The following is a 72,089-nucleotide window of genomic DNA, read 5'->3' on the forward strand; positions in this document are numbered from 1 at the left end:
TAAGTAGGACTTAACCAATATTACATACCCAAAGAAAGAATATACTATGTAAAGTCGAATAAATCAAATCAAAAATCAAAATACAAACCTAGACCAATAAATTCAAAATCTAAATATTTCAAAACCCACCAAAACTTAGAATATCATCAAGTCAATTATAAATATAAAAATAGCAGACATAAATCAAGAACTAAAAATCAAAAATAAAGGCCAATAATTCAGGGGGAGGCTCCAGAATAGTTGACACCTCCAAAAATAATCTACCCGACAGGGTAACCAAACTAATCTATCTGACAGGGTAATTAGGACTAAATAAAAAGGGACAACAATTTAACTTGACCTATGGTACTGGTGAAGTTTTGGATGATAATACGTTAGGAAAGCTTAGTATATGCATGTCTAGAAAGATATGGCTTCGACCTGGTGCATTTGACTAAGTGGAACTAACCGAAGCTATCCCTTACGGATACAAACTAGTTAGACCAAAGTTTTGTATTAAGTTCAGTGGATAGGACTATTTGGAAAACCTCGAAGGCATGATTACTCTAATGATGTCCAGGTGACTCATCATAGTCCAGAAGATTATCCAAACAATGTCTATTTGTTGAGCCCAAAGCTAAACCTAAATCTAACAAAAAGTTAAACCAAACCCAAAAATTTAAACTCAATTCATCTCACAAAAATTATAGACTTCCCTAATTGAAAACATAGATCGGGTGAGATAACTAAGTACTTCAAATTGAATTGAACCAAATCAAAATTAAATTAAATTAAATTGAATTAAATTAAATTAAATTGAATTAAATTGAATTGAATTAAAATTAAAAATAAATTAAATTAAATTAAATTAAATTTTATTTTAAAAAAAACTTTTAATTATTTTAAAAACTTAAAAAAATATATTTTTAAAACTTTAAAAAAAATATTTTTAAAATTCTTTAAAAAACTTTAAAAAACATTATTTTAAAAACTCTTTTAAAAACTAGAAAAAAATTATTTTAAAAATTCTTTTTAAAACTAAAAACAATTATTTTAAAAATTTATTTAAAAACTCTTTTAAAAACTTAAAAAAATTATTTTAAAAATTCAAAAAGACTTTAAAAAAAAATTATTTTGAAAATTCTTTTAAAAACTTTTAAAAAATTATTTTAAAAATATTCTAAAAATTCTTTTAAAAACTCTTTTAAAAACTTTAAAATTCTTTTAAAAACTTTTTTAAAAGCTTTAAAAAATTATTTTAAATTTTTTTAAAAAAACTTTAAAAAATTATTTAATAATTTTTTTAAAAAATTCTTTTATTTTTTTTTAAAAAAACTTTAAAAAATTCTTTTATTTTTTTTTAAAAAAACTTTAAAAAATTCTTTTAAAAACTTTAAAAAATTCTTTTAAAACTTTAAAAATTTATTTTAAAAATTATTTTAAATATTCTTTTAAGGACTTTTAAAAAAAATTATTTTAAAAATTCTTTCAAAAACTCTTTTAAAAACTTAAAAAAATTATTTTAAAAACTCTTTTAAAAATTTTAAAAATTCTTTTAAAAAACTCATTTAAAAACTTTAAAAATTATTTTAAAAACTCTTTTAAACGTTAAAAATTATTTTAAAAACTCTTTTAAAAATAAAAAAAATATTTTAAAAATCCTTTTATAAACTCTTTTAAAAATTAAAAACAAATATTTTAAAAATTCTTTTAAAAAACATTAAAAAATTATTTTAAAAATTCTTTTAAAAACTCTTTTAAAAACTTAAAAAAATTATTTTAAACCCTTTTAAAAATAAAAAAAAAATATTTTAAAAATCCTTTTATAAACTCTTTTAAAAATTAAAAAAATATTTTAAAAAAATTCTTTTAAAATAAATTAAAAATTTATTTTAAAAATTCTTTTAAAAAACATTAAAAAATTATTTTAAAAATTCTTTTAAAATCATTATAAAAAATTATTTAAAAATTCTTTTAAAAACTTTTAAAACTTCTTTTAATACTAAAAAAATATTTTAAAAATTCTTTTAAAAACTCTTTTTAAAATCATAAAAAATTATTTTAAAAACTTTAAAAAATTATCTTAAAAATTCTTTTAAAAACTTTAATAAATTATTTTAAAAAGTTAAAAAAAATTATTTTAAAAATTATTTTAAAAACTTAAAAAAAATCATTTTAAACTTAGGTTAACCTGACTAACCTAAAATTATTACAATTAGACTTAAACTGACTAACTAAGTAAAAACTGCTATCCTTTAATAGTAAGTAGCTAATTGGTTAGACAGTTTTTGTAATGTCAGATTCAGGGGGAGGATTAATGATTTTCATACTTACTTTGAAATTAAGTTTTGAAAAATATTTCTTTAATAACATTTTAAACCTTTTTAACACTAACAAAATTTTGGATTTTCCAAACTTAAGTTTAAATGTAGGTTTGAAAAGTGGTTTTATTTAGTTTCGAACTTTAAAACATTTTAAACTTAAGTTTGAAAATCGTATTTATCTACTTAGTTTTGAAAATTAGATTTTTCACACTGAGCTTTGAAAATTAAATCTTACTTAGTTTTGAAATTTTGATTTATCTGCTTAGTTTTTCTTATGTTTGAAAAGTATTCAAACTTAGTTTGAAAATTAAATAAAATTAGTATTTGATTTGAAAATTTTATATTTACAAAACTGTCTTTATAAAACTTATGTTTAAAAAGGTGTTTTAAAAACTTACTTCTGAAAATTTGATAAAAATTTATCTTAAAAAAAAAATCAAACTTAGCTATTTTTGAAAAAGATAAAAAATAAAGCTTAAAACAAAATTTTCAAGAGTTGTCTATGTTATACTCCCCCAAGTCAATCTTACTCGAGCTTAGATTCTCTCTTGCTTCTTTTACTTAGTCATTTACAATCATCATTTCTACTATGTTTATTTTTGATGAATGCCAAAGGGGGAGAGTTAGGTGGTTTAAGTTAGTTAAACAACAAAATTTAAAATAAAGCTAACTTAACAACCTTATAAATGCTTGTTTTTACTTGTATATTTCTTTCACTAACTTAACCAGGTTGTCATTGAATCAAAAAGGAGGAGATTGTTGGTGTGATTAGCACTAATGATTTAACTCAAGTTTTGATGAATGACAAAATAGGTTAAGTTAGTTTCGTTGTTATCTAATACTTTGATCGAGTGTGCAGGCGAAGGCCAGACAGGTTGACGGGCTGACCGGATGTCTGGCATGAAGCCCAACTAGGTCGACGGGCCGACCGGATAGCAGGCACAAAGTCCAAACGGGTTGACGGGCTGATCGGACGTTTGGCACGAAGACTAGCTAGGTCGACAGGCTGACCGGATAGCTAGCACGAAGTCCAGACGGATCGAAGGGTTGATCGGACGTCTGACAAGTAAGTTAAGGTAAGTCACTGGAGGGGAGTGACTGTGAGGACGTGTTCCTGGGAAGGGAACATTAGGCGTCGATCCGACTTAGATCTATTTCGGATATTTAAGTCGAGATCGTGACTAGATTCCGGTCTCGAGGAGACGGAATCTAATTACTATTCTACTTATCTATAAATTGTGCTAACATTCTGTTTTGTAGGATATAACTTATACTTACCTCGGACTAACATTTTCTTGCAGGAAGGAGAATGCTGGAAAACATGGGTCCGGGCTCCCGGAGGCAAATTTTATCCCTATCATCGCCTCGCCACGTGGAGCTTGCTAACTGGCTCGACTACGTCACATTCAGGGTGCCCTGAAGGGATCCGGACGCCCCGAACCTCCTATATAAGGAGGGTGAAGGCTGAATCAAAGACACAACTCATGATCTACGCTTCTGTGCTCCTACAACGTTGCAAAGGCTCTCCGACAAGTTTTGTTTGTGTCTTATTCTCTTATTGTCAGTTTCTTTTCTTTTACTAAATAATTCCTGTACTGTATTTGTAAAAACCTTTTGAATTATTAGTGATTGTCCAACAAAAGCACTCAACGAGTGCGAGTCTTGGAGTAGAAGTCGACAAAGGCTCCGAAGCAAGTAAAACGACCTTGTTAGCATTGTGTTTTCATTTTTTCGCTGCCTACTCTATACGCCGATATTTTTAAATCACTATTCACCTCCCCTCTAGCGAAACTCATCGATCCAATAATTTTGATGTTGACTACAATTGTGCAAAGAGACATATATAAGCAACCAATTAATATAACATATTCAAACATTATATATTACCCAATAAATTAAATTCCTTATAGTGAAAATGGTTGAAAAATATATAGAGTTGTTGTATGACGTACTTGATGAGGAGCCCCCCCCCCCCCCTCCAAATAGAATTGAACAATATTTATCAATTAACTCTCCTCTTGTAAACACATTATCATTTACACCAGTGAATAAGGAAGCCATAGTTTAAAAAAAAAGGCGCTTCATCCCAAACATGTTCTCTAGTAGGCTTGAAAAGAAAATCATTTACTTTTAATTATGTCAACAAATATTATAACCTGTGAATTTTTGTACTTATCAAAGAATTAAAATAATTGTATAATGAGGGGTTAAAACTAATATACTTTAGTTTTTCCAATGCATTTAACAAGTAGGCCACATCTTCATCTTGTTTTTTCTTCTTAGGAGTTTTAAATTGTTTCTTCAAATACTACCAAAAACAAAAAATTATAATTAGTGATTGAAATCAAAGAACTAAAATTAATTGATGTGTACATATAGACTTATTGCAATGACTTGCATTCTCATTTTATTAAATATGCTAATTTTTTCAGCCTTCTTGGCATCTTCTTCAAAATTTACTTCTAGAATTGATATAAACTCTCCCTCTTATTCTCTATCATCCAAATCAATTTTTTATTTTCTCCGGTCAAGACCAACCGTAGATATTGTGATGTTCTCCAAAGGCTTGCTGATTTCTATCTTACTTCTCTTCTTTAGAGGTAATAGCTTTAACCACATAGGACTATCAATAGGAGTATCCCTGTAATCATAGCAACTTCAATTACGACCTCTCCTAGCCCTCGTTCTAGAAGCAATGGATTCAGGATGAGGATCTACTATAGGGTCGCTTGATTCAACCAAGATCCCTAATTTTCTATTATTCTAAGTAATTCTTGCACCCTTTTATTTAGCTAATTGTTCTCTATTGCTAGCTCCTTGATTCAGTTATGATGAATAATACATTTAGGGCATTCACTATTAGTTGGGCAACTACCTTCTATATCATATACCGGAGATGCCTCTAATGGATGTGGAGTAACATCGAGCTAAGGGAGACTCCCTACCAATGTTTTTTTATAAGGGATAGGGACTAGTTCACTAATAACCTATCAAACTAGAAATAATTATTTAATAATTGCAATATGAAATTAGGTGATAATGTTAGATATTTACCTGTTCAGGTGATACTTGCTCCAACAAAGCTCTTACCTTACTAATATGAGAAGAAGTAGATCTCCACTGTGTTTATTCGTGCGCCTTCAGTATTATATGATTTTTAGATTGGGGCATGCTCCAAAAACCATGCCTACAACATTAGACACAATCTTACATACATAATAATGTCCATATAAAAAATTACATTTACCATTAAAAAAAAACTTACAGTTAAAAGACCAACAAATGTCTTGAGGTATGGAACTAAAGTAGTTGTATGAGATGTAAGACTTGATGCAAAAGATCCCTGATGGTAAGTAATTGGGGAGCAATACATTGATGAATCGCTTCAACCCAATTGAATTTACTTAAATTTTCAAAATCATCTACAATATCTATAAGACCTAATGGAACCTTATATGTATTAGACAAAAATAAAACACAAACAAATATATACAAAATACTAAAACATCAGCATTTACTTCAATTCTATGAGAATAGAGTTTAAGCAATTCTTCAATTCTTGATCTAGTATGTTCTTTCTTATGGTAAAAGTGAGCAAGGAAGAGGGCATCCGATGTCTTAATTGAGTTCATAGGAATAGAAGCACCTCTATTTGAAATATCAAGTAATAAAGATACATCTCTTCTAGTGAAAACTACTGGGACACCTAAAATTTTAAATTGATTAGTTTTGTATTATGTACTTCTAACTTTCAAAACTAGAAAATGTACCCAAAAATATAAATGTTTGAGATGCTGAATCCCAACTTTGAAATATATTCATCAGTAGGCCATGAATTTGTTGAATATCTTGTATATCCAAAAAATAGCAAAAGTGGACTATTTAATAATCATTTTATGTCGATCGTGTAAATGAACAGAACCATGATCTTGTTCTTTCATTGGTGGCTGGCAAAAAAACCATTAAAGTAACCTAAAACACTAGTCCATTGGAGTTTATGATCCACACCAACTGATGACTAGAATCCCATGACAAAATATCAATTATTTACATAAATAAATAAATGCATATATGCAAAAATAATGTTTCTATGATTAAGGAAAGTCATCACTTGTTATGCTAGTTTTTACAAACAAGCACAACGTTGTTGGTTTTTACAAACTAGCACAACGTTGTAGCTGGTATTGAAAAACAACACAACGTTGTAGCTAATTTACAAAAACCAGCACCAAGGTTGGTGCTGGTTTACAAAAACCAGCTACAATGTGACCATTTGAATAAAACAACATATATAAACTCGATTTTTTGCAAAACAATAGTACGCTGGTACTAATTTTTGAAAAACACCACCTATGTGCCCATTTTTGAAAACCAAAACCATCATGTTCCTTCGAAATCAACCACTAAACTATATCTCGTAGTGGTTTTTAAACAACTAGTTCTTAGAAACAACAATGGTTTAAAGAAAAACACTCAAGATACCTTTGTAATTCCCGTGGAATGCATCATTAAGAAATACAAGTAGAAAAAGGAGAAGAGGGAGATGAGTAGTATAGGTTGGACAAAAACCCTAACTTACTCCATGCGAGCTGATCGCTGAAGAAGATGGCCTGAGTCTAGGGTCTGATGCGGGAGAAAAGAGGAGCGGAATGAGAGGGGAAGAGGGTTTAAGGATTTGGTTTTGAAAACCAACGACGTGAATGAAGGGAAGGAAAGAGAGAGAGCCAAAATATGCCTGCACGTTTTGAAGAGAAGGAGAAAATGCTGGATTTTGTCCCCGTCAGCTAGCCACGTTAGCTGTCTCCCACTATCGACCATATAAGAGTGTGCAGGGTATCATATATATATATATATATATATATATATATATATATATATATACATATATATATATATATATATATATATATATATATATATATATATATATATATATATATATAGAGTTTTGATCTCCTGCGCGACGCGCATAGTGGCGTTTTTTTTATTTTTTTGATTTTTTTAATATTTTAAATTTAAAAAATCAATTAAAAAATTTAACATTTCCTTATATAAATTTTTAATACCTTAATATATCCCCTTAACATATTACAATACTCAATAAAAGTTTAAATTAATTTTATTTTAATTTTTTTTTAAAACCAAACACTATAACCTAATTGGAAAGCTTAAACCCCAAAGGTAAAATCTAAAAAAAAAATAGCTTTAACACTATACCCAAAGCCTGAACCCTAGAAATAAAATTTTTAAAAATTTTTTTAATTATTTTTTTTAATTCAAAAAATAAAAAAAATAAAAAAAAAAACTAAAATCACTGATATCCTGTGCGCGCGCACAGTCGCGCACTGTGCGGCGCGCAGGATATCAAATTTCTATATATATATATATATATATATATATAACTTATGCTGTGGATGGAGCAAACTTGTCTGTGCCATAATGAATTAAGGCACCTCAGTTCAATTTTTTCTTCATTTTTGAAAAATCAACCTTTCCTTACATTTTAAACCTTAAATATATATTATATCTAGTGAGCACTTAAAATTTTATTTTATTTTTTAACTTAAACACTATAATCCAACCCCTAGACCCTAAAGATAAAGTCTAATTGGCTTAACCCCAGAGCTAAAATTTTTTTTTAAAAAAAAAGACTATCATACACCCTAAATATATACCCCATGAACACTTAATTTTTTTTAGCTTGAACACTATAACCCAATCATTAAACCATAAAAGTAAAATTTAATTGGTTTAACCTTGGAACTAAATAAAAATAAAATCAATGTGCTTACATGGTATTACCAGTTCGATTTCTTTATATTATTAAATTCCTTTTATTCTCTCTCCTCTTGCACCCTCTATTCAAAACCTTGCCCTTGACTTTTAATCTCTCGAATTTCCGAAATCTAAATTTCCCTCTCTCTCGCTCCTTCCTTTGTCGTTGTCTTCCATCGATCTCGCTCATGTTAGCAAGCAAAGCAAAGGCATTGCAAGCTAAACAGCCACGTGCTTGTTCTCGAGCTGGCTGGAAGCTCCCCAAATTACCACCTCAAACATAGCCGATGTTGCTTTACTTAGAACACCTCTCCATTCTTGATCGTAAGCTTTTCCACTCCACTCTTTGTTTTCAGCTATGTACAATATTTTTATTAAGATTTATTCTACAACATACAAGTCCTAGCTGTTACAACGTGCAACAATTACTTGAACAATTTAAACAACCTTTTCTTATTAATTTTTGGCTATACAATTTGTAAGAAACTACCAAACATCATTTCTCACATTTCATAACCAATGGTTGTTTGTCCGTATTAGGCCGGTTAGAGGAGAGGGGGTGAATAGCCCTAAAATAAAAGTTAAAAAAAAAATCTCTTACTTTTGAACTAGTAAGGATAGATAATTAATTAAACAATTAAAATAAACATAAAAGGGTAAGCGACATCAGAGTTTACTTGGTTACAACCTACGTGGTTGTTAATCTAAGATAAGTGAAAGCTCAATAAGAATCTCCTTCATTGAAGGTAGAAAAGTTTCTTACAATCGTTGATAGCTCAGTAAGGAGTATAGAAATTGATTACTAGTTATTGTATTTAACTTCTAGCTCCATGATGCTATTTATAGCATTTTGGATAGATGTTACCATTGGTTTCCATGGGTTGGAGGCACCTCCAGTGGATAAAGCTTTATTCACCCTCGCAACGATAAGTTAACAGTAATCAACAACTCAAGGCACCTCCATTAGAAGCGCGGGGGCACCCTCCATGGAGGCGTGGGGGCACCCACCATGGAGGCGCGGGGGCGCCCTCTATGGAGGCAGCAAGCTTCCAGCTTGCTTGGATGATCTCTGTTGGGATTGCAACGTTGCAAATATAGTCTCACATTGAAAATACATGGGAAAGATCATGGATTTATAAGAGAAAGATATCTCCATTGGTATGAAGCCTTTCGGGTAGAGCTCTAAAATAAAACCATGAGTGTTTAGGTCCAAAGTGGACAATATCATACCATTGTGGAGATATCTAAATTATTTTGGTCCTAACAATTGGAATCAAAGCCCGGATTTCCAGAAGGTCTAACCGCTGACTGTGCATAAGAGCTATGATCTAATCGAGTTATGTGAGTAGAATATTAACCTTGAACAAAGGAAGTGGGGACTCCCATGTTTGGATCAAGAGGATTAGATACCAGGCAGAGGTAATGAAGTCCTAGTAGGTTGGTTGGACAGAGGGACGGGAAGTCTTAGTTGTGGCTATCCAAGAAAGTCCTAATAGGTTGATTGGATTGAGGGGTACGAAGACCTAGTGGGTCAAGAATCAGACGTTAAACGGATAGACTTTCCGCTTGAGGGGTGATTCTATGGTCCTTTGTTTGAGGGGGGATTGTTGGGGTTGTAAGATTGTAAATATAGTCCCACATTGAATGCACATAGGATCATGGATTTATAGGAGAAAAATATCTCTATTGGTATGAGTGCAGGGATCTTATGTATAAAATAATACATAACGCAACGAAAAAAGATCCCTCTAGAGATCCTTACAAATACGATATACACGTTCTTGCTACTCTATCAAATAGAATAGTTACTTTTATTGTGTAATCGGTACTCCAGACAACAACTTTAATTCGAATGCAAATTTCAATGCAATTAGAATGTCCACACCCTCTACAGTATCCACACAAACACGTTTCCCATTCATCGCACGAATTCAGATTCAGAGAAGAACTACCTTTGTGGTGCTAGCCACTTTAGGAGGTTCGACCAAGAAGAAGAGGAAGAAGATGAATCTCTTACAAAATGCAATGGGTTTAACTATTAACCCAATAAACCAATCCATATCCATTAACTCAATAAGTCTAATCATCTTATAATTGACTATTGGGGCTAATACTAACAATGAGACCCTTTGGGTAGAGCCTAAAAACAAAATCATGAGGACTTTGGCCCAAAGTGGACAATATCATAGTGTTGTTGAGATATCTAAATTCTTTTAGTCCTAACAATTTTCTTCCGGAGTTGAACTCACCTAAATCCAACTCCGACCTTCTCCTCAAGTAGACTTCCTCCCTGTTTCTCGTCCCTCAAACGCTCCGCATGCATGCTTCTCGTCCACCTGTGTACTCTTCCATAACTTCTCGTCCCTCGGATGTAGTGTACCCGTTGACTCGCTTCTCGTGCCATCCTTCTCATCTGCTACATCTTCTACTTGAGTTCTTGTGTTCCTAAGCTCCTGCACACTTAGACACAATGCATCAAAACAATATAAGACCTAACTTAACTCGGTTGATAACATTAAAACTAATTTGGATACTTACAATGATAAGTCATTTATTTTAAGTTGTAATTTCCTCTAATCCTAATATATTATTAGGAGTTATGCTACAACGTGTAGCAACTATTTGGACATTTAGCTACTATAATGTATAGCAGCTACTTGGACAATTAGCTACTACACGTTATAGCAGCTACTTATATATTTAGCTGCTACAACGTGTAGCAACTACTTGGACATTTAGCTACTATAATGTATAATAACTACTTGGACTGTTAGCTGGTACACGTTGTAGCAGTTACTTGGATATTTAACTGCTATAACATGTAGCAGCTACTTGGACAGTTAGTTGTTACAATGTGTAGCAGTTTCTTGATAAGTCGCTTCATTTTAAGTTGTAATTACCTCTAATCCTAATATATTATTTATACGTGATTCTTAATGATCTATTTAATTAATATACAGAAAAATATATGTTAACTTTATTGGATGTCAGTCGATTTACACAAGTTAATCATTTTAAGGATGATATACACTAGTCCTTTGAGAGTAAAGATGATGCAATAAGCGCTTTTAAAGTTTACAACATACAATCTTACAATGTTAATATATTTTTTTGATAAAATTTAATTTTTTTGGTTATATAATTTATAGAAAACTTACCAATTTACGTTGCTTTAATTTCCCACAATTGATTCAATGGTAAGTCATTTCAATTTAAGTTGTAATTTCCTTTAATCATAATATATTATTAGGATTTATGCTACAACGTAAAATCCCTAGTTGTTACAATGTGTAGCAGCTACTTTGACAGCTGCTACACGTTGTAGCAGTTACTTCGACAGCTAGCTGCTACATGTTATAACAGCTACTTGGATAGTTCAAACAATATTTTCTTACTATTTTTTATTATATAATTTGTAAGAAATTTGTCAAACATCATTTCCCATAATTCATTTGATTGTAAGTTATTTTAATTTAAATTATAATTCTTTCTAATCCTAATATATATTATTAGGATTTATGCTACAACGTACCAACTCTAGCTACCACAACGTGTAGCAGCTACTTGAATAATTAGCTACTTAGCTACTACAAATTAGTTAATAGACATTTATATTTGTCTTGTCATTTTTTATATCCAGTATTATAGTTCGCATGTTTGATATATTTTAATGTATTATGATTCAAATTGTAACTGTTACATGTAGTAGCTATCAATCGGATAGCTACTACAACTTATAGCAGCTACCCGACAGTAGTTACTACATATTATAGCAGCTACCCTATATTAGCTGCTACATATTGTAGTAGCTACCTAACACCGGCTCGAGAACAAGCATGCAGATGGAACATGCCAGTCATGTTAACAAATGAGGATATAGCTTAGAATATGATTACTTTGAAAGTGTAATGTTTTACTTAATTCCGGAGTTATAACAAAAAGAAATTTCTTAAAAAAATTTCTTCCAATTAGATGAGTATTTCAAAAATTGAACCAAACGTATATTTTATTCCTTGTAATCTTATTTATGTGATTAGCTAGTAATCACATAATTAAAATTATGTATTATAATTTAAACCAAACACACCCTATAAGAGATTATATTCACTAGATCAAAATTGATTAGTAAAATGCAATTAATTGTATTATATATAATTAGAACACTTTGTTTTTTTTATATAGTGTATTATTGATCTTATATTTGTAATAAATTATAACTAATCAAAATTGAATTTGATCACATCATATTATGAATATATTTATCCAGTATCATTATCAATAAAAATTTGGATAGTGATTACATAATTTGTAACTAATATTTCAATTATTATAAGACTATATTTCTTCCTTGTTGATAAATTAATAACGTGGAAGATTTAAAGTCTATCATATCAATAGCTAAACCTAACTTATGCTATCTATCTTATATCTGAATCACTTAAACAATAGACAAATATAATTAAATACAGTGCGACTATGATATGAATAATAATATCCCTAGTTTCGTTAATTATGATGAAGCTAGCTAGAGAGTAGAGACCAACTGAATAAACACCAAGACTCAAAGAAAGAAATGGGAGAGTGATCAAAGAGCATGCTTCTTTTTCCTTGAGAATATTTTATACTTGTTGATGGATGAACCCTAGGGAATATGCCCTACACGTTCTCTTCTCAATCATCTCATCAGCAGTGTCTGAGTTGGGAGGGCTATGGTTTGAGACTTAGTGTGGGATCAGGATGACAAGGAGAGTTGAAGAAGAGCCTGAGGCATGTATAAATGGAAAGGGATAGGGAGCACTAAGCCAGAGTGTGCATCCGTGCTGTCTATCTGTGTGTGGGCGATAGAGGCGAATGGGGTGTGTATGTGAGAGAGATGAATGGTCAAAGTTAGGGTTGAGGGTGGCAGGCTAAGGCAGCATACGGTCAAATCAGTGAAATTATTGTCCTTGTTGTTTGCAGGGGAGAGGACGTGGGTAGCATGAAAGAAGGGGAGGGTGGTAGTACGTTATCTGAGCAATTCCCTGTTCACTTTTTGAGGCAAGATCTGCTTGCTGTTCTTAATTAATACGTTTGTGTCACACTAAACCCTAACTAAAACCTCAACTCGAACACCTTTTTTGCGTATAATATTTTAACTGCTATATGCATATAATTGTTAAATAGTCTTAGGAATTGAGGCTTTAGATAGGGCTTACTGCAATATTTTATATCCAAACTGAAGACACTCTTTATATATATAAAAATATTTAAAATTGATATTGTTAAAATGTATGTAGCATAGATTATATTCAAAGAACGTTGAGTTTTTAACATTTAGATGGATCCTACACACTTGTAATAGCTTGATGTAGATGAATTATAATTTTTTTCCGAAGCGTATGATTATTAAAATATATAATATTATCATATTATATCATATTAAGATCAAAACTTGACGTGTTTGAATATATTTTTCCACATATCTTGACCACTGTATTGATAATTAATAGTCATCTATGATTTAACTTTTTCATATTGATCTATGGATGAATTGACAGGAGCATGGGAATGAACAAATAATCTTTTTTACCATATTAATATAGTTGAATTGGTATCGAAATGATAAACTTGTAAATAACACTCTCACTTAAGAGATTGTTCGATAAGAACACTTCGTGAGTGAGCGTTATCATATTTTACATAATTGATCAATATCACTCTCACTTAGGAGATTGTTCGATAAGAACACTTGTCTGAGTGAGCGTTATCATATTTTACATAATTGATGAGTAAAGATGGTCAGGATCACCTTTCAACTTAGCTCATTTTATCCAATTGGTAAAGAGAATGTAGCTTTTTAAATTTGATGATAAAAAGCACACTTTTAAATGCTCCTATCTCCAAGCTAGCCAGCTCTTCTTCATTCTCGATCTCTTCCGAGCAAAGATTTGGCTAAGAAAAATGCAACCTTTTGATGACCAATCCATAAACGAGGAGGAGCTGCCACTGGAGCTAAACCCTAATCTCGTTCCAAACTTGTCCTACTTCTCCACCCCTACCCCTCCTACCTTTTACGCTTCTTCTAGCTTCGACAATCATGCCCTCTTCGGTTCGATCGCCGTCGAGAATGCAAGTGTTCCTAGTACTGCCGTTGCCACTGCTGCCGCCGCTGCTGCTGCTGCTTGTTCTGGAGACACGAGAAAAGGAACGAGAAAGGGGAGGCATAGCAAGATATGCACGGCGAAGGGGCCGAGGGACCGGAGGATGAGACTTTCCATCGACGTGGCGCGGAACTTCTTCCGGCTCCAGGACATGCTCGGCTTCGACAAGGCCAGCAACACGGTGCAGTGGCTGCTCACCATGTCCAAGGCCGCCATTAAAGAACTCGCCTCCGTTTCCTCCTCCAAGATTTGTACTTTTTTAGGGAACCCCAGCTTCGAGAGCACCGAATCCTCGACCTTGCGTGGTGACGAAGCCGCCTCAGGATCTAAGAAGGCAGCATCGAAGACGAAGGCAAAGAAAGAAGCCGCCAAACCTTCCAAGAAGATCACGGAACTCCACTCGGCGCAGGCGAAGGAACTCCGGGCCAAGGCACGGGAGAGAGCGAGGGAGAGGACCAGGGAGAAGCAAAGGATGCTGTCTAATTCTTCCTTCCCGATCACCTTGGATCCCATGAACCACCACGACAGCTCGTTCCACTTGAAGACTCTACTTGAATTTGCTAATAGGCAAGTCGAAGGGGGGGACATTTGCGCCCTACCGAGCGCGGGTAACATGCCGGCCGATACAATTCCGGTCATGAGCAATAGTCAGGCGGCCATGGCAGAACTGAACATGGCGAGCTACATGTTTGAAGAACAGTGGGAGATGGAAGCCCTTTCCATGTACTCAAGATGATGATACAAGACAATTCTAGTAACTACCTCTCATTATTCTGGTTAATTTTCTCAGCATCTACTTGGCTAGTTAGTTATTATCAGTTGTGGGCTATCTGAACTTATGACCAGATTTCTATGTGTCTGTGATCAAGAACAAATTGTTTCTAGTTTAAGTACTCCTTTTTTCAGCATGAATTCTGAATTGAGTTTATTATTTACTCAGTGATCTAGCATGATATCCTAATTTGAGTGAGCTTCTAAAGGAATTGCAAGAAAGCTTATGTTACATGGCAGATAAGTTTTAACTCAATCTAGCATGCAGTACTTGATTGCTTCTCAACACTGAGGACATAAAATATCGATCCAGCGTGCTCTCTGTCATTTACTATGACCCATATGTTCTACAGAGTATCCATCCAGAGATTTTGCATTGTCCATCTGCAAATTTGAATTGGCCACAAGGTTTAGGGTTTCTAGTTAAATTTACAATTTGCATACACCATTTTTATAAGAAAAAGAAAAACTTAGGTTATCATGCTTAGCATAAACCAAGACTTGCATAGTCAATGAGTGATGAACTAGTGTTGCAGGTTTGACACAAACTACATGATATAATTGAAGATGTTCATTTTATGCAGGAACTAGTATATAATATAGATCATTTGCAGATAGAGCTCCATTTTTCTTCTGATAAATCCTATTGAGAGGGAAATTATAGACTCAAAAAAGTTGAGTCTGTAATTTGTTGTCAGGTAATGTCTTCTTTATGGAAGATAAGGGAGGAAATCATTATAAAAGGTTTACTTTCAAGAGACAATAATGCATGAATAATTCCTCATCATTCAAAGTGTTAATTATCATGGTTAGTTGTGCATGAGACTCTTTGTCAAGCTTTATTTCCAGAATGGAAAAGAGGAACAAAGCATGGAATTTCTCAGTGGTGCCAGAAACTGAGTTCCAGACTTGTCATGAAGATTTGGCATCACATCTTAAATGCTGACAGTGGGTTACACAATCTCAAGGAATTCAATCATTTGTGGAGATTAATGTATGGTTTTCTTCATATTAATGGCACCAATTTGATCAATCTTCCAAACTCTGGCTACATAAAACAAAGTGAAATCATCTTAGAAGTTTGATCATTCTTCTGTCGACAAGGAAGCTTAGCTTAGGTTAACAAAATGCTAGTATTTGCCTAGAGACTGATATACCGAAAAAATTTAGACATGATCCTCTACTTACAGATAATAATTAGTAGAAATGTTCTACTTGAACAACATGTTCTTATGTTTACAGAATGAGAATTTTTGTGAGAATTAGACTATTTTTTTTCTAAAGAAGCAATATAAATCAGACCATTGCATCACAAGAAGCATGTAACACTTTCTCTGCGATTAAGCGGCTTAATCTAGAGACGCGAGTTATATGCAGAATAATCATCTGCTGAAAAATAAAAGGCTTTAGAGCCACCCCTTCACCTAAAAGGAAAGCATCACAAAAATAGGATGTTAAAGTCTCATAGAGAAAGAATAGGAAGTTATGGCAGTGTTCATCCTGATGAAATCAAAACTCAATTTAAGTTCCTCGACTGTTTCGAGGACCCTTCATTTAAGAACCTGATAGTATATATGAGAAATAATGGATCTAAATTCTTGATGTAACAATGAAAAGGTGAGAAAATGAAGACTCTAGCTAGATATCAAGAGAACATTGGAGTTGGCAAGATAGAGGTGGAAGAGATAGTAGATGATGAGGTAGTAGTCAGAGCTATACAAGAAAGTCTAACCACATCAAGAAGAAGCTTAATTTCTTCTTATAAGGAATTTATCAAAAATAGATAGATGGAAGAATTCATCCAAGTAAGACAAAAAATTCACCTTGCAGAAAGAACATCAACAAAACTTTCAAAATAAAATATAAGATAATTCATTCATTTATTAATACTATCATCAATCAAAAGATCTAGAATGAGATTAATCTTAATTAATAGACTTGGAGCATAAGGAAAAATAATATATTATCTAATAAAAACTATATGTCTTGGAACTCAAGCAAAGGCGTAGTCAGGGCTGGGCTTTGCTGGGCTCTAGCCCAGTGAAGCCTAGCAATGCCTAGCAATTTTAGGCCTCATCCAGCAAGCAATGCCCAGTAATTTTAGGCTTCAACCTTGCTATGCTGGGCTAAGTTTTACTGGGCTCAGCAGTTTTAGCCCAGGCCAGTTGTTCAGCCTAGCAATGTCCAGTAATTTTAGGCTTCAACCTTGTTATGCTGGGCTAAATTTTACTGGGCTCAACATTTTTAGCCCAGTGCAGTTGTTCAAGCTGGCTACGCCATTGAACTCAAGTACTCATGTCTTTTGATCAAACATTATATTAGATAATCAAAAAATTGTGAATATGCATTAGACTTAGGTAGGGCCAACAATACAAGACACAACTTGATAGTAAGTCATAATCCAACTCAACCAAAAATACAATTAATAAACACAAAGATTGAATCATAAGCCTCTAAAGGTGAACTTTGACCCGTTTGACTTGAAAATCTATCGTAAATATATTTAGCATAAAGTGAAGGCAAATCTTATTAGCAAAGATTTTTGTCAACCAAATTCCTTGATAGATTTTTCAAACTTCAAATGATAATTTTTGCTTGTCCATCAATTTGAGGATGATATTTAAAAAAAAAACTAATTATGAAGTGTGCTAGTTTTCTCTATATAATGTGCACCAAAGATGCACAACAAACTTGAATTTTGGTCGGATGTAGTAGTCACTAAAATTTCATGGATTTTGAGTATCTCTTTCAAATAAGGATTGGAACCATTTATATTTTTGGCGCAAGGAGCGAAATAAGCCATCTCATAAAATTAATCAACAAGCATTGTAATAGTCATGAATGAGAAGTATACCCAAGACAATATCAATGCCAATATTGATATAACAATATTTTTGGAAATTGCTATAACAATACGAAAAGCACAACATTCTTGATATAAAGTTTTACATCTTAGACAAAAAAAAAACAGAAGGCCAACAATGCCAAGGTTTTATCTTAACCAAAATTTTCACTAAATTCAATTGATAAAATAAACAATTCAAAATGCACAAGAGATTACCGTTACGAGAACATCTTAGTTGGCAAACTTTGGAGAATGATCATCTTAGCATACTTTCAAAATCTCACAAGATAATTAGCATGGTCATCTTCATAAAGTTCTTTAATCACTTAAAATGCACCATGCTTGCTTGCATATTGATAAGCAAAGTATATATTAATCACTTCAAATCTCACCATCTTCCTGATGGAAAAAAAATACATTCAGAAAATTCCACCAATTCAGTAGCATGTCTAGAATTAATATATTTTGAAGTCTCATGCATTTTGGGAATAAGAAAATGCCTCCTATGCAATAAAGCACAAGTGATAGCATGCAAGTCCTTATCATAAGTAAAATAATTTTTATAAGAAGTAGATGTTTTCCACTAGACAATATATTCTCAGCTATAAGAACAACTTTGGTGCCAACATTTTAGAAATTGCATTCGAGTTCAAATACTTCCTTGATGTCGAAAATGAATGAATATGAGTCTCATCCCTCCAATGAGCACTTGAAAGATCCTTTTCAAGTATTTCACGATTGGAGAAATAATATATACAGAGAGAGAAGGCTGCCACAGTAAGAGTTTGACTGTCGTCAAAAGAGAAGATTATTAACCTAAACCTTTTGCTTTTTCAAGACTAAAGAGAAAAATGTCCTCCCTTCCCTGATTTTTTTTTCCCAAAAAAAAAAAAAATTGGTATGATTCACGGATTAAATTGTCTTTTATAATTATGTTTTCTTACCAGTTTTAATATCTCTTCTCCCTTGAATTATATCTCCTCTTTTATTTATTTTTTTCATAATTTGTTTGCACAAGAGAACCAATCACTTCTCCTCCTCCTTCGTGTGTGTGTGTGTGTGGCCTGATGTCCAGCAGTCTTTGGTTGAGAATGATGTGAGCAAGTTTATCAAAACCTACTTTCATCTGTATATTTTACAGGTTCTCAAGCCTCAAATACTCATCTTTAGTTTGTCAGTAAACCTTAAGACACAAGCTACGTAGTATCTCACTTTGCATATGAAATCTGAGCCAAATATCCATGGAGAAGAACAAGCTAATTGAATTTCATAAAAAGCTAAACATTGAAGAACTACTTCTAGACGAACACACACGTACTTAGGTACATACCATCAACAAGAGGATGAAGTACGACTCAGGAGGATCACCACAAGTACCCTGCCAGAGAAGAATCACGGTGGGTGAGTCCGAGAACGAATAGCTTTAGAAGAACCAAAAACAAGGAAAAGCAGTACAGCGACGAAAAAGTCCAGGTGAGAGGCAGTAAGATAATTCCTATATAGTGTAGTTATAATTATAAGATCGTAAAATTTTTATAATTATTTAATAAATTGAGGTAGAGTGAAGTATTATTTTGATAATAAATATATGAAGAACCTTTTGACTTTTGCCTGGGTAGGTTGTTTTCTCGCTGGCCAGAGCACTAAAACCTCAGATTAAGTGGATGATGATATGATATTATTAGGGTTAGCTGATGTGAAAGAATCCAGTACTGAGAATAGAAGATGTACTAGTACAAAGAGACAGTAGATTGACTAGCCTTGACCTTCTACAGATGATCTATTAAAGTCTCATCAAATCATCTTCAGTGGCTCACAGTCCCTTACCATAATTGGCTGTCCATGTCGAAGAATTGGTGTAATATTCGTAGAACAATGAATGGGATATTCATCATTACTCTACTGTTCTAATTTATAAATATTTAATTTTTATTTATTAATAATAATATTATTATTAATATTAATATGATTGGGATTACTCATCGTACTGGGAAGGGCAACATGTCGTTTAAGGGATGCACCAATTCCGCCGATGTTTTAGGCCAAAACGAGGCCCCATGCCCTGCCCACCCAACCACCTCCAGCTGTAGCTCTAACGCTGCTTTCCGGTAAGGTTCGTACAGGAGGCAAATAGCTGCCTCTGCTTGCGCGTGTCGTATCAACAGCGGAATGGAGGCGTCGTACATAAAAAAGGCCTGCACGCTAATCCTTCATTCAATTCGCAGCCTTCATTTTATATGTTTTTTTTTTTTCATTTTCTTTTCAAAATACCCACAATCGACCGAATGGCTTCGAAGCTATTGAATTTTTATTGTCTCCTCATATACAATATACAAGGAGGTTACAATGACAATAAGTTTGAAAGGATAGTCTGCCAGTGAGTTTCTTGTGGGAGAAATACTGGAAAGCTTTTCGACATTAAAGTGGAACTCTATATGACCGGTCGACCATCTTCAATATGAATAAGTTCCCCTTGTAGCCTCTGGAAATCCTGCAAAGAAAGCATGAACGTGAAGTGCAGACTGTTAATTAATATATCAAACCATTCATCAGGCTTCTCTCATCACAAAGAATCCTGTCATTCTAATGATCTAGACATTCTAATGATCTGACATAAACTTATTCAGATGATAGATGCTAACATATAACGAATAGTGAAGCACAGTTTATCTTTTATGTTCATTGATCATATTGCTGCATTCTTTTTTGAAACTGCGGAGGTTGTAAAGATTCACTATGCGAGATTACCTGATCTCCTCATCCAAGTAAGTAATGTCCAATTCACCACGGTTTGTTCCGGGGGCTTTTATTGGAATCTGTGCACAAATGAAGAGAGAAGAATTATGGAACTCATTATCTCACAATACCAAAAGCTACCAAAGCCAGTCAATTTCAACTATCTCACAATACCAAAGCTACCAAAGCCAGTCAATTTCAACTATCTTCTATGTGGTTCGAAGTATTGGATATGATACCATGATAGAATTTGTTGTGAATTTCAAAAAAAGTATTTTTTTAATATGCTTATCAATTGGTAAAAGACGATTGCGCTCATCCCTAGCACTCCCACCAATCCATTTCAGGACTAATTCGGAGGAGGTAAATCATGAATGACTACTAGCCCTTGGAATAATGACCGACGCATGAGGGAGACATTTAGCCGAAATTTGAATCCTAAATCTCGAGTTGATAACACCTCATGTGCTAACCATTAGACCGTCCTGAGAGACATTAAGTAAAATATGCCTACCAGTGCAATATTTGTATATGGATATATATATCAGCTATTCGTTAGAAATCAACACTTAACAATCAAAATTTAGCTGCTTGTCTAACACAGAAAAATAGGTAAACGGTATTACACAAAACAAACCTAAATGACTCAATTATTGTGAATTAAGTTTGACCGCATGAGAAAATGAAATAAGAAAAATATGAAAAAACACAAATAAAAGTATAAAACTATAAATATACAAAGTAATGTACATAAGTCGAGAAAACATGAGTTGGTAATCTCTAAAGAAATCGCTGTCAATTTCAGCGTACAAATATAAGTCCATTCAATCAAACTAACCCACTGCGCCAATTGGTCTGACCAGATTTGTGGACAGTTTAGATGCAACCTCAACAAATTTGAATTTGAGCCAGGCAAATTAATCAAATTGGGGTTACAGAAATTGTTGACTATGATAACATTCCTAAACCTGGAAAAGGCATAATACAAGAATTTTACTCACCAATCCTAGTATTTTGAAAGTATCCCATTGAGCTTTCACCCTTCTAGCATTTAAGGGAATCAAGTTAGCTGTTACCTGAAAATGTAAAGTTCTATTATAGATTAAGTTCCATAAAATATACATAAATACCAAGCCAACAAATGTAAGAAAGTAAAGCATCTGTTAAAGTTTCCTACTTATCCTACTGGAGAAGTCAGATCACGATATAAAATCTTAATTCCCTCTGAACAGTTCGGTTGACTTTGCTAATAATGTACCAAGAAAACTAGTTTTTTCAATATTTATTTAATTTAACAGAACAAAAAGTCCATTCAAGATAGAAAAGTCAGAAAAGCAGTGTCTTAAAAGGATTTTATACCCATAAGTCTTTGTGCTTTGTTTACAACTTATCAAGTTTGTATCGGATGAATATGTAAAGATGCCACAAATCATACTTTTGCAATAGAAAAAAAGAAAGAGCCTTGAGAAACTATCCTGAATGATACGAGAGGTAATCAGAGGGTGCCACTAAATATACGGACAACGTAGCCGTTTTGCCTGAAGAACATGGGAAACATAGCCGTTTAGCCCAAAAGAGGTTGGCAACGTAGCCATTTATTTCAGAAAACATGGGTAACGTAAACATGGATCTCGAAACACGTAGAGTGTGAAAGCACAATTACAACTCTATAAAAGGTCGCTTGCTTTTGCAGGCACAAGAGGAGGTACCCATCTTGACTTGGAGGGACATCTACTACTCTCCTTTTCCATTCTCGATTGTCGTAGACTTACTTGAGCGTCGGAGTGACCGAGCCGGGACATCCCGATCATCATTCTAACCCTCTCCTTCCTTGTTGTGGATCTCTCCATAAGTCCCAGCTATCCTTGGGAGATTGATGACTTGGTCAACCTCAATGCCAACTTACCGGTGGTTCGTTCATCAGCGATCTTAGGTCGGATCACTGATCTTGAGAAAGTAACAACAATGGATCAATTCCTTTAGGTAGCTAAGTCAAAGGGACCACATTAAGATGAAAAGATTATATTTATGAGGCCAATTCTAATGCAGACAAATCATCAAGGTTTTTCTTTTATGTATAGAGAGACTATTAAAATTCAAATTTTCAATTATATACTCTTTTAACTTTGGCATCACGGAAAAATTGTTGTCGTGTGACTCGATGGTCACGAGTTCAAATCGCATAAACAGTCTCTTGCAATGCAGGATAAGGTTGCATACGACAAATCCTTCCTAAGACGGGAATTTCATGCACCGGGCTACACTTTTATACTCTTTTAGCCCATCAAACTCCAAATTACAAATATACAAAATTAAACCAAATTTCTCAAAATGATTGTACCCATTACCAATTGCAGTCAGAAATGAAACTTCATAACACAATTTCTTTGAAAAATAAGATTCATACACACTAAATCCTGATGCCTGTGTTAAGCTAGTAGTCCATGCATTAACTATATGAATATGATATAAGCACATTTGAGAAATAGACTAGTGCTATTGACATGGTGTTTTTCTTTCACATAATTTAAACATCATTTTGCTGGTGCAAATAATACTAATTTGAACTAAGAATCACCTGGTTAAAATAGGGCCAGGTCTCCATATTTTGGGCTCGTAAAGTGTCGACATTTATTGCTTGATAGATCTTTCCATTGGGTCGTAGAAGCTTTGGTCTCTGAGAGAATTCATTGTTAGTGTTTACATAACTTCTTAAAGAAGCATGACAAACTTTCAGATAAACAGAGGAAAAAACAACACAGAACATCTACTATAACAAATTCTTAATTATCAGGGAAATGTGTGAGACTTGATGCTTTTAGAAAAAGAAACTAAAGAAGTATGAGGGAAGAAGTTGATATTCATTATTCCATATCAGGATACATGCTTATATATTTTTACAAATTGTGTGAAAGCATTGTTATGGTGTTAAAGCATTAACTAAAGGGCTGCTATAGGTTAGCATTAGGGTGGCTACTGGCAGGGGTGGCTAATTACAATGGATTGGCTAATGGCAGTATGGTAACTACTGCTCTATTAGGTGGGCTAACAAAATAATTACTAAGTGCAAAAGTGCATACAAGACCCATAAGCATATACTGGCATTAAGGGAAAATTAACTGAAATGTGACAAATGCGATATAAATGTCAAAGAACAGAGGAGTCCTAACAGATTAAAGAACTGAGTAACTAGGGGCAACTTTACGAGAGGGAAGAATCTCACAAATGGAAATAAAATCTCGGCATGAACCATCTACCTGGACTTTCAATATTGATCTAGAAGTTGTATATATAAGCTCCCATTTTCCATTTAATAAATCTGATTTGAGAGGCTCCTTAATAGCGTTTACTGCTTCAAGCTCACGTGCAATCTGACCATCGCAAACAGAAAGAGTTCAGTATGTTAAAGGTAGTGCATCTTACATCTTCATCGAACTATCTAAATGAAACAATTAAGGCCTCCAATTTAACAAACAATAGGGGACTATAAGAAGCCAGATGGGGTAAACAGTCACATGGTGTTCTATCATCTAGGGCTCTGCAATAATCTTAAGCCTTATTGTCCTTCCTCTTAAGCATAAGTGTCAAAAGAGAAGGATCCAAATTACGCCAAGCTACTTGTTCGAAACGCAAATTGTCGCAGAAAGCTCCACGCCACAACTATTTCCTGATGCAGCGAGTAGGGTAATTCAACTTCAAGACGAAGACGAAACCAGATCGATCCTCTCTTTGTCTTCGTCAGTGGCGTCAGCGCCTCGATCGATGGGAGCGATTTCCGCAAGAAGCTCCTCCTTTATCTCTTCTCGTGACCTAGCCTTCTTCTTGATGAACGAGGGGAAGAAGGAGACGCCCGTCCTCCATCTCAACGAAGCGGCGCTGGAGAACTCGAGCGGAGCGGCGACGCCCGTCTCCTTGAACCTCCTCGAAGAAAGTGGAGAAGGAAGCTGCTGGTGGGGCAGGCAGAGGCTTCTCGGGGAAGGAAAATAGGCAGAGGGAGTAGCCAGTGGGAGCGAAGTAAGCGGCATGGCTACGAGCAGAAGAGCTTGTGGCGCTACGTACGGCCGAACACGCCGGATAAACGAGTTGTTATTTTTCCAATATCAATCGAAGAACAATAATTATTCTTATATTAATTATATGAAATTTAGAAAAATGTTGAACGAGATTAAATATCTGAAAAAAAATCTCTATAAATATATCATAATTTAAAAATTAAATTATGAGATCAAACCATAGATGCCTTTAAAATTTAATACCCTTCCACTGTACTATAATTCCATAAGCTATTTATATGAAATTTAGAGCTACTTCTAATTATTGCTTTTAAAATTTTCCACTGATTATTGAATAAATTCAAAAAGCAAGGATGAGCCACCAGAAATGACACAGCTACACAAGTAGCTCAAGTGTCACACGCCTTTATTTGTGCAAAAAGAAATTGTTAAATGATACAATCTTATTCGGAATCCGAATTTGAGTTATTGGGCACCATGACATTATCCATACTATAACAATAGCCTTATCAATTTGCTTAAATCATGCTTCTGCTTCTCAACGAAATTTGAATGAACTCACGAACGAGATGATCAGTTGGTCCTCGACAGTCATTCCAACTTTTCAAACTCCTGCAGACCAGACACAAGCCACAAATGCAAGTAGTTCTTTTCTTTAAATTCCTATATTTCAGCTGTAATAAGGAACGGCAAGAACTTGGGCGAACTGAATTGCAGGTTTAGTTTCATGGATCACTTTATCAGCTCATAGACATGATGGTTGACCATGATACACGAAAACATTGATTAACCTCACAGAAGTAATCTGTCGACCTGGCTGGAGAGCGCCACTATGCATTTGCATGATGACGAGATGTTGACCGACTCTCCATTCAGTTGCTCGATTGCGTTCACTGAAGATGAAATGTTTTGTGAAAACCTTTGCCAAACTCAAGAGCAGTGAGGGTACCAGTTTCGATCAGCATTGCACGAGAAAAAAGTTCCTCCTTGATTCCTCATAATAGAGAGGCTAGCTTTCAAATAGATTGTTGAAAAAATAAATAATTTCATGATCAAAGAACTTATTCAGGGAAAACCTCCTTCAGGAAACTGATGAACCGCTTGGAATACGTCTTTGGTTCAATAGCAGAAATCAAGAGGGGATCGTACTTGAGTGACTTGCAGGCATGTTCTATTTTCTTAGTCATGTTATACTCCTGCAATATGTCGATGATTCCAAAATAGAGAACGACATCATAGACTTCAATGGGATCAGTTTCTGCTGAATCAAGGAGGCAGTTGTGAAGTAGCTTCAAATTAGCTTGAGCTGGCATGTTCACCCCTAATTGTACCCGCAACCTGTAGTGATTATTAGATATCTTTGTCAACTAACACCACAATGACACTATTAATAGATGTAAAGAATTTTAATCGGAATACTCTACACTGTAGCCTTTCTTCTTTTCTTGCATTATAAGGACAAGTAATTCTACAACATAAGCCAGCACATCTAGAGAAACATTAATTTAATGAGTCTGCTTTTCCAGTTTTTCTGAGCCTTAATGAAATCCATCTAAGCATTTGAATACCTTGCCTGGTCAAAGACTAATCTACAAGATTGCTTTGTCAGAGAAGTGGTCAGATAAGAACTTCAACTAACACAACTCTAGGAAGAATCCAACTGCCAGGCAATTTGAGAATTCAAGCACCAGAACTAAGATTGGAGTTGGCCATCCAACTAGAAGATCTGGGGCTTTTTTTCTAAACTAAAATGTTAGCTTAGGGTTTATTCTGACTTCACTTTAAAGTTTTCACTGTTATGCAGATAAGAGGTGAGTTCTTTATGATTCAAGTTTTCATGCTGGTTAACAATAATAATGTTAAATGTATATGTTTTTTGGGGATCACCCTTTTCTTTAAAGATTAATTTGAAACCTTCATTAGCATAAAAATGATTCATTATAATATCTTACTTTAGTTCTACTACTACTAAATGGACTCTTAACATATTAAAAAAATACATCTCCATAGGAAAAGACTGCAGGTTAATAGTTAACCAGAAATTGAATAGGGCAATACTATGTACCTTCCAGTGCCAGGCAAAAGAAGATCAACTTCCTTATTACCAGCTGCAGATGCTCTTAATGTGCTGCCTCGGATGTGTGAACCTGGTAGACTAGTCACAGAACTTGGTTCATGTGCTACCAAGCGCAAACCCTTTGGTAGGTTCCTGATTTCTTCATGTAACTGGGACTCAGCTGGATGAAAGAAAACAAATGTACAATCCTCAAAAAAGGGTCATGAGGAGAGGAAAGTGCAAGCCTTTCCAAGTAAATACTATATAAATGAAACCTGATAATTTCAAATGAGAGATTGCTTGCTTGAACTAAATACTCAAATCTGCTATCCGAGGCTCTACCAAGCTATACCTTGGCCACATTTTCAGGTGAATTTTGATTCTAAAGGATGATCATTTAGCTGGAATCACAGTTCAAATCTATGCGCCTCAGTATCTCAAGTAAATTACATGATATTTACCCATAGGATTAAAGTATCATTATGTCTCACCATTTTGCTTGAGTGGTGAGACATAAACTGCATCAAAACAGTTCCCAGCTCAAAACGCCAATTTCTATTGACAGCTGGGAAATATGAAAGGCACATAGGAAGGTGATCAAAGGCAGAAATATAAACAGAGGACCATCAAGGAAGCTTAGGCAAGAAAACTTGACAGCTGGGAAAGGCAGGTGACTAGAATTCTCTGCAGAGACTGCAGAAAACTAGGTGGCAGACGTGTAAGACCCCTTCCTCCCCCTTGATTGTGTCACCAACGGCAACTCCCCTCCCCCAAGATAAACTTTTTCAATTAATTTATGAACAGAGAATGATATTTAAAATTGCATAAACCAAAACTACGTTCTAACAGCCTCTTACATAAAAGTCAGATCGGGCTCAGACCACGACCAAATTACAAGAGAGCCAAATCACAAAAGAGCATAATAACAATAAAGTCATCAAATGCTAAGCAGTGGCAATAGGTGGCATGGTATGGGGGTCTTCAAATTCATGAATGTGCTCTCCTACCAAGATTTGCTTATTTAGCATATTATTATTTAGGACCACAAACCAAATCTATAACTAACAACTGTATTAGAATTAGACAAGGTTCCCTGCATCTAACAAATGAATTAGGATGTTTGTCAAAATTAAAGCTATGTTTCCACTTTCCACAGGATCCATGTTCACTGCTGGCATGTATAAGGTTCTAGAAATGGACTTGTGAGCATCCCACATCAATTCATCATATTAGAAGCCACAAGAGGACCTAATACATGGGATGGGAATCTTTGTAACAGATTAAACAAGTTAAGAAAATTTGAAATTTAAGCAACCATGATGGGAGCAACATGGTTGGGACTAACATGGGTGCTGTAACTGCATCCTACAGGCATTAGGCTGGCATGTCAGTTGCTTGACTAGAAACTGACAGGAATTCACATCTATACCATGAAGATAAACAAACTTACTAGCATTTTACATGCAGAACAATTACAGAATAGCATAGCAATATTGAACAGCCAACTTCAAAAGATCCGACAGTGCCACTTTCACTTATTCATTTGGGTAATAATTTCTTAATAGTGCAATGTAAAATGCCATGGTTGTAAGTTAAGGGAAAAATAGCTCCACCATAAATTAGGTCTAGATTCAGTTCAAAGATTTAGAGCCTAGGTTTAGAACATCTAAAACTTGAAGGAATTGCAAGGCTCAGAATGATAATAGAGGCTTTAGGAAGTTATATAAATTTCATAAACAATAACATTTTGAATACGTAGCACCAAGCAGAATGGAGATCACATCTGTCAGTTTTTTTCCTCAAAATTAGAACATCTAAGGCTTAAATTTTCTGCCTCTCCATATCTCGTGGCCCATTCAAAGATTGGTGCAGCTTTCAGAAATCTGAAACTAGTTTCATTTGACTTGTGAAAAGAATGTGAGATAAAAGCACTACAGAAAGATTTGTTGGGAAAACTAATATTTGGGAGTTGGGACATCTTTGGCGACAGAAGAAATTGTGTGACAGTGACAGTGGTCACACTCTCATATCCCAAAAACAGCAGAAGATAATGATTAGATGGAAGGATCTTTACAACTATACAAAGCTTACTATGGGGGCCTATATTGTCCTAGTTATTCAGCTAGCAAGTAGAGGTCATGCTGATAAAAAACAACCAACCTAGAATTTGGTGTATGAATTATGGCCGCTATGTTTCTCCTTCTAAACGTATGAACATAAAGTTTCAACGATCGTAAAGTTTCTTCAATCTACAACTGTTTAACTTTTACTATCCACCTGTGCAAAAATATGCATGTACACCAGCAGCAAGAAGGCTATGAACATCATGTTCATAAAAAAAAATACATTTAGGATTAATTTTGACTAATCAGTGATTACTTATGTCATGAAATTTCAGAAATTTATATCAATGCAAAGTTGTAAGTGCAGCATTAAGACCATTGTCACACATCCATATTATATATCCTATTCTACTATAGACTCACCATAATTCATAAACTACTATGAATGGTTGAATAATGATACATCCATTTATTTTTATTCAATATTCAGTAAATATTAGGCAGTATTTACTATCAAACTTCATAGGGTTTCAAATTACCATTATAAAGGATAATCAAATTCGAAATGTTATTTTGGACCACAAGGTCCACAGCAAAGGTCATTGACACAGAAAAGAAAATAGGGCACAAAATTTGATTAAATAATTTGGGAAAATAAATTCAGTAGCTACTACCTGGCAAAAGGTTATTTATTGCATGAGAATAAAACTACATAAATGAACATAAAAAAGCCGACATATGTAAATTCGAAACAAGAACTGGAGAAGATACTACAGAAATTGTCTGGTGAACCTGCATTCTCTGTTGGGTGATTACGAGATTCTGAATATGCCTTCAAATGCTCAGGAGCCCTAAAGTGCAGTCCCAGCAACAAGCTGTAATCAATTATTGATTGTGATTCCAGGAACTTACAATCTAGAGAGATTTGTCTACAAAAATAAAAGACAATTCAACTCAGTCAGTTGAAGACTATCTCTAGTATGTAATCACGAAAATAAACTAACAGTTGAAATTTGCTGCCAATCCATACATATCAAAATAATTTCAGTATCATGATCTTCAGGATTAGAAAACAAAAAGGTAATACATGAATAATAATAAGGAATGAAAAGACAAAATATGACATTCATATGGAACATGAGAAATCTTACAAAAAGGATAAATCATGGCAAGGACACAACTTTTTCTCTCTTTTTTTTTTCTTTGAAAGAGAGAGGCTAATAAATAGCCCGCCCAACTATTATACATTATATGTATCAGAGAAGCAATCTCTCATCAGAAGAAGGCTGGTATGCAACCCAAGATCTTGGCAACTACTTCCAAGTCTTTACTGACTTAGTAATAGTATTAGCAATATTTCAGGATATAAATTCAATTATTCCCTCATGTTTTCCATTATCTTTCTACTATTTGATTACTTGACGAAGAGGATAGCATGGTATATTTCTTTGCCAGAAAATAAAGTCAACATGATAATGCATCTTCTTAAAGACAATGAATTTAAGCGGCTGACCTAAAAAGTGACTCTCGCCATGATTTCTCTAAATGAAAAACATATGACAAATCAAGGTCTTTCAATGTTGTGATCCCATTAGTTTTATGCATTCCTGTACACCTTCCAATAGAGGAACCCTTCAAGTCATACCGACGGTGGATTCGCAATTCTGTCCGAAACATATTTCCCATAACAACGAAGCGAACCTACAAAAGCAAAGTGTAAAATAGCAGGAATGCTTTTAAAGTGCAGAACTGTAATGAAAATTTCAGTCAACACACCTTCCTCCCTTTTATAGTTAGTCTGTGGAGACCAAAAAACTTTGTTATTAGAGTATTGTCATAGGCTCCAACATGAACATAATAATTTGGCAGCATCTTCAATAGAATCTACAAATTAAACATTCAAAATCAGAACGTTCAGTCATATGTTTAGTTGTACACTAATGCTGTTGCTATCCAAATTATTGCTTATATTCCAACTTGGTTTAATTAACAACTAATAGTGGCTCTTCTTCATTACAGCTAAGTGGCAGAAAATTCTTTTCTAAGCAGCATTTTTTCTGAACTATATAAGAAATTCTTCACGAGACCAAATTACCCTGGAAGTTTACACAGTTTAAAGCATCTTATGACCTTTTGACCTTATCCCTTCCTGAATTCAAAGCTGATAAAAGGTTTGAGTCTAAAATAAAAAGACAAATACCCATAACTCAATGCACTGGAGCCAAAAAGTACAGAAGTACTCACTCGGTGCTTGATCAAGACTGGAGCCAAAAAGTACAGAAGTACTCACTCGGTGCTTGATCAAGCAGCATGTAGAATTTGAAACAAGAATATCACAGACAAAGGATCCAGGGTGAGAAAGTAAGCAAAAGAGTTGTAATTAGCAATTGGTACAGAACCTATTCACAGAAATGAACAATATGCTGCCAAATGAAAATATAACAATATATTCAAGCTGAATATATACTCAATTTAACATTATGCAACTAATTTCAGTTAGAAAGGTACCTAAGCAAGCAGCATTTAAAAATTAAAGAACATTCAGATGCCTTTGGATTAATAGATTCCATTTTTTATTGTGACAAAATGCATAGATGCGTATTCAAACCTTAAGTTCATATTTTCTTAGAGTCTTTATTAAAAATCTTTCATCCTGCGAAAGGTAAAATATGCTGCCACTTTTCCCCGGAGATGAAAGCTCTTTTAGGCCATCACCTCCACATATGGACATCATGTAGTCAGCAGCATCTATCTTAAACATTTCACGAAGATTCCTGAAAACATATTGAAATTAAGGAAAAGAGTGGGTATCGCAAATAATCAAATGAAATGAAATAACAGGTTGCAGATAAGAAATCAAACATTAAAGTAAGTACAAACAGACACTCAAGAATTGCTGAGTAGATAGTTGGTCTACAATCTTTAGAAAGGCCTAGAAAGGCATAATCCAACTAGAAAGATGGAATAAGGCACAAATATTCACATGCATCATGCACTTTTTTTAAAAATAAAAAACAGTAAAAAATGAACAAAATGTATCATGCATATGAAAATTCAAATGTGTGTACAAAATGATTGCCATAAAAACAGATAATCCAAGTCCAACTATAAAGATGGAATAGTTATGATGCACAAAAATTCACATGCATCATGATATGCATACATATCTGTGTATGTGGTGTAATATATGCACTTTTTCTTTACCTGCTTAATTTATCAAGACAAAAACACATTCCAATCAATATGGAAATGGAATGCAACCACTGACTAATAATATAAGAAAATCCTTTCCTCTACTTCTACTATTGCTTGATAATGGAAAACATTTTAAAAAAATAAAATCTTATTCTTATAATTTACCGGAAGCTAGGAGGCAAATCAAACTTAAAATTTCTATACAGCAAAATAAAAAAGGAAAATAAGTTTACTTCACGGGAATGCAATGCGAGAAGCATAATATGAAGAAAAAATTTTTATAAAGGGGAATACTTGTCAATGGAAACTAGTTGAGTAGGATAAAAAAATTCTTTTAATTCCTATGGGATTCAGTTGGGGCAGTGGTCCCCAGTGCATCCACTGTCCCTCCATCCTTGGCTATGTATGCTATTGTGTTTAGGCCAGTAAAGTTATATATGTATGTTATTCAATCTTTACAAAGCTTGGAAAAATACAGAATGGTAATCTCAGAAAGCTTCAACTAAAATTCCTTGTACGCTATTTGAATGAATGAATGAACCTCTAGAATCCAAAACAAGACAAAAAACTATTTCTCACTTTTGTGCTTAAGTAATGAACATGGAAGACCAAAAAAGATGTGTAACACCTGCAGAAAATCACTAGAATGCATATTTAAGATGATTGCTTCAAGTTAAACAAAAAATTAGATAGAATTCCACTGAATTACCTAAAACCCATAGGACAGTAATCCTTCCAAAAGAAAGCAACAGAGTTGTGTGGAGGTGTAAATTGAGATCCCATGCAAGGGAAGTACATTCTTATTCTAGCTCGAGACCCAAAATCAGAGGATCGCACTTCACGCATCGGCACTGGTGTGATTTTCCCAACTGTATACCTGTCAGTTTCAGAGGAAATTCAGTAACAAATAACTAATAAAAAATATATGTTAAACATACAACACAAGAAGATACAAGATTCTATGAAGGATGACTCATGAGAATGATCTCAATATGAAAGATATGTTATAATGAAAAGAAGGAACTTTTCTTCTTATCAAATAATTTATCAATCTTCACTATGTTAATAATTAGTATACCCTATGGATTAAAAATTTGCTCGGTGCTAATTGACATGGGCGAAATATCACATTATGCCCAATGACCGGCACATGAAACTAACCAAGACAACAAAACCATGCAATGATGGCGATGATAGCAACAATGTTAAGAGTGTTGTTCGTGACAGCTACAATGTTCGAGCATTATCGATGCAACAATGTTAAAGTGTTATCAATGACAGCAACGATACATGCAACAATGTTAAAGTTTGATTGATGACGACAACAATGTTAGAGCTTTAGCACAAGTTTAATGTGATGTTCGCAATGGCTGTGATGATACTAGAACTTTCGCAGAAGGCTTCTATGACGATGTTAGAACTTTCAAGTGAGGCTTGCATGAGTGACACTAGGCAACCGGGACAAGGTTTGGGGTTCACTTTTTGTCTCTTCTCTTCTTCCTTCTCTGAATCTTCCTTTTCTCTTTCTTGATTCCTTCCTCTTTGTCGATGCCTCCGGCACTGGCACATCTTGTTCCTGCCAAGACCAGAAAGCCCAGCTTGTAAACCTTGGTATGTTTACTGAGCCAATTGTTTGTGCATAAGCATTTGAACTAAGTTCAATTCTGATTCTCCTTTTCTAGCTGTTTTGATTCACCCTCTTTTCAAAAAGAGGATGCTAACTGGGTGAGGGAGGAAAGGAAATACTTTAGAAGGCCCAATGGGTTGCTTGCACGAACTTTCCCACCAAATTATGTTTGAATTCAGTTCAACCAAATCTACACACTGATAAATAGACAAGAAACTTTTTTGAATTCCAATACAGAAATAACTCTACCAAATTCTTTGAAAACTTCTCCACCATCATCATAGATTAACTTCAAAGCACAAAGCAATCCAATAAAAAGATTTTAAGTATTTGGGTTTGCTATATGAGCTATGCAACTACATAATGCATGACAATGCATGAAAAGACAGAATATAACAACATTTTCAAGTTCATTAATTTAAGATATTTACCTAATTCCAAGTTGCAAGTTTAGCATCAGATAGTAGCTCCTGTGACCTCTGTAAATATTTTCACCAGGTCCCCTTGATTGTTTCTTCATCTTCCAGTTTCTTTTATTTCTTTGTGATCTTTGAAAATCAAAATAACTAATTCTTTCGGTTATTAGAACTCCTTGCATGTACTCTCTATCATAAGCTACAACACAGGTATCTACGAGTACATGTTGACTATCATATGAAGAGCACTGTGTCTGGGATGTGTTCTCTGACAAACTGCTACAACCAGTGTCGATACTCCAGACTCCAAGGGATGATGACCTATGTGATATTCGCTTTGATTTTAGGAAGCAAGCAGGTATTCTCCATCTATTGATTCTACATCTTCCTTTAGGGGGCTTTTTGCTCACTGGCTCTTCAGCACTGTATGATAAAGAATGAGAAAGACTTGGTACCTTATTATCACACAGAACAGATTCTAAATATCTAAGTTGACTAGGTAGCTTGCTTCCAGGAGGGAAAAAAGTTCCATGTCCATCCTTTAACCCTTTGCTCCAGATTCCAACATAAATTGATCTATCCCCATATTTATAACAGCCTGAGCCATTTTCTAATCCATCTGACCAGTTCCCATAAAATATATCACCATTTGCCCACTTCATAACCCCTTTACCATACATCTTTCCAGCCTTCCAATTTCCAGTATAAGTATTACCATTACTCCATCTGTATGTGCCATGACCATCTTGCCACCCCTCCCTCCACAGACCATCATATTCATCTAGATTTGAGTAAGCTTTGATTCCCTTTCCATGTTGTTTATTCATCCTCCACAAACCTTTATACACAGAGCCATCAACTCCAAAAAGAGTGCCAGAACCATGCAGGAAACCTCCACAAAATTCACCTTCATATGTTGCACCTGATGGCCAACATATCTTACCTCTACCAGTTATTTTGCTTTTCTCCCATTGCCCATCATATATTATTCCATCTGACCAGGTATATCTTCCAACCCCATGAGGAAGCAAACCATCAAATTTTCCAACATAGACATCACCATTTAAGAGAACCTTCTCACCATAGCTTGCAAACAAGTAATAAGTAAAATTTTAATAGAAGATAAAAAGAGCATAAACTTGATGCTATAATCAAGAAGAAGACTCTAGCAGCAGCCTTCTTAGAATGTACACAGGTCACAGCTGCTATTTAAACTGAGAGCAAATTATGGAACACGTAGGTAGATGAAAAAAAGGGGGAGGGTGGATAAGACAACTCACCTTCCACCAAGATCATGGCTCATACTCAAACCTGCCATGCTATGCTCCAAACTAATATCTGCATGAAAAAAGAATCAAGATAAGATGGAACCACAAGCTAAGATCTCCGTATGTGAGACTGTGAGATAGAGAATCTTGGCATCAAACAAACAATAGCAAAAAAACTTCTCAGTTCAAAATAGTAATAATCACTGTGTAAGTTGCAAAAGGGAAATAATAACAATAATAACTCACTTTACTGAGGTGCCACCACATTCACCCACCAATATGTAATCCACATCATAGAGTACACAATTAATCTTTTAAGACAAAAAAGGCAATATCTCACAAAATAACATTTGGCCAACATGTTGAAATAATCAAACTTTTATATGCTCTAGATTTCCATTACTACACCTCTAAGAAACACCTGAATGTTGGCGTTCACAAATCCAAGAATAGATTCATCAGCAATTCCTATACAAGAAACAATGTTTACATGGATTGAGGAGGGTATTTTAGTAGGGCTGGGAGGGGGCCTAATTTGAGTGTTTTTGAACAGAGGGCCCAAAGTTTCAAAGAGCATATACAAATTCACTGTGATTGACTCACTGTATAGTGCATATGTGATATTTATATCGATACATAAAGTATTTATCAAATCAACACTCGCAAGCTACTAAATAGGGAAATTTAGCCTTTCAAGTAAACTTGATTGAGTGTTCATTGGTTCAAGCGCACTAAATAAGGTTTTTTAATTGCACATGCAGACCACATATGTTGTATGCAGTTACATGTGATTTATATGTTGTCCCTTTCAAAATTGCCTAGGCAACCACATATAAAGCCTGAACAGATGTTTTTTTTAAACCATGAGAGGATCTGAATTGATAATTCTTCATTAGTAGAATCCTGATTTGAGTATTTACTTATTCAAATTTCTCGATGAATGTGTCGTTACATCCAAGCAACACAACTAAGGAAGTAGAGCACTGAATATAAGAAAGATCTCAATGTTGAAAATTTGTAGACAGCACAGTTTAATAAAAATCATAAATATAACTTCAATTTGAAAAGCCTCCAACATAGTAAAGCAATCCTTTCTTAGCAAACCTCCTCCCCACAAAATCTGAACCTCACCGAAACTGAATTGAAGTCTTTGATCTCCAAATTTAATAGTGTCAAAAAGATTAAGAGAACTTATTGCGCATACATGAAATCTTCGACCCTGTGAATCAATCCAACCCCTCACTCCTTGTGCTCTTGTGCTTCAAGATCATCATCAACGAAATTAAAATCGTCTAACTACACTTTTCGCCTATCCGACGGAATTTAATCCTAAAGCAATAAAGCGCTATCTTACTCGAACCTAGTAGATGCGACTCACAGAAAGGATTAATCTATAATCATTGTCACCCATGAGCTCGAAGAACCCGATCATATCACAGATAAATCTAAAGTGATAAGAGCAATCCAAAAATCCTACCTCGCTGAGACTCGCACCCCAAACCTCCCTCCAGATGCGCTGGAAATCCTCAAACAAGAAGCACCAATCGCACGGAACAAGCATCCAGGACCGCAACCGAAAAAATTGGAAAACAAAAGAAAAAGAAACCAGCTGGCGAATCTGGGAGCGTAGAACGACAACAGGACGCGCCAAGAATCAAAAAAATTTCAACCAAAGAAGGGTTAGATCTCCCAACAGAACGGAGCAAGTGGGCAGAGGCATCGATTCCGTCACGACGCACCGATCGGAGTCCATCCAACGCTTTTGCCCCCACAATTTTATCCCCATCTCTCTCCCCGTCTTTGTTTCGTTTCAAGCACGACGTCAACTCTACCTTCTCCGCGCCGTTGTGCTCCTCTAATCAGAGTGGCTCCTCTCTCTCTCTCTCTCTCTCTTTCAGTGCGCTACTTTTAACTGTGCTGGAAAGGGGTGTGGAATCCGGGACGGAGTTTGCCTTTTTCTTGGTTATATAGATGCTGGGCGAAATTGCAAATCAAATCCTTCATATTGAGATATTTCAATATTTACCTCTTAATTTCGCTACCACTTTTGCGCTTTGCTATCTCTATTTTTAGTCTCTTAATTTTAAAATAAAAACTATTAACCATTGAGTTTAAATACATAAGATAATATTATTAAATGCAATTTAACTTTAACACTCTCATTTTAAACGAGAGAGGAATTTTTTATGATCCCAAACTTGTTTTCTTTAATAAAAAAATATTTCAACTAAAATATATGTCTCATGCATGTATCAACATTAATTAATCAATTTGCCTTCCACTTTAATAAATTAAGTTGGACCTTAATTAGATTAGCTTGATTTTAATCCCAATTTATATCTTAATTCATTAATTCTTGCCATGGGCTATTGATTTTGGTTTAAGAATTTAATAATTTTTTAATCTTGTTTAGATAGTCACCAACGAGATAGAAAAAATAGTTTTTTTTATCAAATCAGTAGATAAGTTTTTAAAATAACTAAATAATGTATCATAATTTTAAAATTATTAAATAATGTACTCAGTTCTTATTTTACCCTCATCCTTGAATATTGGAAAATTTTGTTGAATTAATTTCACTTTTCATGTGTTTGAAAAAATTCATCAGTCAATTTCGATCAAAACTAGCTGATGGAACTAGAGACATCGAAATGATATTAAATTAGTTTCTATATATTCGTCTAATTCTCTTAATTATAAAAATACTATCAAATATTAATTTGACAGAGCAATGATTTTTTTAAATATGAATATATTTAAAAATTAATTCATGTTTAAAAAATTACTGTTCTCAATATATTTGGTCAAATTGATATTTGATAGCATTTTTACAATTGGAAGAACTAGACGAACATATAGGAACTAGTTTCATGTCATTTCGAAGTCTCTATGTCCATTAGTCGGTTTTGACCGAAATCGGCTTATGGACTTAGAGACATTGAAATGACATGAAACTAGTTCCTATGTGTTCGTCTAGTTCTCCTGGTTGTAAAAATACTATCAAACATCAATTTAATCTAATATATTAAAAGCAGTGATTTTTTAAATATAAATATATTTTAAAAATTTTATTTATGTTAAAAAATTATTGATCTCAATATATTTGGTCAAATTGATATAATCATAAGAACTAGAAGAACTCATAAGATATGATTTCACTTCATTCCGAATTCTCTAGGTCCATCAACCGATTTTGGTCGAATAAACCTACAATAATTTTATTTAGGTTTATTCGGTCATAGTTTAAAAAAAATCACTGCTCTCAATATATTGCATCAAATTAATATTTGATAGTATTTTTATAATCAGGAGACTAGACAAACACATAGAAACTGGTTTCATGTCATTTTAAGGTCTCTAGATCTATCAGCCGATTTTGGTCGAGACCTTGAAATGACATGAAATCAGTTTCTATATGTTCGTCTAGTTCTCCTGATTATAAAATACTATCAAATATTAATTTGATACAATATATTGAAAGTAGTGATTTTTTTAATATGAATATATCTGAAAAACTAATTTATATTAAAAAAAAATATTGCTCTTAATATATTTGGTCAAATTGACATTTGATAAGATTTTTATAATTAGATGAACTACACGAATATATAAAAATTGATTTCGTATCATTTTAAAAGCTATAGGTCTATTAATCGATTTTGATTGAACTGATTGATTTTTCAAATAAAATAAAATCAACTCAATTGATTTAAGAATGATGGTAAAATGAAAAGTAAATATGTAATTTGATAATTTTAAAATGATGAGTGTGATTTAAATATTTTAAAGATTTGTTTACTAAATTCAGTAGAAAGAAATTGATTAAGTGAGCAACCAGAAAACGGACGAAAACGGCCTGTGGCGTAGCGGTCGGCGGCTGCCACAGCCACGATGCTGTGTCGCCGTCCAGCCTCCTGCCACGGCGTCGCTGTGGCCGAAGCTGCCGACCAACGGCACGGAGATGTTTTAATTGTCTTGTCGGATTCATCGGTTTTCTAGCGTATCCATGAGGATTAAGGGTTACAGATCCCGTGAACAAGGGCACTGTTGTTGCCAATGGCTTGGAGAATAAATGAGCCATGCCTATTTTCGCTACCTTCATCATTGTGCCTCCCCTCCTCTTCTCCATGTGGGACCGACCGCATCTAGTGCATTGCCGACAGTGCGTGCCCGGGGTATTAAAAAACATTAAAAAAACTGATATATTCGCTGCCTTATCCGATGTTTTTTTTTAAAAAAAACTTATTATTATTTATTATTATTATGATGATCTACGCGTCTATTTATCTCTTTTTCATCGTTGTAGATGTTAGGGTTGAATTGGTACTTAAATATTAAATACTAAATTTATATTATGGATAAGAGTTTGAGTCTCTCTCAAGAATTTTATCATTCTTTATTTCATTCACCATGACACCAACGATGATAAAGAATATTTGACAAGCGCAGTATTACATTTTGTATCATTATCACAAGGTGTAAAAATGCAAAAATATCTTTTATTTTGTTTTATCATAAAAAATATCAAATATATAGTAAAAGGATGATTATATTCTTCTTGAATATCTCTCAAAATTTATATTACGTGAAGAAGATAAATTATAAAACTAACTTATAGTTAACTGTCGAATTGATAATAAAATAATAAATATTTAAAAAAAAAAAATAAATCCGCTCTGTTTTTTAACATGATACGGTAAATAGGTTACAATGGTCATTCTTTATTACTGATATTGGCATTTAACACCGTGATATTTACAATAACAAATTATCAACCAATTTATTTTACTTTATATCATTCTTAAAGCTAAATCAAACTAGCTTGAATCTTCGATAATTTACTAAATCAAATTTTATATTTATCAAAATACGTATCTAATTGTTATTGCATCTCTCCTTCATTAGTCCGTCAATTGTCGATTCAATGACCATGATTTTAAATATTTTTTCGATCTTCTCGATATGATACAGTGATTAAAATATGAGATGTTATCATATAAAATCTTAAGATCAAAATTTAACGTCTTCGAACATATCTTCCTCCATGTCTTAATCATCTAGTAGTCATTTATGATTTATCTTATCCGTGTTGACCTAGAGACGAATTAACGAAGATACTGAAAGCGAATGAATTAACTTTTTACCGCATGATTTTAAATATTTTTTAGTATCCATAGCCATAAATGAATTTTAATTAAAACTCACTTATAACCTTATCGTGTTCAAAATTTTAACGTCATAACATGATCTAAAATAGGAGTCCTAGGAATCTTCTAGTGATGTTAGTGAGTGAGTGAGGATGATAGGATTAGATCATCTAATGAGTTTATGACAAAATATTTCAAAGTTGTGCTAATTTTAAACATCTACAATTCTCTATTTAAATTGTAAAATTTATGTCTAAGGACATATTTATATTTAGAAGGATACAAGAATATAATGAAGTTTTTCTAAGGTGCCTCCTAGATGCAGTGGTGGAGGCAAGGGAGGCGGGGTGTACAGAAGCACCCTTGCTCCTGAAAATTCCTTTTATATCTATGAAAAAAATATTTAAAAGGAAAAAGTATAGTTGCAATTTTTGTAACTTGTTGGGTATTTTTGCAAAAAATGCAATTAAAAGAAAGGATCATAGCCAACCCTTTCTTCCCCTGCTCACGCCATTTCACCTCTTTCTCTCTATATTCATCAAATCCTAACTCAGGATATATTTAGTTCAAATTATCATATATAATCTTAGTTATATAATTATCAGGTAATCTCATAATTAAGATTATAAAGAATAAAATATAATCAAATATTGTTTGATTCAACCCAGATAATGTAACAAAAACTTATTTATTTGAAGATTTTAATAAATAACCTAATTTAATATTTTACCGTATTACCCTCAGTTACAAAATCAACCCTATATTATTATTATTATTATTATTATTATTTAAACTCTATGATTTCTTTTTTAATATACATTTTTACTTTTTTTTTTTCACATTTTTGTTTATTTTTTATGTTTTTTTTATTTTTTTGGTTTTTTACATTTATGTTTTTTTTTATTTTATCACTTTTTTATTTTTAATTTTTTAATTTATTTTTATGTTTTTTATTTTTTAAATGTTTTTATTTTTTATGGTTTTTCTATTTTTTTACCTTTTTTTATTTTTTATTTTTTATGTTTTTTAATTTTTATTTGTTTATTTTAACATTTTTTTAATTTTTTTAAAACATTTTTATTATTTTTGTTTATGTTTTTATCTTATCGATAGATATTTTTGGTAAAAAAAAATTTGTTAACTGTAGAATTAAGAAAAATTTCAGTTTTCTAAGATTTCCGATACCAAGTTGCATGACCTTTTTCTGACGCATTGAACATGAAATATTACTAAAAAAATTATCTAAATTAAATACAATTTTCATAATCTTAAATAGATAATCAAAATAAAAAATAATCCTATATCAAATGCACCTAAATGTCTTATAAATCCTACCTTCTCTCACCCTCCAACTCTTCATTATCATTGTCACCGACCACGCAACTGCAGCGGCCGCAGGCGGCTAAGCCGCCGCCCTTGGCGTCTCTGCAGCTGTCGTTGCACGATGTCGATCGACGTCGCTACTCCATCATCTCTATAGATCTACTCTACTGCTATTGCTTTGCCACCACTTGTTTGTCGGTGCCAAGAGTCGCTGTTGTTGCATCGTGAGTGCTCCACAGCGAGTCAGCAAAGGCCTTCAATTTGATGTGGAGTTTTCTCGCTTATCTCCCTGAACTATCTTGTTCATGATTAAATATACACATTGATAATATTTATATAAAATGAGTTTGATTGCTTGATTGTGAAGTAGGAATTGGATTAAGGTTATCCTACATGCATTGGATTACTGCTATAAATTAATTTTAGCACATGATGCTAATAAACAAGTAATGTATTTAATTGAGAATTGAATTAGACGGAAAAGATTAGGGATAAATCGTTTAAAGTTTAATTCCTGCCATTGATTTGTTTGTGATTTTAGTTAAGAAATTTAGACTGGGTTTGGACTTTGTAATCCAACTCATCAAGAACCAATTCATTATTCATGAGTTCAGGTTTTTGGAAACCTAGCCTTCCTCTCTCCCTTCTCCTTTCTATGCCGCCGCCCACCAAAGTCAAGGAAGAAGTTTTTCTTCCTCAAGCTTTTGCTTTTTCTTCTCTTGGATCACATCACCTCCACTCTTAGCTAGTACTAATCAAAGGTACCCCCAGGGGCTGGATCAGTTGGTAAGTTGGTGGTATGTTTGCAGCATGGAGCGACGGTTCGAGTGTCGCCAGTTGCAATGTGGGATAATATCCCCGTCTGCTGGCTTAAAGCCTCGAACAACCATCAACTTGCCAACCCAGCATTCATCCTGATTTACCTTCCTCCTACAATACCATGGGGCAGGTGTAGGGGGCCGTTGGGCGGCGGAACCCGCCTTTTTTTTTTTTTGCAGCATAGTACTAATCAAAGGTGAATCTTGTTGCTCATCGGAATTGTTTTGAAGAACTCGGCATGGATAGAAATAAAGGCGAGGTTCATAGACTTAGCTAAAGTTGATGCCCTGCTATAAATTGATTTTAACTAGAAGCCTTGATTTATTACGTCAAAAAAAAAAAAAAAAAAATGTGGAACCGCCACATCAGCGGCCCCCCTAGAGCCGGTCCCACGGATATGGAGGGAGGTAAATGCAGGTACACAGGTGGAAAGTGCATAGCGGAGACGTTAACCCCAGGCAGTGACACCCCGGGGATCGACCCCTGGACCTTTCAGCCACAGAACCATGCACTCCCCATCTGTGCTACGCCCTGGGGACTTGATTTATTACGTCAAAGCCAAGGTCAACATGGGTAGAGGTGAAATTAGGTGATATACTTTTGATGTATACTTGTTAATGTGTTAACAACCCGATGTTTATACAAATATTACTTGGTTGATAGCATATGTGATAGTTGTATATACGTGATATATGTCAAGTGTATTTACCACTACTGTTAAGAATGACATGTTGTGCCAAAACTAAGGTTGCTCTTATCTAAAGTGGATATTAACACACTTGGAGAAAACCTATCATCTTCCGAATTCATAAGTAAGGGCTCTTGGATTCGATAAATAAATGGAAATTTTATTATATGTAAATTGTTTACATAGTAAAGTCATCTCTCTTATATATTCTCATTTTTTTTTGTATTTCTATGTTAATCATTGAATTATAACGTCTTTGAATTTGCGTTCATTAATGGACTTGAACAAACTGACTAGGGCGAACTTCTTGAACTGGTTTCGAAACATGAGAATTGTTCTCAAGGCCGAGGAACTAGTATATGTCCTTGAAAAGGTATTTCCCATAAATATAACAGATGATGAAACACCAAACCAGATATTGGCCTTTGAAAAACAAATGACTGATTTTGAGCTTATAAGTTGCATCATGCTGACCTCGATATCTCCTAAACTACAAAAACAACATGAGCATATGGATGCTTATGCAATTGTTTTTCATCTGCGTGAGCTATTTGATGAGCAAGCTAGATCTGAACGGTTTAAGGTCACCGAGCTACTCATTTGCTATAAGATATAGGAGGGTTCATCTATGGTACAATTTTTACTAAAGATGAATGACTATATTGAGCGTTTGAGATTACTTGGATTTACATTGGATCATGAATTAAACATTGACTTAATTCTGCATAATTTACCCACTAGTTATTCATAGTTTGTGATAAACTACCGGATGAACCACATTGAATCCACAATTCCAGAGTTGATCAACATGTTCAAAGATGTAGAACCTTTTATAAAGAAAGAGCAAAAGACATTGATGTTGGTAGAATCCTCAAAAATAGGTTCTAAGTGGAAGCTAAAGCATCAGACCACTGGGAAGAAGAAAAAGGTCAAGACAGTAGAACCGACAACAAAGGGCCCGTGCCATCATTGTGACAAGATGGGACACTAGCGAAGAAATTGCAAGATTTATCTTGAGTTCATAAAGAAGAAGAAGACATCTAATGCATATGCTTTAGGTATTTTTGTTATTGATTGTTATGCTATTTCCTCCGACACTTGAATATTAGATATCGGGTGTGGCTCACATATATATTGTGATATACAGGGGATAAGGAATAATAGAAGACTTGTCAAGGGAGAAATAAATCTGTCAGTTGACAATAGAGCAAAGGTTGCAACTATCATCATCAGAACATATTTGTTGAAGCTTCCTAGTAGACTTGTCTTAGAATTGGATAATTATTATTTCGTTCCTACATTAATAAAGAACATTGTTTCTATTTCTTGTTTAAATAGAAAAAGTTTCCATTTGACTTTTAGTAACAATTATTGTTATGTAACTTTGAATAATGTTCTTTACGAAAACTTTATGCAATAACATCTACATATTAAATATATCCGACGACGTATTTAATATTAAAATGAGCAACAAACGTGCTCGAAAAGATGATCAAATAATATCCTACTCGTGACATTGTCACCTTGGCCATATAAACAAGAAACGCATGTCTGAATTATAAAGACTTATAATTCTGGAATCATTTGAATTAGATTCATTTGATACATGTGATTCATGTTTAAAAAGTAAGATGACAAAATTACTTTTTACTGGAAAGGGTGAACTAGTCAAAGAGTTACTGGGTCTCATACATACTACTGCATTACATTTATTGATGATCATTCACAATTTAGTTATTTGTATCTTATGAAATACAAGTTTGAACCCTTTGAAAAGTTCAAAGAATTCATAAATGAAGTAGAGAAACAACTTTGTAAAAATATTAATATAATTCAATTTGATCAAGGTGGTGAATACTTAAATCAAGAGTTTCAAGATCTATGGGACAATAGAATATTGTCTCAATGGACTCCACCTTATATGCCACAATATAATAATGTATCTGAAAGGCGAAATTGAACTTTATTGGACAAGGTTAGGTCAATGATGAATCATGCAAGTCTTTCTAAATCCTTTTAGTTATGCACTCAAGACAGTTGTTTACTTGCTAAATAGAGTCTTGATATGAAATATGGGCTAGTAAAAAACCTCATCTATCTCATTTGAAGATATGAGGTTGTCCGACTTATGTGAAGAGGACTATGTCAGACAAGATAGATGTTAAGTTTGATAAATATCTATTTGCTGGTTACCCTAAGAAAACAAAGGGTTACCAATTAAATGATCTCTTGGAATAAAAAGTGTTTGTTTTAAGGCATGCGACATTCCTAGAGAAAAAGTTTCTCTTACAGGAAGCAAGTAAGAGTATGGTTGAACTTGATGAAGTTCAAAAGACTCCAATAGACACTGAAGAGATGTCTGATCAAGAATCAGAACCGATTACTCATAATAATGAATCATCGGTTGAACCTATGGTAACACAACTTCCTCATAAATCTCATAGGATACGTAATATTCCAGAAAGATATGGATCTCTCATAAGTGAATCGAATGACGTGTTTGTCACGCCCCAGAGGAGTCTTGCCAGACAAAAATCAGGCAGCATCTCCCCTGTACCGGTGACAATATGAAGCAATATACATACACACAAAAAACATATTAACATATTCATCCACCTACACGTCTGGAACATATATAAAATAGAAACAACATAACCACACAGTTAATATACGCAGCCTATCCGGCTGGACATAAATGAATAAAACAACCACGCAGTTAATATTTAGCCCACACGGCTGTATTAAAAAACACAATGGAAAAAAATGAAGAGAAAACCCACAATCGACAACTAAAGTTTACTAGCCAATTAGGCTTACACCACCACAAGATCACGAAAGCAAAATACCACGAATCAAACTCCAAACACAGACCAATTCATACAATACTAAAATCGCTGTATACTAAAAATACAAGTAAAGCGGAAATAAAATCGATATAACGTAGGACCCAGGACTGGCAGCCGACATCTCTCCAAGCATCCATGAATCATCTATTGCTACCTGGCGAAAGAAAACTAGTTTGCGAGGTGGTGAGTACAGGGACTCAGCGGGTAAGGAAAGATAGTGCATGAACAAAATAAACAAATAGAGAATGCCAAAAGGAATACAACCTCATAAGGGAAGTAGAAGATACAAAATAAAACCATAATCAATGCTCATACCTGAAACCATATCCTAGGCTAGGTAATAGAAGGTCGGGAGTAGAACTAATCTTCTACAGTATTGCTCATAACTACAAAGGTAATGTGTAAGGTATATAAACATTTCCAATAAATAAACCAAGGTCTGAATGCCTACAATGAATGTATATCTCAACATACTCAAGCATAGCAGCATATGTGAGCAGCAACAGTAAGTAAGCAATAACAACATATGTAAACAGCAGCAGCCAAAGCAAGTATAACAACAGCGTATGCACGGATGGTCACCCCTCTGCACCATGACCCCTGTATGGTCGAGAGACCGGGTCAGTGACAGACTGTACACCACTCCAGCTACCACTCTCTCGAGTGGCCGAAGGGACAGTTGCATAGTAGTTAAATAGCCACATCTGCGACGGGACCCCCTACTGCTCGTAACTCCAGCTATTACTACTTATGAGTGACCGAGTGGAAGCACGATAAGACAAGCGACATCAACTCCAGCTACCACTCTCTCGAGTGGCTGAGGATGCGGCCCTGGTCAATGACTCTCTCGACCGCAAGGGAGAATTGGTCCTTGACATGCATGCCATGATATGATGCGCCAAATGTAACAGTCATCATACAATTATAAGCAGAAATTAGGTATGCTACATGAAGTCAGCATGCTTAATACGGTACATAAACAAACAGCAGTCATCATACCAATATAGGTAAAAATTAGGTATGCTACATGAAGCTAACATGCTTAATATAGTACATAAATAAACAACAGTCAAAACATACAAACATGATATCTAGTATCTGCTACTTATCATGGACAACAACAAGAGACTGTATAGATATGAAAACGAATATCTCAAAAATCACGTGGAAGTATCAAGCACAGGAAAAATAATAGTGGAGTCAAGGTAAAACAGTCCTTATCTAAAATAGTTCATGCACTAAGTTCAAAGAACTACAGAATCAAGGTAAGAAGTACCCATCTTTACTGGCACCATTTATGGACTGAAGAAAATATCTAGGAGTTGAAATATCCATTTTGATGAAGTAATCAAAGAGTTTGATTTCTCACAAAATTTTGACGAACCTTGTGTATACCAAAAGGTTAGTGGGAGTGTAGTCGTATTCCTAATATTATATATTGATAACATATTACTCATAGAAAATGACTTGCCAATTCTAGAGTCAGTTAAAGTTTGGTTATCTAAGATGTTCTACATAAAAGATATGAGAGAAATAACTTACATTCTCGGGATGAAGATCTATAAATATAGATCGAAGAGGTTGCTTGGCCATTCAAAGTCTACATATATAAACAGAGTGCTAAAATGGTTTAGCATGTCTGAATCTAAGAAAGGTTTCATACCCATAAGACATAGACTTCACCTTTCAAAATCTATGTGCCTATGCACAGAAGATAAGAGGATTTACATGAATAAGATTCTCTATGCATTTGTGATAGGATCTATCATGAATGTTATATTATGTACAAGGCTTGATGTATCATATACTTTGAGTGTCATGAGAAGATACTAATCAGATATAGGAATGGATCATTGGATGGCTGTGAAGATAATCCTTAAGTAGTTAAGAAGAATTAAGAATATGTTCTTGGTATATATGGATGGTGATATGGTAATACACGAGTATATGGATGCCAACTTTCAGACAAATAAGGATGACTCTAAGTCCCAACCTGGATACATATTACACTAAATAGAGGTATAGTTAGCTGGAAAAGTTCTAAGCAAGACATCGTAGCAGATTCTACTTGTGAGGCAACATACATTGCAGCTTCAGAAGTAGCAAAGGAAGTGATTTGCATCAAGAAGTTCATCACTGAACTAGTAGTGGTTCCGATCATTGTTGAAGCATTACCAGTTTACTACGACAACACTAGTACCATTGTGCAAGCAAAGGAACCTAGATCTCACCAGCAATCTAAACATGTGCTTCGTCGTAATCATTTGATCAGGGAGATCTTTAGTAGAAAAGAAATACAACTTGAGAAAATTTCCATCGAAAGGAACCTAACGGATCCTTTAACAAAGGCTCTACTACAAAGCAAGTATGAGAGTCACGTTCAGACTTATACTATAGGGTGTCATGGTGATTGACATTAGGCCAAGTGGGAGTATAATATATTTGAGGGGTGTCCTAAAATAATTGTCTTATGGTTTGTACTATTTATTTCGATAAATATAGATTCACTATTTGAGTGTACTTTACTTATGTTTTTGAATGATTTTAAACTCATTTGCTCAATATATGATTCATAACATGAGAGTACTTGTGATTGCATCATAATCGGTGAAAGTCTCTACATGTGTAATTATGAAAGTATTGAAACATTCCTTAGTCAATGAATTGATGTATTTGAACATCATTGATTCTATTAGACTAGCGCGAGTTATACTCCTTGGTCTAACTAAGTAGTTATTACTCACTAGCAGGAGACATTGAGAGTTAAATATGGATGCTAATTATGGTAACTAGTTCATTGGAGTGACCTACTATAAGACTTTATATGATTCTCTACATATATGAATATGTCTGTGAAGTATTTACTACAACTCGAGTACAAGTTTCCTTGGACTTGAGGTATTCAAGTCACCTTGGCCATGAAGGCTTATACTTTGATACCTTAAGCGAAATATCTTCTTAGAGATGTGAATCCGAGATAATTGGGTATAAGTTAAAGCCCCTGAAGGTGTTTGGATAACCCATAGAGGATTCATGGCTTCTTGCGAGGAGACGTATACCCTATGACCACTTGTTAGGATTATTACTCAAAATCTTTGTAAAGTATCACATGTTAAGAGTACGAGACTCTTAGACACATATAGGAGTAATTTGAATCCACAGGATGAGAAAGTATTACTTGGGCTATGTGTGACGTAGTTAATCTAGTGAGGACAGACACATAGACTATATCTTGAAACAAGTGTGTATAAGACGAGTGAAAGGAACAATATATGACTCACTATAGCTACTGAAGGGTTCAAAACTAGTTCTTGAATCAATTGTGATTTTTTCGTTAATTGAGGATCATGATGTACTACTAGGTGTTGTAAGGAACTAGATGCACTAAACATGCAAACGCGCAGCAGAAAATACTAGTTCCTCCAGAAGATCCATGCGAAGGGAAACAAAAACTTATACTAAGTTAGATCTAAAATATGATGGAGTATACCTTTGTTGCGTGCTCACGGACTCTCGACAGCTCAGATCTCAGCACGAACACACGCTCGCGCCTCTATGGTATCCACACGAACAAGGGTTCATTTGTCTCACAAACTCACTAAGTGGAGATGCCTACCACCTAAGGTTGTGCTAGAAACCTTAGAAAGAGGATTCGGCCAAGAGGGGAAGAGAGGGAGGAGATGATGAAGAAGTTATGAAAAATGAGAAGAAAAATGGCTTAAGTATTTTCATCTAATGAATACTTAATGATCATTAATTCCATTAATGAGCCTTAATGCTCATTCACTCTCTATTAAGGGTCACATTTGAAAACTCCTCATTTTCAAAACTCCTCATTTTCAAATCAATTTTGAAAATTGAATTGAATGAAATGATTCATTGAATTCAAAATTCAATGAATGCCTCCATTAAGTCTCACTTGAGTCTAACTCAAGTCTAATCCACTTGAGTCTAACTCAAGTATAATTCAATTGAGTCTTACTCTATTAATCCTTATACAATTTAAATTCAATGAATCATTATTTCATTAATTTGAATTGACTTTCTCTAGTCTAGTTTGAATTGGACTTAATCCAATAATTAGATTCAATTGAGTCTAACTCAATAAGTCCAATTCGGATTAGACTTAATTCAATTATTCATCATATGAATATATCTCCAAATCTACTTGTTCTTTGTGTGTGATCCAATAGGTTCTCGTAACGTTGGCAATGTATCCAAATCAACATTTAGATACATAAGTAATGAGTGACATCTAGCAAGGCATCATTGCTACCCAAGTGACGAGAAGGTCAAGATCCGACCTAACCTGTCCGTGGCTATTATCTTGTATGACTTGGTCCCTCTATCCTTGATATCTAGGTTGATCAATGAGGCATAGACCGTGTCATCCTCTTATCAACCTTTGTGTTTCTTGATCTCTATGTAGACACACTCAATCAAATAAGCTCAATATCTCATATTGACTCATTTGCGCATGACCATGCTTTCTTGTGTCCTACTAATCAAGGGGCCCACAGATATCACTTCCATCATATGGAAGGGATAGATCTCATCTGCATCACTCACATCCCTCCGCATAATTCATTGCATACCCAGTGATTGACTTTATTGTCCACCTTGTTACAGGAACCGTAGTGACTTCAGGTCCAAGGACTATTCATACCAATAGTCACATGAGAATGTTTATGACACTCATATAATGATCCATGAAACATTCTCATGGTGGATCATTCGGTATATATTCTCTAATATATACCCATGTGTCAACCTGATATCTCATATCCATGAATTGTGAGATTAAGCCATCCGTTGACCTACATGCTAGTCTCAACGTATTAATATTGTCCTTGTATATTAATGTTTGACTAGGAATAGTTAAGAGCAGTGTTCTATATATATCTATATATCTCATTATCAATTCAACTAATTGATATGTTATAGATAAGAACGTTCTACCTAAGGACATTATTATATTTATTCAATTGGCACTGAACTGAAATAAATATAATAATCAACTTTGCCTTTTATTTATAATGAAATATGATAAAATAATGTGTCCTTTACAATCATCTCATAATTGACACTAGGGCTAATACTAACAGGTGCTACTCATGATCGATCCATAATTAAATTATTATTTATGGATGACCAAGATAAACCGGGAACCTATTGGATCACACACTATAAGTATCTAAAAGATATAAAATAAGTTTGAGAATTCAATTTTCAGATCAAGAGATAAGATATATGGTTGGACTAGACAAAGGGCAAATATAGAAGATATTTTATCATAACGAAAGTGCGGATGTGCCACATCTCTTATAGAAGAGTTAGACCCTATTTAGTTTAGTAATGAACCAAATTGGTTTGGTTTAAACCAAGTTGGTTTGTTTGTGAATCAAACCAAGCGGTTATTGGGCTAAATTTTAGTTAAGAAATTTAAGCCGGGTTTGGACTTTTTAATCCAACTTTTCAAGGGAACCTATATATTGATATAAAAGAGAGAAAATTAATAACCAATTCATTATTCGTGAGTTTAGATTTTTGGAAACCTAGCCTCCTTCTCTCTCCTCTCCTCTCTCTGCCGTCACCCATCAAAAGCCAAGGAGGAAGTTTTTCTTCCTCAAGCTTTCGATTCTTCTTCCTTCTCTTGGATCACATCGCCTCCACGCTTTGCTAGTACTAATCGGAGGTGAATCTTATTGCTCACCAGAGTTATCTTGAAGAACTCGAATTGGATACAAATAGAAGCGAGGTTCGTGGACATCGCTATAGTTGGCACCCTTCTCCTTATGCATCATCCGTAAGGTACGCCTAGAATAATTATTATTTTTAAAATTTTATTTTATAATTATTTCTGTGTGATTGTATCTTGCATGCACATGCAGTGTGTGTTGTAATAAAATAGTTTTATTATCATATTTTTGCTTTCGCTGTGAAACGTGTTAAGCACATACCATATTGGGCATACCCCAATAGTATCACCACTAGTTTGATTGATAAGATAAAGAGTTATGATTTTGTATTTGTGATGTATTTGATAAAATCTTTATTGGGAATCATAAATGAATTGTCGCTTGCTTACCTTACAACAAAAGGATCAAAACATTATATTAGCTATCAATTTGATCAAGATGATGAAAGTTCAATTATAAAAATTGAGAGAGAAAGGATAGGAGAATTTTTTGGACGTCGTCAATAAATTTTATAGTAACCATATGATCCCAATACTGAATATGGAAGAAAATATGAGAACTTGTGGTCATAGCAGATGTAATGGGCAAATGATTACTAATTTTCATCACTATCATGTTAAAATTTTTTGTGAGGTATTATTTTTAAATATTTTATTAAAATTTAGTATTCTAATAATATTTTTTATTCACTTTTTTATTGTTGTTGATCCTGTCTGGGAGCTTGCGAGATGAAGCGTTGGGTGATGATGGGCGGTGATGAACGATAACTCCGATGCCGACGAACAGAGGAGGATTCGAGAAAACCACAGTGGACCTCACAAGAGCCTAAATGGAGAATAATAGATCCGAGAAAACCAAAGCGGATTTGTGAACAATACCTCACAAAAATGAACTCCGGTGAGGTACCCCCGTGGGAAGGCGAACTCCGATGAGGAACACCGTGGATCAATGAAGGCTCGGCAATCCAATGGATGATCTCCTCTTCCTACGCACTATGAGACCAACTAACAAAGCGTTAGAGACCTAAGACTAGGGTGAGAATCCCTGGCTAGGCCCTCCGACACTCAAGTCAGTCTCTCAGAGAAGAAGAAGTACAGGAAAATGGAATTAGGGTTTGATTCTGATGCAATGCGTATGTTTGCGTACCTTACTAGTGGAGAGGATTCTCCTTTTTATTCCACCTCATCTAACCTCCACAGCCATGAGATGAACCCCGGTTTGTTAGAGCTTGTTAGAAGATGATATAAGCTGAAACTGTAATAATAGTTTAAGGAATCTTTTTCTTAATCCAGATATACCTTCTTTGTCGTTTAGCATACCTGTGGAGACTTCTAGAAGCTATTTGCCGCCAAATTAATTAAGATGTCATATGATCACATATTCTTATGGTTCACCTATTACATACACTTGGTTAGTCACATAAGCCCATCCTACTTAGTCACATAAGCTCATTCTGTATATATGAGGAATATCTTCTGTTGTATTAGTCTCGACCGATATTTTATACTCGTTCTGTTATTTATACCTGACCAGGACTCTACTATTATAAATATGCCAGAAACCGTGTAAGGTTGAAGACCTTTATGCTCGATCGAATTTTCATGTTTGGCAAGTCTATTGTGCCCGGCCAATCACACATTATTGACCGAGATTAACTAATCGGGCGTATACAAACACTATTGCCCTGTCGACCTTCCCTCGATCGGCTGTATGCTAAGGGTCGTGCGAGACTAAATGCCTCTATGCTCGACCGGTCTATTGAGCCTGGCCGATCATACATTATCGACCGAGATTAACTAATTGGTCATGTACAAGCACTATTGCCCGGTCGACCTTCCCTCGGTCAGGTGTGTGCTAAAGATCGTGCGAGACAAAATGCCTTTGTGCTCGGCCGGTCTATTGAGCCCGGCCGATCATACCTTATCGACCGAGATTAACCAGTCGGGCGTATATAAGCATTCAGGGCATCTTAAGGCTAAGTGCTTCTACGTTTGGTCGGTCTCTTCCACTCGGTCGGTCTTTGCCTGCCAAACTCACATGCTCGGCCAGTCTATTATGTTCGACCGGTCTTTGCCTGCCAAACGTGTAGCAACACTCTTCTCTGGTTAAACCTTTTTCGGGTGATCTACTATATCCTTATCTTGCTCTTTTTAGCCTTCCTTGTCTTTATTGCCCCTTTTTCTCTCCTGCAAAGGATCCACTTATCATAACCCGTATCACTAGCCTCCCCTTCAAGTCTAGTCAAAGGAGGTGTAACCGACTGACTAGACCTAAGTCTATTTCTGACCTCTTAATACCTTTTGTGGCGATCCCGTGATAACTTTTACAATGATCTTGTGACATTTTTTACAGTGATCTCGTGACTCCTTTTACAGTGATCCTGTGACTCCTCCTACAGTGATCTCGTGACTCCTTTTGGCAAGTTAAATAGAGTTGTGTTCTTGCTTCCTTCCCCATTCACATTTGCTCCTTGTAGTCTTACTTTCCTCCCAAGATTTACCTAGAGTCATGGCTTCAGAACCCCCTCCTTGGGATCAATTACTGCGCGAGAAGGAGAAATTTTTAAACAAGGTCATGCAAGCCCTGGATTTACATCGTTCCCCTCAACAGGAACTAGAAGTGCGTTTGCTATCAGCTCAATCATAGGTTCAGTCAAAAGTGGCCTTGAGGAATAAAGTCTACTCGGAGTTGAAGAAAAAGACTAAGGAGTTGGATAATCTAAGAGTCCAGCATACCTCAGAGGTAGCCGCTCTAAACAGAAAAGCTCATGCAGATGGTTTACTAATATCTCAGCAGCAATGAGCTTTGGGTCGGTAGAAAGCTAAGGTGGATCTTCTACAAGCCGAGTTGGTTCAGCTTAGGTCGGAGAGGACCTTTCAGTCACATGTTTGTGAGGGGGAACCCCACAAATGCCAGAGGACAGGGCAAGCCTCTCCTCTTTGCCCAAGCTGTCATTCTACTTCCCGCCTCTATTTAGGTGTGGAAGAACAATCTGGCGTCTATAAATGGAAATGAGATTCCGTTGGATGACAAATTTTTTGACCTACAACAGTACTGGGAAAATATTCCCCCTTCCTTACTGTGGTTACAAAATTACTAGTAGTGATATCAGAGTTTCGTGTGTATACTTGCGAGTAAGAGCATGTGTAAGCACATAGTTGATTGTGTAAGAAATAACTAAATAAGGAATTTTGTGTATGAGTTCGGGCGGGTTTGATCTTGGTCAAATTTCTGAGTTCTGACTTGTTTATAAGACAGGTCGGCATCATAGTATGTTGATATATTCTGAATTTTAACAAGTCACGATTTGATAATGTCATTTTATATTTTCTTCCCATTCCTTCCTTTATTACACCTAGGAAGTCGAATACCTTTTTTAAAATCTTCTCTTCGTTAATTGATCCTTCAACGGAAAGAGACTATCGGCGATGCACGATGTTGCGGTGTTGATCTGAGCATGATTTACCCTGTTATGTCCATCATAAATGCCCATTTATGGATTTTCGACACGTGTTACCACTTTCTTCCTCCTAATGTAATCGTTTGCACGCTTTTTGGCAACGTCTTATCATATCCTTTTTTTGATAAATCAATGACTACTCTTGTGAAATTTGCTCGCATCCAACGGTGATTTTTGTTAGTCAATATTTTCGAAAAACCCTAAACCCTTTATATCCTTACTTCTTCGTCTTCTTCCTTACGCTCTCTGTTGGTGCCATAACTTAGCCTTTGCCGTCCTTCTTTCTTCTCCAACCTTTTCTTGTCATCTTCTTCCTAAGGCTTCAGTAAGTCATTTTTTATTCTTATATTTCTATATGGCTGAAGAATCATTTTCCGCATGGTACGCTCAAACCTCTTCGACCTTTCACAAAGATGATAGGTCTGCTCTTTATTCCTTGTATGGAATTCCCAAAGCCTATCGTATTGTTATTCCTGATTCTGATTCTCGCCCTTATCTCCCTCCCGAGAATCATGTCACCTTCTTCAAAGATCAAATAGCAGTCAGTTTACGTTTTCCCATTCCCCCTTTTCTGGTAGAAATAAGCCAGTTCTTCGATATCCCCTTGCAACAATTCACCCCTAACGCCTTTCGTTATCTTTGTGGTTTGTTCATGCTCTTTTGCCTCTTTGATATCCCTCCAACCCCTTAGAATTTCTTTATGTTCTCTTATCCTAAGAGGTCAGAGCCTAGCGTCTTTTTGTTTTAATCCAGACCTAAAATGATCTTTTTTGAAGAAATGCCCTCTTCCATCAAGAGATGGAAATCACACTTTTTCTTTGTAAACTTCCCTAAACTCATCCCTTGGTCTTCTTCTTGAAAATCCTCTCTTCCTGCTCTTCCTGACGTGAAGAAATTGCATAGACATTCTTTCTTCACTACTTACTCACAGAAGCTATCAGGTTGTCATTTATTCATTCATAAATGGATTTGGGATGACCTCCTTTATCTTTTTGGATTGAGCCTCGTCCAGATAAGGCTTCGTGGCTCTCTTGGTAAGTCACCATTTATCTATTACAATCCTTTTTTACTAACTAAGATATTTTTTGCTTTGTGTAGTGGATGCTCTGTTCAAAGCTACAATCGATGAACAGTTGTGTTGACGGCAGAAGCAGTTAAAGCTAAGGAGCAAGAGCTTCTTGCCGCATTGGGTCAACCCTCTTTGTTAGAAGCCCCCGCTATCACAGAGGACGTTTCTATTTCTCCAGCTGTAGTTCCGGAAGGGAACTTTCCTGAACTACCCACAATTGTTGAGCTTGCTTCCACTTCGGCTTCAAAGAAATCTCCTTCAGAAGCTCCTACCAAGAAGAGACGTAAACTGACCCTTGCTCCATCCCCAAAATAAAAATATGTTTCCCATTCTGAAGACCTCCCCCCCGTAGATATTGCTCCTCCTTCTCCTGATCTCCCTCTCTCAGCCCTTTATCCTGCTCTTGTTCCTTCTTCCTCTACAACCATACCTATTCCCATTGATAGTTCTTCGCCTGCCTTTTTTTATGAATTTTCCTGAATAAATGACCTTGCCCCCCCCACAGCTCACCATACCTTATTTTCTGTCCCCCTTCGATTCAGACTACTTTGTCTTCCACTTCTTCCCTTACTGCTACTCTACCCATACTCTTGGGAGGGTCTTTCACTACAGTTTGGGAGGAGGTTCGTCAATTAATTGAAGGAATCGATCGCTCCGAAGTGGCTGATAAATTTTTTCTTGAGGAGACGAAGGTACCCTTATTTCCCTTTACGATCCTATTTTCTTAAGTATCCTCTTAATGCTCATTGTTCTGCAGCGTTGGATATATAACATGAGTGTAGCCCATCTACTACATACCTTAATCGAAGAGAATGCGACGTTGAAGAAACAGGTCTCCGAGTTATCTTCCGACCAGTTGGCCGAAAAGATAAAGACTTTGTCTGCCCAATTGGAAGAGACCCGTCAGTCACTTAAAACTGAGACTGAGCAATACCGCCAGTACAAGGCTGATGTGGAGAGTCTTCAGTCTCATCTACTATCAGCCAATGCCCGTGGTGATGAGCTCTCTTACAAGTTAGAAAAATACATATTATCCTCCCAACTACAGTCATTAAAGGACACCTACGCAACCATACTGGCTGAATAATTATCTATTTTGAACCTTAAAGAGACTGCTCTGAAGGCTTCTCAGGAAGAATTGGCAAATTATAAAGTCGGCGAGGATGCCCGCTTTGAGAAGAGGAAGAAGGAGTATCTTAAGTCTTCTGCTTTCCTTGTTCCCATTTCCGATTCTCTTATACGGACTGTGAATTACGCACTTAATTGGGGGGTGAGAGAGCTAAAGGAATTAAAAGTATTGGTGTCCGATCCTCCCTCTAGCTTTCCTGATCGGCGGAAATTACTAAAGGATCGTCCTCCCGACTTGTTTCCCCAGCTACTGTAGTTGTTGTCATATTGTAATTCTAATTTTCCGCAGACTCTCTCTTTATGATGAACCCACGCTAACTCCTTTTTTGGATTTGGTATAATTCACTTTGCTTTCCTTTAATTAATTATATTTTTTTAAATGTTTGTTCATCTTCTTCACGTATACATTTATGGGGATTGAACGAATGATTGTGTGCTCATGCATATGTAAATTAATATCCCGGTTGACCCGTCCTAATCGCTTAGTCCTATCATATATATATATATATATATATATATATATATATATATATATATATATATATATATATATATGATAGGACTAAGCGATTAGGACGGGTCAAAATATATATATATATATATATATATACATATATCTTCTTTTTCATACATTTGGTCACCCTGTGAGGGATAGGGTATATTCACTATATGTTTGCTTAGTCTAGAGTAACCCTGTACACTTACATATATTTTTCCCCTTGACACTAGTTATCCTCTCTGCACATGAGAGCCGAGCGGAATCATCTCGACTTCCCTCATCATTAGAGGTTGGTTATGTTGGACCCCATGGTTATTTTGATGTGATCAACTAAGTTTAAGTTAGGTCCTATTTGTATGATCCCTGTGTCTAAGTGTGCAGGAACTTAGGAGCGCAGGAAGTCGAGCGGAAGATGCAGCTAGCGAGAAGGACGACACGGGAAGGGAGCCGACGAGCTCGGTGCGTCTGAAGGACGAGAGAGCTGCGGAAGAGTACACCGATGGGCGTGAAGAACGTGTGCGGCGTTCGAGGGATGTAAAGCCGGGACGGAAGACTGTTCGAGAAGAAGGTCAGGAATTGGGTTCGGGTGAGCCCTATTTCGGTTGGCCAAAATCATCCAAGCAAACCGAACCAGAGCAAGTCAATCGGGAGTTGACTTGACAAGTGTTCGGTCGACCGAATGCCATAATCGGCCGACCAAACCCCAATCTTCAGTAGCCAGCCGTTGCAGCCACGTCAGCAACCAACCATTGGCTGATCGATCGACCGGACCCTCTGATCGGTCGACCGAACCAAAGATAAACCAGAAGACCTAGTCGAGCGTGCTGATCGGGCCAGCTCAGGGAGACCGTTGGCTGATCGGTCGACCGAACGCAAGGATCGGTCGACCAAACCTAAGCTCGATCCACAGAGCCTGCATCCAGACGAAAAGCTGGGAGAGTTCATCAGGTTCGATCGACCGAACCTAGGGATCGATCGATCGATCCCTCTCGAGTCAAAACCTGATCTCGAAGATCAGGTGATCTGATAAGTTCTGGAACCCCTATATAAAGGGGTCTCGAACAGCTATTAAAAAAAATAACTCTGTACTTTCATTCTTAGCAACTTCTGTGCTCTCAAAGTGCAAAAGACTTCTCCACCTTCAAAGAAGGAGACGTTTCTAGTGCGCTTTCCAACCGCCTTGGATTAACAACCGTCTCGGTTGTAACCAAGTCAAATAGTTGAGTCGTCTCTCTTTTTGCTTCTGTCATTTAATTTATAATACTCTTGTTGCTTTCATTTTGAGTTAAAGTTCTTTGAGGAGGGTATACTTTTTGAGTTACAGGCAATTCACTACCCTCTTACCGGTCCCGCTGAACTAACAAGTGGTATCAGAGCCCAACAGCCTCAGAAGGACTAACCGTCGTCTGAAGCATAAAGATCAGGACAATGGCTGGCGCGAACATTCATCCCCCAAAGTTCGACGGAGATTTCGCTACATGGAAGCGAAAAATGGAGGTATTCTTTAAAACGAATTTTGACATTTTTATTATAATGAAATATGGTTTTGCAGCTCCAAAAGACAAAGAAAAATACCAATGGACGAAGAAGGAGCAGGCTGATTTCGTGGCTAACGGAAAGGTTGAGTTCCACTTGCTCAGCATTCTTCCGCCCTAGGAGGTAAGCCGGATCGGAAGCTACGATTCCGCAAAAGACCTCTGGGAGAAATTCCTAGAACTCCATGAAGGTACCTCGGAAGCAAAGCTAGCGAGGCACGACATCCTTCGGACACAACTAACGAATCTCCGGATGAACATCGGCAAGAAGGTAGCGCAACTCTAAGCAAGGATTAAGGAGCTAATGACTCAACTAAGCAACCTTGGAGAAGAAGTAACGAACCGAGACAAGATCCGGTACGCGCTCAACGCCTTCCCCAGAACTCCAGAATAGGCGTCCTTAGTAGATGCATACTACATCTCTAAGGTCTTCGAGGTAAGTACTTTAGAAAATTTATTTTCTACTTTTGAACTTCATGAATCTCGAGTTGTAGAGCCCAATGGAGTAGAGAAGACTAGTCAGAACATTGCCTTAAAGGCAAGAATAAACGATTCTGACTCCGAAGCCTCGATCGATGAAAACGAAGCAGCATTATTGGTAAGAAAGCTAAATAAATTTGTTAAAACTAATAAATTTAAATCACAGTCGAGAAAGCATCAACGCAACAAAAGGATGGTCCGATGCTACAACTGCAACGAGGAAGGGCACTTCAAGGATGACTGCCCCAAATTGAAGAAAAAGAACAAAGAGAAGCCTAAAAAATCGACATCCTCTACACGCAAGAGCCTGAAGGCTACATGGGATGATTCTTCATCCTCCGAGTTAGAAGCTGAAGCTTTCTCGGGACTAGCACTAGTGGCCAACCATCTCTTCGAAGATGACTCAGACTCAGAGATGAGCATTGATCAAGGGGGAGAATCAGAAGAAGAAAGTTACGATGAAGGAAGAGCATCACCAAGTGAGGTAAGTAAGGTACGTGATCTCACTCATTCTCAATCTTTTAAGTTTATCAAAATACTTACTAAAGACTTAGTCAAATCAGAAAAAGAAATTGCCAATTTAAAAACAATGTTAGAAAATTTGAATTTAGAAAATGAGAAATTAAATTTGGAAATTGAAAAATTGAAAATTGAAAATTGAAAATTCATGTTTAAAAACTAATGCTTTTCAAAAATCAAAAATTAATGTTTATGGAAAATTAAACTGGTATATAAGAAAACATCAGGGGCAACTTAGAAGAATACCTAAAGGATATGTACCCCCTAAGTTTTTGACCAACCCTATAGGAAGGAACCTTTACTGGGTTCCAAAATATTTGCTAGTTTAAAATTTTCTTTTAATTAAAAGTTTACAGTAAGAAAATTAAACAATGAGTTTCTTTATGGAAGTTTTGTCTAAGGAAGTGGTTGTTGCTCCAATAACCAAGAAGGTCTAGTGCCTCGCCACGACCTGGAAGCCGAAATATCGAAATAAAATGTTTAATTAACTTTTTGATAAAAGCATTAAAATTAAAATTAAATAATGCTTTGAAAAATTTTTAAACATTTCCTTAGAAATTCTTTAAAAATATTTTTTTTATCTAGAAAAATATTTCTTGAAAGTTTTACTTAGAAAAATTCTCATTTTTCTTTACTTAAGATCTTTTCTGAAATTAGATTTATCTAAGCTAAGTTTTTCTGAAAATAATATTAAATTTTCACTTAGCAAATTTTTTTTCAAAATATCTTAGAAAATTTTTTTCCCCGTTTTTGCTATGATCAAAGGGGGAGACTTAAGTAACAAGTTTAGGGGGAGTTAGGAAAATTATTTTTTTTTTAAATTTTGTGCTTAAAATGTTAGTTTCGTAATTTTCTTAAAATTACTATTTATTTGTTTTTACCCTAACTTAAACTTGGGTTGATGCACATCAAAAAATGAGAGATTGTTGGACCCCGTGGTTATTTTGATGTGATCAACCAAGTTTAGGTTAGGTCCTGTTTGTCTGATCCCTGTGTCTAAGTGTGCAGGAGCTTAGGAGCATAGGAAGTTGAGCGGAAGACGCAACTAGCGAGAAGGACGGCACGAGAAGGGAGCCGACGGGCTCGGTGTGTCCGAAGGACGAGAGAGTTACGGAAGAGTACACCGGTGGGCGTGAAGAACGTGCACGGCGTTCGAGGGACGTAAAGCCGGGACGGAAGACTGCTCGAGAAGAAGGCCGAGAATTGGGTTCGGGTGAGCCCTATTCCGGTTGGCCGAAATCGCCCAACCAAACCGAACCAGAGCAAGTCAACCGGGAGTTGACTTGACAAGTGTTCAGTCAATTGAACGCATGATCGGTTGACTGAACCCCTATCTTCAGTAGCCAGCTATTGCAGCCACGTCAGCAACCAGCCGTTGGTTGATCGGTCGATCGAACCCTCTGATCGGTCGACTGAACCGAAGATAAACCAGAAGACCTAGTCGAGCGTGCTGATCGGGCCAGCTCAGGGAGACCGTTGGCTGATCGGTCGATCGAACGCAAGGATCGATCGACCGAACCTAAGCTCGATCCACAGAGCCTGCATCCAGACGGAAAGCTGGGAGAGTTCATTAGGTTCGGTCGACCGAACCTAGGGATCTGATAAGTGTAGGACCGTTAGATTCGATAGAGGGGGGGGTGAATATCGATTCGAAAAAGACGAGTATAAACGCAGCGGAAAAATAAAGTAGACACAGATGTTTTTACTTCGTTCGGAGCCTGTGACGACTCCTACTCGAAGGCCCGTGGTCCTTGACCACTTTCGTTGGGCAATCACTAACAAGTCGAAATATGATTACAGAATAAGTACAGGAAATGCTAGTAATAATAAAGCAATACCGACAAAGAAAAATTAAATAAACACCGGAGGAGCACTTTTGTCGGAGCGTTGTTGACGTCGCACTTGAACGTCGAGCAGCAAGACCAGCAGTAGAAGAGTTCTCAGTAAAAATTGATTTCTGAAGCTCCTGCCTGGGGCTTCTTTTATATGCTGTTCCGGGCGCCTGGATCCCTTCCGGGCGCTTGGAGTGTGACGAAACTGCTCAAACCAAGATGCTCCACGTGGCGACGACTTGGCTGGATAAAATTCACCTTCCGGGCGCCCGGATCCCTTCCGGGCGCCCGGACCACCTTGTTCCAGAAAGACTCCTTTTTCCTGCAAAACAAAGTTAGTCCGAGGCAAATATACATCCTGTAAAACAAATTGTTAGCACAGTTAAAGTTCAACAGATGGATAAAGAGAGTATGACTTAGATTCCGTCTTTCCGAGACCGGAATCTAGTCACGATCTCGACTTAGGCATCCGAAATGGATCTAAGCCGGATCGACGCCTAATGTCCCCTTCCCGGGAACGCGTCCTCACAGTCACTCCCCTCCAGTGACTTACCTGCCAGACGTCCGGTCAGCCCGTCGACCCGTCTGGACTTCTCGCCAAGCGTCCGGTCAGCTCGTCGACCCGCTTGGACTTCTCGCCAGCTATCCGGTCAGCCCGTCGACCTAGCTGGACTTCTCGCCAAGCGTCCGGTCAGCCCGTCGACCCGCTTGGACTTCTCGCCAGCTATCCGGTCAGCCCGTCGACCTAGCTGGACTTCTCCTGCACACTCGATCAAAGTGTCAGACAACAACAAGACTAACTTAACCTATTTGTCATTCATCAAAACCTAGGTTAAATCGTTAGTGCTACCCGCACCAACAATCTCCCCCTTTTTGATGGAATGACAACCTGGTTAAGTTAGTGAAAGCATATGCAAGAAACAACATGCATTTGTGTGGTTTTAAAGTTAGTTTGTGTTTTCAAATTGGTTTAGCTAACTTAACCACCTAACCCTCCTCCCCCTTTGACATTCATCAAAAAAATGAACAAAGGTAAATAATCATAGTGAAGAGTTACTGTAACAGGTAATCAAATTTTGAAAGATATCTAAGTTTGGTTCAAAATTTGAAAGATAAAAGTGCAATTTTTAACACCAAGTCAAAAAATAGTCAAATTGACTTGGGGGAGACAAGTTGAGTTTTGAAAAGTTAATCAAGTTTAACTCTCAAGCGTGTGGAAATTTTCAAAAATAGGTTTTTTAAATTTACTTTTTATGTTTAAGTAACATCTAATTTTCAAAAAGGTAAGTTTTTTCAACTTTGATTTTTCAAACCAAATTTTTTTTTTTGTCAAAAATTAATTTTTTAAGGCTAATTTGATAAAAGCTAAATTTTGAAATAGTTAACTTTTCAAATCAGGTTTGAAAATCAGGTGGGATTAAACTTTCACATTTTTCAAATACATAGTTAAATTCAATGTTCAAACATATGTTAGGTTTTAAAAGGCATTTTTCAAACACACAAAATTTGAGTTAATTCTCCCCCTGAACTTGATATTTAACTTTAACCAGCTGTCTAACCAATTAGGTACTAACTAGCTATCAGAAGATAGTAGCTTTCACATGGTTAGTCAGATTAAGTTGATTACAAGCAGTCAGTTTTTTGACTTGACTGATTAACTTTAATCTGATTAATATCTGAGTTGTATTTAACGTCCAGACTTATGTTGATACACTGAAATAAGCATCTTAAGTCCAGACAGTTGGCCTATGCATCTCACCCCTTTCTATGTTTGTCAAACACAAGCAAGGTAAACCTAGGGTGTTGGTGAGATGCTCAAAAACTAGTCCTATGGGTACATGCTTTCTAAGGATTCAAAACTAGTCTAAGGCCAAAACTGTTTTTGAAAATCTAAAAATGGTAAGTTTTTGAAAACATACAGTTTTAACTTATAAGTTAAAAAACTAGTTTTTAGAAAAATTATAGTCTACCGAGATAGAACATAATCAATGTAGGTCTGAAATATCACTAGATAAATCCAAAATATTTTACAAGTAGTGTAGCTACAGAAGTAGGTCATCACTAAAGCTACTGAGATGATGAAGGGGGTGGTCCAGATCCCAAGGATCGAAGAAGTGCCATTAGCTCAGTGTGTCGGGTGTCTCCGGCAGCTCGTAACTCGGCAACCTCTCGCCGTATGTCCCGATGAAAATCAGAGTTCTCCTGCTGGAGACTCGCCATAGCTCTCTCTAGTCCGGTCATACGGTCGGCTAGAGTGCGGGGAGCGTGTCGTGGTGCTCGAGCTGGGGGTGGTGGTGGAGCCGGTGCGGCTTCCTCTAGAAATAGTGCGAGCATGAACTCGTCCACCTGTGCGTCTGGATCGGGCTGGTGCTGTGCCTCCCTCCGCCAAGACATGGTCCCGTCATCTCTATCTATATGGATGCCGGCTAGGGAAAAGTTCCGAGCGGCTATAACATCGAACTCGGTCATATGGGCAACGTCTCCCCTAGTGACATCAATGTGCAACGAGGACATATAGGCTGTCAGAATGTGACCAAATGGCATATGGACTCGACTGTCAGTCACAAATCCAGCTGAATAGATGATGGTGGAGAAGATATGTAGGCTGATGTCAATGTCTAACCTATGAATCAGGGCATAAAGTAAGAACGAATGGAATGGGCGCATCACAGCGATGTCCCGAGTAGTCAGTGGTAAAATGCAAAGGACTACAACCCTATAAAGAGCGTAGTCCTGGACTCGAAGTTCTACTGACCTAAACTGTGTCACAGTGGGATCTCTCTCTCCCTCGAAAAAATACGAATAAATCGTATCGAGAGTAATATGTGAGTAGGGATCTTCGAACGGTAGATCCCTCGGAGGATAGCACAAAAAGGAGCAAGTAGATGGACGCAACTCTAAAAACTCTCGGATAGTCGTAGGGGAAAATACGATATCAGTGCCTGCTGCCCTAGTGGTATAGGTGAAATCGTCTACTTTTACTAGGTTATTGCAAAATTCGGCACACAGACTTATGTTTATTGGACTGGTACATTCGACAAGGTTCGTTAAGTTATAGTGGCCTATAACCTCTAAAGCAGAGGGACATGACCTTAGAAAGAACGATCTATCTATGCAGGTAGTCCTAATGGCCTTATAAATGGTGGATTCAAACTTAATCCTAAGTTCGTCTGTGGGAAACCTAGGGTCTGTACTAGTATTGGAGGGTCCAACACCAGTATTTGTTCGTTTCCTACTGTATATAAATAAAAGAATATTCTAAGAAAAAATTGAGAAGACAAATTCTAATAAGATTTTAGAGAGGGGAAGTATTTTATTTACCGAGGAGCCATCGAAAAATATAGATTTGACGACCTCGGTAGAATCGCAACAGCGTCTTCACCGCAAGAAAATTTTGATTTAGAGTACTTATTTATAGGGGACTCCGGGCGCCCGGGGTTGCTAGGGCGGGGTGCCCGGAACCCCTTCCGGGCGCCCCGGAGGGGAATACCAGGGGCGCCCGCCCCTGGTTTTTTACTTTTTTTTTTTTTTTTGAAATTAGGTTTGGAGTTAAGTTTTGAGTTTGAATAAAATTTTGAAATTAAGTTTAAAATTAAAATTTTGAAATTAATTTTTAAGTTTAAAATTTTGAAATAAATTTTTAAGTTTTAAAATTTTAAAATTAATTTTTAAGTTTAAAATTAAAATTTTGAAATTAATTTTTAAGTTTAAAATTAAAATTTTAAAATTAATTTTTAAGTTTAAAATTAAAATTTTGAAATTAATTTTTAAGTTTAAAATTAAAATTTTGACATTAATTTTTAAGTTTAAATTTAAAATTTTGAAATTAATTTTTAAGTTAAAATTAAAATTTTGAAATTAATTTTTAAGTTTAAAATAAAATTTTAAAATTAATTTTTAAGTTAAAATTAAAATTTTGAAATTAATTTTTAAGTTTTAAATTTAAAATTTTGAAATTAATTTTTAAGTTAAAATTAAAATTTTGAAATTAATTTTTTAAGTTTAAAATTAAAATTTTGAAATTAATTTTTTAAGTTTAAAATTAAAATTTTGAAATTAATTTTTAAGTTTTAAAATTAAAATTTTGAAAATAATTTTTAAGTTTAAAATTAAAATTTTGAAATTAATTTTTAAGTTTAAATTTAAAATTTTGAAATTAATTTTTAAGTTTAAAATTAAAATTTTGAAATTAATTTTTAAGTTTAAATTTAAAATTTTGAAATTAATTTTTAAGTTAAAATTAAAATTTTGAAATTAATTTAAGTTTAAAATTAAAATTTTGATATTAATTTAAGTTTAAAATTAAAAATTTGAAATTAATTTTTAAGTTTAAAATTTTGAAATTAATTTAAGTTTAAAATTAAAAATTTGAAATTAATTTTTAAGTTTAAAATTAAAAATTTGAAATTAATTTTTAAGTTTAAAATTAAAATTTTGAAAATAATTTTTAAGTTTAAAATTAAAATTTTGAAATTAATTTTTAAGTTTAAAATTAAAATTTTGAAAATAATTTTTAAGTTTAAAATTAAAATTTTGAAATTAATTTTTAAGTTTAAAATTAAAATTTTGAAATTAATTTTTAAGTTTAAAATTAAAATTTTGAAATTAATTTTTTAGTTTAAAATTAATTTAAGTTTAAAATTAATTTAAGTTTAAAATTTTAAAATTAATTTTTTAAGCCTTATTCATCTCACCCGATCTATATTATCAATCGGAATCCTATGATTTTGTGAGATGAAATTGGTTTAATTACAGAGTTTTGGTTTAACTTGTGTTAGATTTAGACTTAGCTTTGGTTTCCACAAATAGGCATTCTTCGGATAAACTTCTAAGCTTGGTGAGTCACAAGGACATCATTAGAAGTAACCAACCTTTCGAGGTTTTCCGAATAGTCCTATCCACGGAACTTAGTACTAAATCTTGGTCTAACTGGTTAGGATTCGTTTAAGGGTAGCTTCGGTCAGTTCCACTTGGCCAAATGCACCAGATCGAAACCATATCTTTCTAGACATGCGATGCCCAAGTTTCCCTAACGTACTATCATCCAAAAATTTCACCAATACCATGATTCAAGTTAAACTTGGTCTCTAATTCTAATTGCCTTGCCGGGTTTGTTAGTTTTGGGTTACCCTGTCGGGTAAGTTAGTTTTGGAGGTGCCAGCTATTCTGGAGCCTCCCCCTGAATTATTGGCCATTAATTTAAGTTTTGATTTTAGGCTTGTGTCGATTCTTTTTATAGTTATAGTTAACTTGGTGATAATTTTGTTGTTTTTTAAACTGTTTAGATTTTGAATTTGATTTAGGTTTGTATTTTGGATTTTGGTTTGGTTTATTTAATTTTATATAATGTATTTTTTCTTTAGGTATATAATATTGATTAAGTCCTACTTGCGTGGTTAGACACGCTTTCGGAACCCAAGCTAGATTGGTTGACTTGTATTGGGTTATTAATGATTTGAAGGTTTTATTTGAATTCGACTTATATCCTAGTCCGATTTTATTATAACATGTTTTTTGATTATTTAGGATTAAGTCTAAATTTTTTGATCTTGTTGTGAATTTTTCTAACATCTCCTTTAAATTGTTTATTTCATTTTTTAATGATAAATTCTCCTCCTCAAGTGTTAGATCTTGAGTTGGATTTGAATTTTTTAATTGTTCCTTGAGGTTTTGATTTTCCTCAAGAAGTAATTTGTTTTCATTTTCTACTTTGGTTAATTTACTATTTAAACAAGAAATGATTCTAAAAAACTTTTTGTTTAAATTAAAATATACCTCATTCGAGCATTCGGAAACGAGTACGGACTCGTGGCTTGTTTCGGGTTTAGACCCGTCTTCATCTTCCGACTCATTTTCAGTTTCGGCTTCGCGGGCCATCAGTGCGAGGTGACTCTGATGTTTCTGCTCTTCTTCCTCTGATTCGTCCGAGGAGTCGTCCCACGTTGCTTTGAGTGCTTTCTTTTTTGTTGGCTTTGGTTTGTCGAACTTTAGTTTTGGGCATTCGTTCTTGTAATGTCCCTTTTTGTTGCAGCCGTAGCAAGTCATGTTCTTTTGTTCTGAGGGAGAGCTGATCTTTTGAAGATCCTTTTTGCTGAAGCTCCTCTTTCTCCTGGTGAACATTTTTCTTACCAAGTTCACCAGGTGTTCTTCGTTTTCGGAGTCTTGGTCAGATTCTTCTTCAAATTCAGGCTTGCTTTTCTTTTCTTTGGAGGACCCTGCAAATAGAGCTATACCTTTCTTAGCTCCAGCATTAGTTTGTTCGTGTAATTCTAATTCACAGAAAAGCTCATCTAATTTTAAGTTAGAAAGATCCTTAGAAATTTTGTAGGCATCCACTATTGATGCCCACAAACTATTACGTGGAAAGGCGTTTAATGCGTACCTTATTAAGTCTCTGTTCTCCATCTGGTGGCCTATCGCATGGAGCCCGTTGAGGATGTCCTTGATCCTCGCGTGTAGTTGATTCGCCGTTTCACCTTCCTGCATTTTTATATTAAAAATTTTATTTAAGAGAAGGTCTCGTTTTGTTACCTTGGCGTCGCTCGTTCCCTCGTGCAGCTCGATCAACTTGTCCCATAGCTCTTTAGCATTTTTGTGTGGACCGACTCTGTTCAGTTCTTCTCTTGTCAATCCGCATTGTAGAGTGTTGATCGCCTTATTTTCTGTTGATGCTTTTTTCTTGAGATCTGCTGTCCAGTCTTCAGGATCCACTAGATTCCCAGCGTTGTCCACTGGAATTTTGTAGGGTCTCGTGATGCTCATCCACTGGTCGAAGTCTGTTTTGAGGTAGACCTCCATGCGCTTCTTCCAGTAAGGGAAGTCGTCCCCGTTGAAGAGTGGAGGTCGCACTGTGCTGAATCCTTCTTGTTGGGACATTCTGTGCACAGGTAAATAACCAAAAAAAACCCAAGACTTGGTCTTGGATTAGTAGTGCGGGAAGAAAAATAGAAAGGAATCTAGATTCGTGTTGCACTAATTTAAATTGATTAGAGAAATATTAAGTTAACGAAACAACAGTTTTAAAGTTAATTTAAAAAAAATTCACCCCGATTGGTGGTTGCACCAAATCGAGGCGGCTCCGATACCACTTGTAGGACCGTTAGATTCGATAGATGGGGGTGAATATCGATTCGAAAAAGACGAGTATAAGCGCAGGGAAAAATAAAGAAGACACAGATGTTTTTACTTCGTTCGAGCCTGTGACGACTCCTACTCGAAGGCCGTGGTCCTTGACCAATTTCATTGGGCAATCACTAACAAGTCGAAATATGATTACGAATAAGTACAGAAATGCTAGTAATAATAAAGCAATACCGACAAAGAAAAATTAAATAAACAGGAGGAGCACTTTTGTCGGGCGTTGTTGACGCGCTGAGCGTCGGCAAGACCAGTGAGAAGAGTTCTCGGTAAAATTGATTTACGAAGCTCCTGCACGGGCTTCTTTTATATGTTCGGGCGCTGGATCCCTTCCGGGCGCCTAACTGCTCAAACCAAGATGCTCCACGTGGCGGCGACTTGGCTGGATAAAATTGGCCTTGGCGCCGGATCCTTCCGGCGCCGGATCTTCCGGCGCCGGACCACCTTGTTCCAGAAAGACTCCTTTTTCCTGTAAAACAAAGTTAGTCCGAGGCAAATATACATCCTGTAAAATAAATTGTTAGCACAGTTAAAGTTCAATAGATGGATAAAGAGAGTATGACTTAGATTCCGTCTTTCCGAGACCGGAATCTAGTCACGATCTCGACTTAGACATCCGAAATGGATCTAAGCCGGATCGACGCCTAATGTCCCCTTCCCGGGAACGCGTCCTCACAGTCACTCCCCTCCAGTGACTTACCTCACTTACCTGCCAGACGTCCGGTCAGCCCGTCGACCCGCTTGGACTTCTCGCCAGCTATCCGGTCAGCCCGTCGACCTAGCTGGACTTCTCGCCAAGCGTCCGGTTAGCCCGTCGACCCGCTTGGACTTCTCGCCAGCTATCCGATCAGCCCGTCGACCTAGCTGGACTTCTCCTGCACACTCGATCAAAGTGTCAGACAACAACAAGACTAACTTAACCTATTTGTCATTCATCAAAACCTAGGTTAAATCGTTAGTGCTAGCCGCACCAACAATAAGTTCCCTGATCCCGAAGATCAGGTGATCTGATAAGTTCTGGAACCCTTATATAAAAGGGTCTCGAACAGCTATTAAAAAAAATAACTCTGTACTTTCATTCTTAGCAACTTCTATGCTCTCAAAGTGTAAAAGTTTTCTCCGCCTTCAAAGAAAGAGACGTTTCTAGTGCGTTTTCCAACCGCCTTGGATTAACAACCGTCTCGATTATAACCAAGTCAAATAGCTGAGTCGTCTCTCTTTTTGTTTCTGCCATTTAATTTATAATACTCTTGTTGCTTTCATTTTGAGTTAAAGTTCTTTGAGGAGGGTATACTTTTTGAGTTACAGGCAATTCACCTCTCTTGCCGGTCCCACTACACCAATAGGTTATTTCTCACCCGGTATATAACGACAGGGCGAGCTTATTGACTCAGACTATCCGGTCGGACGAGTTAGACGCATGTATTTTCTGCTCAGCCTATGGTGACAAGGCGAGCCTATTCTCGGTCGATCTGCTTTTTATTTTATACGCCCGATGAATCTGAGCTTACCAGGATTTCAAAAGATTAATCATACCTTCCCTCGGGATCTCGTAACTTTTTCAGTTTGAACTTGTACTTCAGGAATGTCACCCTTGCGATTATAGGTGTACCTATTTTCGTATACTTAATATTTTACCTATATCTACTGGTTTGCTACTGATTCTTTCGCTATTGCATTTTTCCCTATCTGTCGTTTACCCTTCTCGATAATTGCATTGAGGGTTTTATAGATGAATCAAGGGTTCATCCTGTCGTCTTCCTCCTCTGCAACATTCCTTCTTTCTCTGTTCCATTCGCGATTCTTCCTCTCCCCTTGATTTTCTATCCATGATGGCCTCTTCTTCTTCCTCCCATGAGTGGTTCACTTATTGCTCTTCCAGTGCTAGTGAGTCAGAAGTTTATGCAATGCGCTTAGATTATGAATTCCCTTCCTATTTGGTCCTTCCTACTCCAGAGGACCGTCCACATCTTCCTCCTCCAGGGAGTGTCGCTGTCTTTTGGGAACAAGCATTATTAGGCTTCCGGCTTCCTCTCCACCCTTTCTTCATCGCAGTAAGTCAATATTTTAACGTACCCCTTGTTGGAGTGTATACTAAAAGTCTAGCTTTTGTAAACATTTATTTTTGAAATAAAAGAATCACATTGGTTAAATGTCTATATTTATTTGTTAAATATAGTTGTTCAATTAATTTATAAAGTAGATAACATGGTGTGTGGTGTCACATACAGAAGATCATGTCATCAACTCTTTATAAATTATAAACAGTTGCTCATGACTAAGATGGAAAGGAACAAACCATTGGTATAGTCGTAGTATAATTAGGTATTAGTTTATCTTGACTAATAAATTACACTAGTACACTCTAAGTGTATTGAGTAGGACCATTTTAGGTAAGTTCTTTTTATACTAACTTAATAAAAGAACTAGACATTAGTTATTATGGAAGTGTGTGCTCTTAATCCTAATATAATAACAAGCACATATATTTAGTATTTATTTCTTTAACTTATCAAAGGGTGAAATTTAGCTCGATAAATCAATAGACCTGATAAGTTGGGAAATGATATTACTTATAGTGTGTGTTGTTGATTATAGAAGGAAACTGTGTCCTAGTTATTTAGGTTGAGAATGCCTCCAAGAGGAGCTCATAAGGATTGTTATGTTAAACCCTGCAGGTGGACTTAGTCCGACATGACA

General features: G+C 35.5%; 3 protein-coding genes across 3 annotated transcripts; 1 reads left to right on the forward strand and 2 right to left on the reverse strand.

The window, feature by feature from the left end:
- Positions 1-14,018: 14,018 nt before the first annotated feature.
- Positions 14,019-14,954, forward strand: LOC122011266 (transcription factor TEOSINTE BRANCHED 1-like). Its single transcript, XM_042567658.1, has one exon. The coding sequence runs from the start codon at positions 14,019-14,021 to the stop codon at positions 14,952-14,954; it is 936 nt and encodes a 311-aa protein (XP_042423592.1).
- Positions 14,955-20,120: 5,166 nt separating this feature from the next.
- On the reverse strand, positions 20,121-24,672 carry LOC122010281 (probable plastid-lipid-associated protein 4, chloroplastic). Its single transcript, XM_042566759.1, has 6 exons — positions 24,284-24,672; positions 23,828-23,941; positions 23,149-23,247; positions 21,572-21,646; positions 20,583-20,650; positions 20,121-20,325 (listed from the first exon to the last, which is right to left on the reverse strand). The coding sequence occupies exons 1-6, from the start codon at positions 24,593-24,595 to the stop codon at positions 20,253-20,255; spliced, it is 741 nt and encodes a 246-aa protein (XP_042422693.1). The 5' UTR covers positions 24,596-24,672; the 3' UTR covers positions 20,121-20,252.
- A 265-nt stretch (positions 24,673-24,937) lies between these two features.
- LOC122010282 (phosphatidylinositol 4-phosphate 5-kinase 1-like) lies at positions 24,938-37,140 on the reverse strand. The gene is made up of 10 exons (XM_042566760.1): positions 36,686-37,140; positions 35,221-35,278; positions 33,956-35,026; positions 32,607-32,774; positions 31,311-31,476; positions 30,479-30,586; positions 30,216-30,403; positions 29,495-29,631; positions 26,649-26,820; positions 24,938-25,921 (listed from the first exon to the last, which is right to left on the reverse strand). The coding sequence occupies exons 2-10, from the start codon at positions 35,256-35,258 to the stop codon at positions 25,645-25,647; spliced, it is 2,325 nt and encodes a 774-aa protein (XP_042422694.1). The 5' UTR covers positions 35,259-35,278; positions 36,686-37,140; the 3' UTR covers positions 24,938-25,644.
- Between the last annotated feature and the right edge of the window lie 34,949 nt (positions 37,141-72,089).

This window comes from Zingiber officinale, chromosome 8A (genome assembly GCF_018446385.1).
Source record: "Zingiber officinale cultivar Zhangliang chromosome 8A, Zo_v1.1, whole genome shotgun sequence".
Lineage (NCBI taxonomy): Eukaryota > Viridiplantae > Streptophyta > Magnoliopsida > Zingiberales > Zingiberaceae > Zingiber > Zingiber officinale.

What these genes read in the sequence shown, in the direction of transcription:
- LOC122011266 (XM_042567658.1), top strand. Translation starts at nt 14,019, where the DNA reads ATGCAACCTTTTGATGACCAATCCATAAACGAGGAGGAGCTGCCACTG.
- LOC122010281 (XM_042566759.1), bottom strand. Translation starts at nt 24,595, where the DNA reads ATGCCGCTTACTTCGCTCCCACTGGCTACTCCCTCTGCCTATTTTCCT. An exon ending in CTTTCAAAATACTAGGATTG is followed by an intron (nt 20,651 to 21,571) that starts GTGAGTAAAATT and finishes ATTTGTGCACAG; the next exon opens with ATTCCAATAAAAGCCCCCGG. An exon ending in TACTTGGATGAGGAGATCAG is followed by an intron (nt 20,326 to 20,582) that starts GTAATCTCGCAT and finishes CTTTCTTTGCAG; the next exon opens with GATTTCCAGAGGCTACAAGG.
- LOC122010282 (XM_042566760.1), bottom strand. Translation starts at nt 35,258, where the DNA reads ATGGCAGGTTTGAGTATGAGCCATGATCTTGGTGGAAG. An exon ending in TAAGAAAATATGAACTTAAG is followed by an intron (nt 30,587 to 31,310) that starts GTTTGAATACGC and finishes TTTAATTTGTAG; the next exon opens with ATTCTATTGAAGATGCTGCC. An exon ending in CTTTTGCCTGGCACTGGAAG is followed by an intron (nt 25,922 to 26,648) that starts GTACATAGTATT and finishes TAATCACTACAG; the next exon opens with GTTGCGGGTACAATTAGGGG.